This window comes from Hyaena hyaena, unplaced genomic scaffold, assembly GCF_003009895.1.
Source record: "Hyaena hyaena isolate Hyena2069 unplaced genomic scaffold, ASM300989v1 scaffold_742, whole genome shotgun sequence".
Classification (NCBI taxonomy): domain Eukaryota; kingdom Metazoa; phylum Chordata; class Mammalia; order Carnivora; family Hyaenidae; genus Hyaena; species Hyaena hyaena.
In genome coordinates, this window is record NW_024081370.1 from 664,448 (window position 1) to 736,536 (window position 72,089).

Consider the following 72,089-nt stretch of genomic DNA (forward strand, 5'->3'; position numbering starts at 1 on the left):
TATTTAATTTAGGTAAAACTGGTGTTTGCCCTCAAAGGACAACAATAAATATATTGTTTAATTGTAAAACTAAGGAACACCAAAATGATAATCCATTTCAAAGCAAAAAAAAAAAAAAAAGGATTATTTATTTGGATTAAAATGGATGTTTCTCTACATTTTTCTTGTTTCTCTCTATAACCAATTTTAGAGGTGAACAACCTTTTCTTACAGAAAATATTTGAGCAACTTATTAGTATAGAACAGTGTTTTTCTATTTTGACATTGTTGACATTTTGGCCAGAAAGTGGTTTTTTTTTGGGGGGGGGGGTGCTCTGTCCTGTGCGTTTTAGGCTGTTCACTAGCATCCTTGGTATCTATTTGCTACATGTTAATACCAAATGCCCCTCTTTCTCAGTCAACCAATATATATTGAGACATAGACAAGTGTCCCTTGATGGGCACTGGGGTATACAGTCAAGTTAGAAATCTTAGCAGAAACTCTATTTAGGAATCTGAATTATTTCTCTTGCCACCATTTTGATGAGATTATTCAAATAATTGCCACATATTCTCTTGTACCATTTTTTATATATATATATATATATATTTTATATATATATAAAATAATCAAACAACTGCCTTAGCTTTATTTAACGCACAAGGTCTTTTTTTTTTTTAAGTTTATTTATTTATTTTGAGAGGAAGAAAGAGACCACATATGAGAGGGGGAGAGGTAGAGAGAGGGAGACAAAATTCCAAGCAGGCTCCGTGCTGACAGCACAGAGCCCAAAACGGGGCTCGACCTCATGATCTGGAGATCATGACCTGAGCCAAAATTAAGAGTTGGACTCTTAACCCACTGAGCTATATAAGCACCCCTAATACACAGGTTCTTAACAGGATATTCCTGAATCTCCAGGAACTCCATGGTGGTCTTCAGGGGACCATTGGATTCTATAGGATTATCTTTTTTTTTTAAATCATTGTACATTTGCATATTTTTCTTGGACAACAGTTTCTAAAAAATTGTAGTAAAATATACATAACATAAAATTTACCATTTTAACTAGTTTTTAAGCATAATGGACAAGGGACTTTTTAGATTCTTTATGAAGCACTTGATCCCCCTTTAAATTAAAAATCATTGTTAATGAAGAGCAAGATGAGGTAGGGTTATTAAAAAAGGTGGTTGAATGCCCAAGCCCCTCCTCATCCACTTCTTGCTTTACTTGCCATCACCTCCGAGAAGACTTTTCTTATCTCTTTTCTTTTCTCCTCTTTTCTTTCCTTTTCTTTTCTTATTGAGATATAATTGACATATATAACATTGTATTTGTTTTAGATGAAATAAGTCAGAGAAAAACAAATACCATATGATCTCACTTATTTAAGTGGAATAATAAAAAAAAAACCCACCAAACCCATAGATATGGAGAACAGATTGGTGGTTGCTGCAGCTGGGCAGGGGTTGGGGGTGGGTGGGTGGAGGGAAAGGGATAAAATTCAGGGCAAAAGGTACAAGCTTCCAGTTATAAAATATGTAAGTCCTGGGGATGTAACATACAGCACAGTGATTATCGTTAATACTGATTGCATATTTGAAAGCTGCTAAGGGAGAAGACTTAGAAATTTCTCATCATGAGGAGTTTTCTTTGATTCTTGCAGACAGAAGCATTTGGCCATCTCTGTGCTGTCTTTGCAGTCATCCTACCACATGCCACATGGATGGGTGATGCTCAGACTTACAAATGGATTTTCAGGAGAGCTCAGAAGTGTTCCTGGTGAGTAGAAAGGCTAACTTCTTTCCTTAGAAGTCTTAGAGTTACCATTCCATTCCAGGGCCTGACACAGTGCCTTGCACTTTGTAGGAGCTCCTTAAATGCTCAGGAAACAAATGTGTGAATGAATGAATAAGGGAATGTGTGATCTTGCACGATGCTGCTCAGTTCAATATTTTTCCGCCACATGGTTTCCTAAATGTCTTTCAGTTAAAAGCACACAAGTGAAAGAAAACTGTGTGATCTTAAAAGAGAAGCCGCCTATCTGTTCTCCATAATGTACTGCGAGATGCTGAGTCACCAAAGACTAAGTGATATTACTTACTCCAGAAGAAAAGTGCACTAATATATTCTAGGAAGATTTTCAATAGCAAAGGTCACTGTCAAGGGTCATGGTACTTAGGAGCCAAGCACCTCTCAGTTAGCACTAGACAACAAAATTAAACAGACAGACTCATTTTCTAAGTTTCCTGCACAAGAACGGTCTATTGTCATAAAATGTCTTAATTTTTTTTTCATACATTGGTCTCTGATGGGATCACATTTTTCTTGTAGAAATGCCTATTGTGCTTTTGCCCAGGGTGATGAGGAGAGATTTTTCTAAGGAGATGTAAAAATTGTTAACTAAATGAGTGTGTATGGAAGCAAGCCTAGAGCATGCAGGAAGGATGCCAGAAGGGGCTTGGGCCTGCTGGGGCTAAGGTGGGAGAGCAGTGCCCCCGCTTCGTCCCCTTCCCCCCCCCCCCCCACTACACCAGAAGGAAGGGATTGTTATGCCTTTGGCTGTTCTGTGCTTCCCCCGGTGTCCCTGACCCTCAATGAGGAGTGTGTGAAGAGAGTGGCAGGGAGAACCCCGTGGGAATCTTGGATGTAGTCTCATGGGTAGGAGGTTCCTAGGTCCAGCGCTTGGCATTAAGATCTTACTCTGGCGCAAAGGATGGTGGTTTCTGATCCCTCTGTAACGAAGCCCTTACATTCTTTCAGATCTGGGTGATAAATAGAACTCCTTATGTTTCTTGCTTATTTGGAAAATAATTAAGTAATTATTACTTAAGTAATAATTAAGTAATGTTTCAGGTAGAATACAAAAGGATTTTTGTTAGGCACACTTCTGTCAACAAAGGCCAAACTTCCTTGTAAGGTTAGCATTTTTTTTTTTTCTCAAATAGCTTAGGCATTAATACAACAACAATAACAACAACAGATTTTTGGTGGCCTGAATAATTAATTTAGATTTGTGGTTTGCACTGATTGAATTCACTGGATAAGTGCACATTTCCCTTCTTATTTCTGCTTTTGAGGACCCACAACATTAAGTCTTTGAACAAATGTTAAATGATGGGAAATTTTTGTTTATTGTGTAATTCAATAGCCCAGCATTAGAGCTGCTTATTAGGTGATTGTAAGATGCAAAGAAAAGGAAAATTACAGTTTTCTGGTGCTGACTGGTACAAACAATGGAATCAATCAGTGTTGGCTCTTAATTATATGGAAGTATAAAGTTGCCATGCAAGTATCAAACTGAAGATTTTTTAGGGGAAACAATAGACAAGGAAAAAAAGGAGAAAGACTGTGACAGAAGATTATGTTTATTGTGACAGGTTTTATCGCTCCAATATAAAGTTAGTTTCTTGAGGCAGAGTGGAGAGAAGAAGCAAGTCAGGGGAAGGAAAGGCAAGAACCAATAGACAGAGCAGCGCAGAGAGAGCAGCAATATTTCCGAGCATTTATCATTGACATTCCCAAATGAGTGCTTGAGAATTAAATTATCTTGTCATTTCCCTAAGGATTGAGGTCATGAGTAATGGAAGAAGAAACCAAACTCATACCCTCTTCTTTGGAAAACCAACCTGCTACTTAAGCAAGTGAAATTTGTATCATAGCTTGTTCTAATTAAATACAGGATTGCTTCATTACTTCCGCAGCTCCCTGTCAAGTATATTGGTTCTCACTGAAAATATCAGATGATCATGTTGCCTAGAGTCTCAAGTTTTTAATACAGCTCTGTATAAAAAATATGCATGCCATTTCTACTACACAGGCACTCTGATAAAGAATTTTATTTGCTAAATACTATCTTTATTCTTGTACCAGGAGGGATTTTTCTTCCTTTGGAATTATGGATATACAAAAATCTCAAATCCTCCATTCCAAGACAAATGCTGGCATTTATTCATTACTTAGTGAGGCACTATGCTGATGGCTTTATATGCATTATCTCGTTGAACTTTCTCAAGATTTAGATAGTATTACTATGCTTATTGACAGAAGTGTCCCCACTTATACCTCCCAGGGTACCAGATGCCCAGACGTATTAAATGTCCTAGTCCTTGGAATACACATGCCATTCTCCAACTGCATAGATAAGCCACTGTCTGTATTGCAATTGGACCTGGGGATGCCCATTCATCTCTTAAGATACAACTCAGACTGTCTGCTTGATCCTCCTAGGCGGAACCGATACTGATTCCCTTTGCTCTTATCACTTATAAAACTGATACAAACCTCTGATTTCATTGTAATTATGTTCCTATGTCTGAACTTTTAAAGGGGTTTAACTCTAAGGATGTGGACTATCATTGATTCCTCTTTGTAACTACGTGGTTTAGCATAGAGTCTGACCAATAGAAGATACTTAACAAATGTTCATTAATTTGTTAAATGGTTGTGGTTAGTTTCATAGATTTATTAATACCTTTGCATTAACATCTAGGGTTATTCTGAGAAATGTCAAGATTTTTTGTTTCCATATTATTTGGGTTTGTAAATATGATTCAGTATTTTTCTATATTTCTGAAGGAAAATGTCTTTTGCTTGTGTACGTGAAGGAGAAATTATATCATAGAACAAACTGATAAAAACCACATGCTCTTTTTAGTGGACAATTAGCTTTCATGATACCACATTTGTCCGATGAAAATTTACAGATTTAAAGTAACTCACATTATCTTACAATATTGGCTCTGTGATATGCTGGAGAAAGCCTGAGATTTAGAACTCAGAGACAGGGGTTTCAGTCATAAGCTCTACTGATTAGACTGGTAGCACTGGGGGACTCAATAATTTTTAGCATCCTTTTACCTACAGAATCATTGTGAGGTTTGAATGGAAGGACTTGCTGATCACTGTTCGTTCCCAGTGGGTATGTAGAAATGAGTCAAATCATTGGATTCCTGTCCTCATTCAGCTGACATTCCTGAGTGGGACTCTAACAATAACTAAATAAATATAAAATAGACGGTGGTGGTAAGTGCTGTGGAGGAAACAGAGTGTGTGCCCTCTATTGGAGTGTCAAGGAAACTCTCTCTGATAAGGGGACATTTGAGAAGAAACTCGAGAAAAGTGAAGGAATTGATCTAACTGGTATGGGGAAAAGTACCTGGGACCCAGAGGTCAGAGCTGATCGTTCTCTGAATAATCGCTTTGAATGTCCTAATAGTTGGAAGACATGTTAGTAATGACGGTAGTCTCCATGGAAACAAAGCTCATACACAGAGAAACACATTCCCAGACATGTGCCCACTTTAGAGCAACTCTGGCTCACTGGGTTGCTCCTACTGAAATTCAAGACATTTGTCTTTCCCAGATAACAGGAGATTGTCACATTGCTAACACATTTATGTGCTCCCATGTGTACTTTTAAAAAATCATTAATTTAGAGCTCTTAAATTTGCTTTCATAGTTACTTAAAGCCCATGCCTTTCTCCTGTAAATATTGGCTAAACTGATCACTGCTTTGTAAATATACAGAAAGAAGCAGTAAGAAGAGTAAGTATACAGGCCGCTAATGTTGAAGTGAACTTTGATACATACAGTTTAGAAAAAAAAAAAAAAAAAACAAACTTCAAGAGTTACATAAAGAGAAATGGCTCTTTAACTTAACAGAATATTACAGTTTTGAATGGGGATAACCTCAGAGTAGGTTTCATACTTTATTGGTCTAAGTTACTAATTTTCCCTTCTCCCAATTTTCCTGACGGTAACTACAATACAAAACCAGGAAACAGGCATTGCTACAATCCAGAGTATATTCAGATTTTACCAGTTTTACGTATCTATATATAAAATTAGTGAAATCTGGCAACCACTGATCTGAGTTTTGTTTAAGATGTGCTAAATATATATCTGAAATCCTACAGTATGTACCTTTTGAGATTAGCTTTTTCATTCAGCATAATTCCCTTCAGAACCATCCCAGTCACTGCAATTGTTAGTTCCTTTTGATGATTGAATAGATTCCACAATAAGGATGGACCCTGCTTTATTTAACCATTAAACTATCAAAAGACATTTGAGTTGTTGCTAATATTTGGATACTACAAATAAAACTGCTATGAACGTTTGTGTACAGAGTTTGGTGTCTATGTTAAGTTTTCATTCCTCTGGGATGCCCAAGAATAAAACTGCTAGGTCATAAGGCATGTGCATATTTACGTTTATGAGAAACTGTCAAGCTATTTTCCAGAATGACTGTACCATTTTTCATGCCCACTACAGTGTATGAGTGTTAGCATTTGGTGTATAACTCTATCTGTGAGCTATTTTGATATATGTGTACTAATATCTTATTGTGGTTTTAATTTGAATTTTCCAAATGACCTAGTGATGTTAACATGTGATTATTTGCCATTTGTATGTTATCTTTGGTGAGATAGCTGTCCATTTCTTTTGCCCATTTAAATATTGTGTTTTTGGAGGGCACCTGGGTTGCTCAGTTGGTTAAGTGTCATGACTCAGGTCATGATCTCATGGTTCATGAGTTTGAGCCCCACTTCGGGCTATATGCTGACAGCTCAGAGCCTAGAACCTGCTTCGGATTTTGTGTCTCCCTTTCTCTCTGCCCCTTCCTGCTCATGTTCTGTCTCTCTCTCTGTCTCTCTCTGTCTCTCTCAAAAAGAAATAAACATTAAAAAAATTAAATATTTGATTTTTTATTCTTAAATATTGAATATTGAATTCTTTACATGTTCTAGATGTAAGGAATTTGTCTGATATGTATCTTGCAAATACTTTCTCCCAATCTGTAGCTGGTATATTTGTAACCTCTTCATACAGGGTTTCACAGAGTAAAAAAATTTTAATTTTAAGTAGGTCCAATTTATCAATTTTTTTTTCTTAGACTGTATTTTTAGTGTCAAGTCTAAAAACTCTTCTATCCTTAGGTCTTGAAGATTTTCTTCTGATATTTTTTTCTAAAAGTTTCATAGTGTTATATTTTATATTGAAGTCCCTGACTGAATTTGAGTTAATTTTTGCTTAATGTTTTAGGTTGAGGCTCAATTTTTTGCCTTTGGATGTCCAATTGCTTAAGCATCATTTGTTGAAAAGTCAATCCTTTCTCTGTTGAATCACTTGTGCGCCTTTATCAAAAATGAGTTGGCTGTAATTTTATGAGGTGATTTCTGAGTTCTCTATTCTGTTCATTGGTACCTGTGCTCGAATACTACTGCATCTGTATAGTAAGCCTTGAGTACTGAATATTTATGGTAGATATTGAATATTATAGCTTTATACTAAGATTTAGCTTACGTTTAGTAATTTCTCCCACCTTTTTCTTCTCTATCAAAATAGTTTTAGCTATTATAGGTCCTTTATTTTTCCATATACATTTTAGAATAAGCTTGTCTATGTCTACAAATAACCTTGCAATTTCAATAAGAATTGTATTAAATCTATGGATCAATATGGGGAGAATATTATCCTTACTATGTTGGTTCTCCATTCCATAAACATGATATATCCCTTAATTTATTTAGACACTCTTTTCTTTCTATTGCCAGCATTTTGTAATTTATAGCATATGGATCTTGTACATGTTTTGTTAGATTTTTACCTAACTACTTCATTTTCTTTGGACTGACTATTGGACATACTTTTTTTTTCTCTTAGTAATACAGCATAAGAAACTCAATAAAGTTCATAGAAAGATTCCTTATTTCTTTCTATAACTTCATAATATTACATTATGGATAAATACCACTCTTCAATTAGGTAATAGTCTACAAACAGATACTTAGATTATTTCTGATTTATTACTATTATAATTAAAAAATAATGAGATATATAATTGTGGTACATTTATGTGTATCTGTGTGATACACACCCAGAAGTGAGATTATTGAATCAAAGGTATTTGATTTGGATTTTTCATACATTTTTGAATATTGCCCTCCCCAGAATTTGTACTTCTATTAGCAATGTATGAATGCAACTGTTTCCCCACAGCTTTACCCACAGAGTTGATGTCAAACTTTCTGATCCTCTCATATAGTGTGTTTACATTCATTTTATGATAAGTAAATTTAAGCAAGTTTTCATTTGGTTAGGGTCTATTGGTATTTGTTTATTTGCTTTTGCTGTTGTGGTGAGTGGTTGCTGTTTCGTATTTTCTTACCTATTTTCCTATTGGGTTATCGGATTTTTCTTGGCAATTTGTAGAAACCTCACTATATTTTAGGGAGGTTAACCCTTTGTCTATGTCAGGAGTTCTCAATATTTTTCACTTTGTCATTTGCCTTTGACTTTGTTCATGGTGCTTTATGACATGCCATAACTGTGTAACAGTGAACGGTCTTGTACTTAATACCATTTCTTACATGTGCACCATATTTGTTAGGTAAATTCCCAGCAGTAAAACTGCTGGGTCAAAATTTGTATACATCTGTAACAGTGTTCTCCAGACATAATAATCATAATATGTTGCTTTTCTCTAAATATTTTGTAATTTATTTTTTTAAATTGTTAAAAATGTTTTGTTTATTTTTGAGAGAGAGAGAGAGAGAGACAGCGTAAGTAGGGGAGGGTCAGAGAGAGAGGGAGATACAGAATCTGAAACAGGCTCCAGGCTCTGAGCTGTCAGCACAGAGCCTGACATGGGGCTTGAACCCATGAACCGTGAGATCATGACCTGAGCCGAAGTTAGACGCTTAACCGACTGAGCCACCCAGGTGTCCCTTATTTTGTAATTTAATACAATGTCAATAAAACCTCAATGGGCTCCTTTTTAACTGGACAAGCTAAAGTTAATATAGCAAATTTTTTAAAAAATGGAATAGTTTGAAAATCCTCCAAAATAAAAACAGTCTGCGGAGATTGTTCTCCCAGATATGAAAGCATAGTAGAAGTCCTGTATAATTATAACAGGATGGTCCTGGCAAATTAATAATAGACAAAACAATGAAATAGAACAGAAAATTCACTAATGCATCCAACTACATATAGAAATTTGATATATGATGTAGTTGAATCCAAATTATCTGATACTGCCCATGCAGCAATCTCAGAATAGCAGCTATAGTATTGCTACGAACAATACAATTACTAAAGCAGTTACGTTATTGTTGTTCTTGACTGTATGCAACTAGCATTTTAAATTCACTTGTGTTGTCCCTCTCAAGTGATTGTACCAGCATCTGAATGGTAAATAAGTTTGTTTCACTTTATCTTAAATTCTAAGCTTTATCTTTTATTTTGAGATAATTTTAGGCTCATAGAAGAGTTGCAAATATAATATGGAGAGGTCAGTATATCCTTCATCAGCTCACACTTATGTTAACATGTTATATAGCCATAGAACATTTCTTAAAACTAAGAAATTGCCCTCAGTCAAATGCTATTAACTAAAGAATGGAACTTATTCAGATTTTACACATTTTTGCATTAATATTCTTTTTCACTTTCAAGAATCTATACAGAATCCTACATGTTATTCAGCTTTCATGTCTTCATAGTCTTCTCCCATCTGTAATGTACCCTCAGTCTTTCCTTGTCTTTCATGAAAGATACTTTTGAAGAATATTGGCCGTTATTTTACAGCACATCCCTCAATGTGGATTTGTCTGATGTTTTTTCTTGATTAGCTTGAGGCTATACATTGTGAGGATGGATACCACAGAGGTGATATGATCACATGTCCTTTTCTGGGCATACTGTCAGAGGATACATACTGTCAATATGTGTTACTGGTGATGTTAACCTTTATTACTTGACTAACATGGCACCTTCTAGGATTCTTTATTGCAAAGCTACTTTTTCTTTTGTAATTACTAAATATTTGGGGGAAGCTACCTTGAGTCTATGCCAATATTCTGTTTCTACTTACACTTTGAACACTAATTTTAGCCTCGATTAATGAATTTTACCTGCAATAACTACTACTGTGATTTTATATTGATAATTTTCTATTTTTCACATTCTTTCCACACTTATTAATTTGAATTCTTCTGTGAAGAAGAAATGTTACCTTTGGTCATTCATTCATTCAGATATTTATTTACAGCCTGGTGCATAGTATGGATTCATGGATATTTATTTTAGTCTTTGGATTATAGAATAACTATTGTCATTTTGGGGAGGTCACAAATTATTCCAACTTTGGCCATCCAAAGCTGTTTCATGCTAGTTCTTGTGCCGTTTTAATATTTTTTCTTTTTTTTTAAACATTTTTTTATTTTTTGCATGCTCGCTTTGGCAGCACATGTACTAAACATTTTTTTTTTTTATTTTCTGGCATCATGAGATGCTCCAAGTTCAGCTTACACATTCTCAGCCCCAGGCCTAGCATCAACTACTTTTCTAAGGAACTCTGTTTCCTTTCATTGGAGAATGGTATTAGAAATTGAGATTTGGGTGTGAGCAAGGCTACTTGCTACTTTGATGTCATAGAACTGGGAAATAAATACATAAATAAGTATAAAATACATCTATATTTATTTCTGTATCTATTTATCAGAAAATACATTTAAAACATTTGTCCATATTGATATCTGACTCCAACCCAGCACCACAGAGTTTAGTCTATGCTTTCCATTTCCTTATTTTTTACTTCCTTCTCTATCACCAAGAAACTTGCCTCTCATTATCTATAATATATTTACTTATTTATTCAACTTTAGTATATAAGCGTTCTCAGGATTGGTACCTCATACTCCTTCTATTCAACATTGTATAAACTTGTCTTGCCCCTGATATTAGAATAAAGTATTCAGAGTTTCTTTGTATAAGATGTTCATAGGGACATCTGGGTAGCTCAGTCGGTTAAGTAACTGATTTTGGCTCAGGTCATGATCTTAAGGTTCCTGAATTTGATCCCCTCGTGGGGTTCTGTGCTGACAGGTCAGAGCCTGGAGCCTGCTTCAGATTCTGTGTCTCCCTCTTTCTCTGCCCCTCCCCTGCTCGTACTCTGTCTCCATCTCTCTCAAAAATAAACATTTAAGAAAAGAATTTTAAAAAGATAAAATAAAAAATATTCATAAATTTTCCTGTTTGTTCCTTTATTTATTTTGTCTTATGGTCTCTTAGAGTTGTATTTTCCTGGACCCCATTGTATAGTGTCAAAGAGAAGGGGGGAAGTTTTTAAGGCTTTACACTCTAAAGACTATGTTTGTTTTTGCCACAGAGACAACAAATGTAGCCCTGGCTCAATTATGTGATTTCTTTGGAGCTCCCAAGTTTTGTCCCCCTGAGCTAATTCGTGTGAAGAAGGGTTTCTCCAACAGTCATGACAACCACAGTTCTTTCATCTGCTGTAAGTGGGCAATACACTACTTCGAAGTGAGTCTTTTTACCTTCAGAAAGTGCATTTTTACCGGTATTCTCTCAGATTTGTCAGTACTTCATCCTCATGTCTTTCCACTGTTTTCTCTTTCTGTTTAATATCAGCAGTTATATTTAATTGAGAATCTGCAGATTATATGAGATTATATTTGTCTTTTTCTTTGGCAGAAAATGAGGTTTGACTCTTTGTGTTTTGTTTTTGTCCTTGCCTTTTTCTAAAAAAATTTCAGCATAAACAGAGAAGAAAATTGCTGGTTTGATTTTTACTACAAGGAGACAGTAAAAATCTGTCTCCACTCAGACTTCTTTCTCTCTCTCCCTCTATTTTTTTTTTTTTTCTTTTTTGAACCTTGGGAGAAATGTGAAGACTGGGGAACCAGTAGTGTTGGCGAAGAAATCCAGATTTTGGAGTTACAGAAATATGAATTCTAATACTTCTTACTACTTACTATTTGTGCAACTTACTGTGTTGAGCAATTTATTATTAATGAACCACAGTTTTCCCAAAGTAAGGACTGTAATAATCATTTTACAGGGTAGTTGCCATGATTACATGAAAAAGCTGTGCTCACTGTCAGCCCTCCCAGATCTTCAACATTTATTAGACTCCCTTACTGCCAACAACCCTACTGTACTTTTTAACAGGTGCTAAGTAGTGTGAAAGTCTTTTTTTTTTTCACTAAATCCACCAAAGTAATACATTTTAATCTTTTAAATAATTGTATCACCTGGGTTCAGGTGGAGGTCAAGTTTGCAATACAGGATAGTTATGTGAATTGTTATAATCTTTTGAAAAAGAGATACTCTGATTTTTAAGGGAAACATAGGCATGAACCAGAAGTTATCAGTCCTATGTAAAAAATGAAAATTTATCATGAAAGAAAAACAAACATTGTCTAGTTGTCTTTCAAAAACATTATAGGGAATGGGTTGTTTTTATGTAAGAGTTTTATAAACATTATGAGATCAGACAAAAAATCACTATCCTCTTCCCTTCTTTTATTTGAGAGAAATACAAGTTATCTTTACAGATTCCTGCAAAAATTTTCTGCAGCTCTTCTGTATCTACATGGTGTTCAATGGATCCTAAAAGCACAAGTATTATATACAGATTTTCTTAAGTTATGTATATCTGAAACAATAGTTTTGGAAATAACAGAAAGAAAATCTGTAATATAAATGACAATAGTGCTTTACTACTTACTGTTCATGCAGCTTATATAAAATGATTGCAAATAAGATCAGCAGTTTCCTGAAAGTTGGCACAGAAGACCTTTGTCTCATTTCCCTTCCCACTATGCACATAGACACTCACATTCAACACTGCACACTAACGTGGCTACAAGTAAGGATTGTAGAGTTGTAAGTTTTTCCATATTTGAAATATTAACTTATATATAATTTTAATACTTAATATGTAATATGCATTTGTATATATTGTATTATAGATTATATATTAAATACATACTGAATATATATAATATTAATATATATCAAATACATATTATTCCTGTTTTCTTGTGCTCTAAATATGAATATTTTCTGTGCACTGGTAATCCAGTGCAGGCTGAAGCAAACATTTTTGTGCGCTTTTAGGATACAAAGGGCTCTTCTACATAAGTCTTATTTATATTTTAGTTATAAAGGGACATTTGAAATATGTTGCGGTTTTCTGAAGGAACACTGTGTAGCTTCCCACAAATAACTGAAAAGAAGTCCAGCTATAATACTTTATTAAACTTCACAGAACATCCCACTTTCACATTCAATGTGTATTTTTATTTTGCTATGTCTTAACAAATGCACAGACCAATATTTCTCTTTGAAATTAAAGAAAATTTTACTTAGAAACCACAAATAAATATCAAAAATGAAAATATGAGAACTTTAATTTTATGGCGTTTAAGTGGATGGATTTGAGACACAAATCATATGACAGTGAAATGTTCTATTTGTAAAAATACATTTTCTAAGATGTTTTATGAAATTTTACTTTTCTTCTATAATAATCTCATTATCATGCAGAAATAAAACATGGTGATTAAAACAAAAATGTCTTGGATATAAAGCCTCATTAAATTATAATTCTAGAAAAAATAATTTTGAAAATAATTTTAATTAAAATAAAATTCAGTAATTGAAAAATATAAGTTTAATTCTATTCATATGTTTAATTTTGGAAATTAATCTGTGAGGTCTAGTGATATAAATTATGAATCTTAATGACAGCTGAGTGAAACTGTAAATGAATCAAGATACTAATACAACTCTGCACAAAAGTAGGTAAAGACCCAATATAAGTGAGTACCATGTCTTCAGGAGAAATCTCTTTATTCCCGTAGAAATGATGAACAATCTAGTAGTAGAAGTAAGGGGAAAGAAATACTGGGTTGTATCCTGAGCTGGAAGTGTAAGTATAAGGGATTCTGGAGGTGGTAGGGACATCTTTCAATATTTTGAATATCACACAAGAGATAAAGAAGCAAGGGACGAGGAAAACGAGGAGTAAATGCTTTCATCTAAGTTCAAAGTTCTGAAGATATAACAGTCTTGAGTTGTTGTAGGGACATAACAAGGAGGTTGAAGTGTTAAGTGTGGAAAAAATAAGTCATTGGTGAAGGTGACAAAAATGTAAAGCTAAGACTTTAAGAAGTTCCTCAAAAATATAGTTGTGAGTAAAACAAAAAGAAAATTTAAATACCATGTCCAGCAACACCATCATGCCCCATCACCATCACCACCACCACAGACAAAAAGAATACATTGTTTGCCATTTGTATAAATCACTGAAGAATTTAGCAGAGTGTCTTGGAGACTGGAGTATGAATTAGAAAATGAAGAGAGTAGATTATTTAAGTTATATGAATTTCAAAGGGAAAAGTAATTGAATGATGGTGGCAACAACATTCTGAGAGTAAAGAATGCTATGTACAAGTCCATTTGTGAGAATCTCTGTGTTGTCAGGCTTCAGATAAAGGAAAAAAGTGGAAAGAGTGTTTGAAAAGAAAGTTGGATACATTCATGGATTAAAAGAAAAGACTAGGCAAGAAGCATCTAGAGAGGAGTTAGCCTGAAACTGACTAAGATAGAAATAAGGGAAGAAGTAATCATGGTGAAGGATTTGGAAGGACTTATTTATTAGAGGGACATGAAAGCAGGACTGGAGGGGAATAGTAAATAGGATACCCACCTGGAAGATCATACAAAACTACAGAAGATCATTTTTATCTGGCAATCAAATAATGAAAGTATACAAATAATGGAATTGTTCTCAAAGAGCTTTTTATGGTTGTCCATTACCAAAAGAAGTAATACCAAAGTACTGTTGAAAAAATCATTTGCTGAAATATTTGAGGCTTACATGACACAGATACACTGGGTCCCAAATCTTTGTGATGACTAGTTTGTCCAAACTATGGGAAATGGAATGGAAGTGTGCCATTTAACAAAATTAACATCATGGTAGTCTACTTGGTCATATTTGAGAAGTAATGGCTCCCAGTTGTTATATTTGTGGCATGTTAAAAAATATGTTTCAATACATTATATTACTAGTAGACAAACATTTATTATGTATCTAATTTCTTACTACTCTATAAAAGATAGAAAAACCAAAAGCAAAAATTTGGGACATGGCAGGGCTATAGTAAGTGGTAGAAAGGATATGAGAGATTATACCATAAATTTATCTCCAATTATAAAATGAGCAATAGTAATATTCTTTTAGAAGCCATAACTCTTTTTTGAATCAAATAATCACTTATGTAGCATTTTTCAGGACCCGATTATTTTTTCTCCAAACAAATAGAATATAATGGAATACAAAGAGCACAAAACATAAATAAAGACATATTATTTTTCTAATTTTAGCAATATGTTTCCCCTGGACATAGTTGTCTTTTCTCTGACTTTTTTGGTCATTTTATTAAGAGCATTGTTGCCTCTACTACCACTTTAGAAAGACTTACAGTAAACTCAATAAAAATTATGTCAAATATCAATACAAGGGAAATAATAAATTTACTTGATGTAAATTTTTAGTGAGTTAAGGAAACAATTATTTTAATTTCTGTGTTAAATTATTTTGATTGTTCATGTCTCTACATTGACTAGAGATGTGTATGAACTGTTTCAGATTGAAAAATAATATTTTTAAAGAATAAATAACAATTTGAAACACCTAATACTCTACTGTCTATTGTCTTTTTAATATATTTACATTTGTAGGGATTTTATATTCTAACAGGAGTGGCAAGATAGATATAATTAAATAGAATATTAAATCTCTGGATTTTGTTTATAGTATTTTTTAAAGACTTCAATAAAAAATTCATATATGCTGTCTTACTGAGGTGTATGCCGGTTGGCAAGTATGTCCCACTGTGCTATGCTTGCACAATGAGCTGTCATTATCTTGGGTGATTTTGATCCATTTCTTCTTGCATGTGTGTGTGTGTGTGTGTGTGTGTGTGTGTGTAACTACTGTTTCATGTCTGACTCCCTAACAAAAAATTTGAGAAATAAAAGGTGAATAACATTAGCCAAAATGCCGCCCAAAGGGAAAATGTTATCCAACCTAAAAAAATGCCTTATTTCTTTAAGATGCACAGTACTCAATAAATTATAGTCTATTCACAACTTATTTGCTAGACTAAGAAAAAAGAAAGAATTCTCAAGTAAAATCAGAAATGAAAGAAGAGACATTACAAGTGATATCGCAGAAGTATACAGTGTCATAAGAAACGACTACGAATAATTACATGCCAACAACAAATTGGATAATCTAGAAATGGACACATTTCTAAAAACAAACTTTACTGAAACTGAATAATGAAATGGAAAATTTGAACAGACTCATTATCAGTAAGCAAATTGATTCAGTAATCAAAAACCTCCCAACAAAGAAGGGCCAAGGTCCAGATGGTTTTATTAGGGAATGCTACTACACATTTGAAGAAGAATTAACACCAATCCTTCCCAAACTCTTCCAGCAATGAAAGAGCACTCCCAAACTCATTTACAAGGCCATCACTACCCTGATACCGAAGCCAGAAGGACAGTACAAGAAAATAAAACTACAGAACAGTATTTTTGATAAATATCGATGCAGAAGTTTTCAACAAAATATTACCAAACCTAATTCAACAGCACATTAAAAGGATCACACACCATTTTCAGGTGGGCTATATCTTTGATATGCAAGATTCAACGAATGCAAATCAATACATGTGATCCACATGTTAATAAAATGAAGGACAAAAATCATCTTGATAAATACAGAAGAAGTATTTGACAAAATACAGCATCTAAATGCCCTCAACAAGTTGAGTATAGAAGAGACATATCCCACATAATACTGATAATATACAACAAATCCACAGCTAACATCACATTTGAGGGTGAAAGGTTACAAGCTTTTCTTCCAAGATCAGGGAAAAAACAAGGGTCCTACTCTCACCAGTCCTATCCAACAGGGTCTCTGAAATCCTTGCTGTAACAGTCAGGCAAGTTAAAGAAAAGACATCTAAATAAGAAAGGAAGAAGTAGGGGCACCTGAGTTGTCCAGTCTGGTTAAGCAGCCAACTCTTGATTTCAGCAGCAGCCAACTCTTGATTTCAGCTCAGGTAATGATCTCACCCCACGTTGGACTCCACACTGGTAGTATAGAGCCTGTTTGGGATTCTCTCTCACTTTTTCTCTCTGTCTCTCCCCTTCTCTCTCTCTCTCTCTCTCTCTCTCTCTCTGTCTCTCTCTCTCTCTCTCTGCTCTTTAAAGTTTATAAGTAAATAAACTTTGAAAAAAAAGAAAGGAAGAAGTAATATTGTCTTTATTTGCAGATGATATGATATTATGTATAGAAATCCTAAAGACTCCACTAAAGAACTCTAGTCAATCAATGAATTTAGTAAAGTTGCAGGATATCCAGCCAACATACAGAAATCAGTTGTGTTTCTATACATTGACAACAAAATATCTGAAAAATGAATTAACAATTCCCATTTAAAGTAGCATTAAAAACAATATAATACTTAGGACTAAATTCAACCGGAGGAAGTTTTGTATACTGAAATCTTAAAGACTTTGATGAAAGAAATTGAATAATACACAAATGGAAAACTGTGATATATTCATGAGTTGGAAGAATTAATACTATCAAACTATCCATACTTCCCAAGCCATATATAGATTTAATGCAGTCTCTATCGAAACTCCAATGGTATTTTTCACAGAAAGAGGAAGCAATCCTAAAATTAATATTCAGCCACAAAAGATCCTGAGAGGCCAAAGTAATCCTAAGATAGAAGAACAAAGCTTCTGATTTCAAATTATACTACAAAGCTATAGTAATCCTTTGTGCCCAAAGGAACAATGCAAGTAAAAAATGGGCAGAGGAACAGACAGACATTTTTCCAAAGAAGACATCCAAATGACAAACAGGTACATGAATTGTTGTTCAATATTACAAATCAGAAGGAAAATGAACATAAAAACCACAATGAGATGCCCTGTTCAAATGACTATTATCAAGGGACACCTGGGTGCCACTGGCACCTGCCATTAAGCATCTGACTTCAGCTCAGGTCATGATCTCATGATTCAGTTCCTGGGTTTGAGCCCCATGTTGGGCCCTGTACTGACAACTGGGAGCCTGGAGCCTGCTTCAGATTCTGTGTCTTTGTCTCTCTCTGCCCCTCCCCACTCATTCTCCATCTCTCTCTCTCTCAAGAATAAATAAACATTAATTTTTTAAAGTTTATTAAAATGACTATTATGAAAACAAAAAACAAAAAAACTAACTAAACAAACAACAACAACAACAAGAGATAACAAGTGTTGGTGAGGGGGTGGAGAAAAGAGAGCCCCTGAGGACTGCTGGTAGAAATGAAAGTCAGTTCAACCACTTTGGAAAATGGTATGGATCTTCCTCAAAAAATGTAAAGTAGAACCTCTGTTTGTTCCAGCATTCCCATTTCTGAGTATATATCCTATGAAAATGAAAACAGGATATCAAAAAGATATCTGTACCCCATATTTATTACAGAATTATTAACAATAGCCAAAATATGGTAACAACTTAAGGCTCCATCAATAGATGAATGGATAAACAGGATATACAATGGAATATTATTCAGCCATGAAAAAGAAGGAAATTCTGCCATTTGTGATAGCATGTATGAACCTTGGAGATGTTTTATAAAGTAAAATAAGTCATACAGAGAGAGGCGAATACTGTATGATATCTCTTACATGGGAATCTAAAGAAGCTAAACTTACAGAAACATAGAGTAGAATAGTGGTTACCAGTGGCTGGTAGGAGGCTGGAGGAACTGGGGAGACATTGGTCCAAGGGGGTATTAGTCATTTGAACAGGGCATCTCGTTGTGGTTCTTATGTTCATTTTCCTTCTGATTTGTAATATTGAACAACAATTCATGTTTGTCATTTGGATGTCTTCTTTGGAAAAATGTCTTACAGCTGTAAGATGTGTAAGTTTGGGGATCTAATGGGCAGCATTGTGATTATAGTTAACAATATTGTTTTACATAAGTGAACGTTGTTAACAGACTAGTCTTATATATCCTCAACCACAAATAAGAAAGAAACACTATGTGATGGAGGCTACAGTGGTAATCATATTGTAATACATATGCGTGTTAAATCCACAAGTCATACACCTTAAATTTACTCAATGGTGTATGTTGATTATCTGTCTTTTTAAAATGATTTTTATTTTTCTGTTTCAAGTTTTTACTTAAATTCTAGTTAGTTGACATATAGTGTAATATTAGTTTCAGGAGTAGAATTGAATAATTCATCACTTACACATGATACCCAGTGTCTGTCACAAGTGCCCTCCTTAATACCTGCCTATTATGTCTCAATAAACACACATGCAAATTTACTTAGAATATTTATCTAAGTTGAATACATTTGGATGGAATTTTGAGACTCATTAGCATTTTCTATTTAGGAATCATTAAGTACAGCTTCCCATTAGTTCAAATATATATGTACATATGTATGCTTTACTTATTATTTTATGTTTATAAAGGGAACATTCCAGAAAAGGGTGACATAATATGCATTCCAACCAATGGCACACACTTGAAAAACAACTTTTATTTCACTTCCCTCAGGAGTTCAGACAAAAGGAGTAAGTCTGTGTACTTAAATCGAAAGGAGGGCACCACAGTTTTCCAAACTCTATGGAAAAAATTCTAAGAAAAATAATAATAGTGGTTAACAAATTTGCAAGCACCATGATGAATTATATTTATTTTGTTCTTATTATCATGGAGAAAACAGTAAAAGTGGGAGCCATGGAAGACGAGAACCTTTGTTAAAAATTACGACCCCAAGTTTACCCTCATGGCTGTCATGTGGGTTGGTAGGCCAAAAATAAACAGATATTTTACATTTCTAACGAAAGATGGAGCTTGAGATTGCTTTGTGAAATCTATTTTTATACACTGAGAGATAATTCAAACCTTATACACTGAGAGTTAATGAAAACATTCTGTGGGATGAATATGATATGGCCTGCCAAACAAAACATGTCGGCCAGTTTATAAAATTTATGGCATCTGATCTCTTCCATTACCTTACTGTGATGGCCATCTTTAAATAATACCCACTTCTAGGCTATGATTCAAGGGGTAATAATAGTAAGCAAACATTTCTAAATTGGTTGTTCTATACCTGACACTGTGTATGCTAAGTGCTAAATACCTTATCCCGTTATTCCATTTAATCTTTATAAGTACGCAACTATCATTAACTTTGCTTCAGTGAGAAATTGAAGATTGGAGGTAAATAACACGCCCAGCTTCACCAGACCAGAAAAGAAAGCTGAGTAGAGCATCCAATACAGTAAGGACAAGCTCAGTAGAAGCAATCATTATGATTACTTGTAGCTGAGTAGCCCTGGTCACAGGGCTATTAAGTATCTTTTCCCGAAGTTGCCAGATGGTTGGTACTAGATAATAATACTGTATTTCTTTCCCTCCAAAGTAGGCTTTTCTCAGCAAGAAAGATTGCCTTGAGTTTTCAAGTGCCTTGTCTCTAAGTTCAATACTTTTAGTGAGTTTTATCAAAAGCAATAAGGAATTTCTTTTTGACTCCCTCGATTTTTATGTAATCGATTTGCCAGCAATGCATGAAGTAATTTTTTTTTTTTTTTAGGAAAGTGGTTGGAAGACATTTTGCAGTTGCATTCTCAGGAAATCTTTCATTCCTTTTTTTTTTTAATTTTTAGTGTTTATTTTGAAAGAGAGATAGAGACAGAGACGGAGAGTGAGGGGAGGAGGGGCAGAGAGAGAGGGAGACACAGAATCTAAAGCAGGCTCCAGGCTCTGAGCTGTCATCACAGAGCCCTACGCAGGACTCAAACTCAACAGACCGCAAGATCATGACCTGAGCTGAAGTCAGACACTCAACTGATTGAGCCACCCAGGTGCTCCCTCAGGGAATCCTTTCTTTTAAAATGGTTTCATGAACACATACTGCTTTTCTCATGTATTTCTTAAATCTTCGGCTTAAGCATCAAAAAAGAATTCATTAGGCATTTTTTTCTGTTCTTTGAAGATGTAAGAGAAAATATGGGTTCACTCATGTATTTCCCAAAATACCTCACAAAGTTTGGAGAATCTTGAGAATTTATCTCTAGGGCTTCATAATGGGACATAACTCCTTTACCAGAGAATGATTCCTCATGTTTCAGAGTCTCTTAGTAACAAAAATGTCAAGAATCATGATTTTCTTGAAGTTAAATACCACCTACCTCAGTCATTTTTTTTTCCTGAGTGTTTCTGTCTTTAAAAATGTTAAGAAAAGAGATAGCTCCTGAAGCTACACATTGTGCATTGGGCCTAAGTTGTAGTATTCACCCAGAGGCTCTGGTCTTTTAACTTGGTTATTCCAGACGCCCCATGTGGAAATCAGACTTAATGGAGTGAAAACTGCAACTCTATGCTACGTTGGCACACAATTCTTGAGTGTGAGATTTCCTGTCATTTATTTTTACCAGTGTTTACGTAGCATTTATAGTTGCCCTGTAAGGTGCCAGGTACTGAGTCCTGAATGTTTGGGACTCACATTTTCTGCTGTTGTTGTTACTGATATTGTTAATACTTCACCTTATATTGCTATTCATAATTACAAGTATGATTACTTTTTGCAAAACACCTAATTTCTAAAATGAAGGCAAGTACTTTCTGGCTGTAGAGCATAAGCTGTATAAAAATGGTGATCTTTTATTTTATAATTTGTCATATAAATTCTTCCAAGAATTGTTTGAAGAGACACACCTTCTATTTTAACACGTTTATATATCATTATCAATTTATGGTTTTAAATTTATTTACTTTTTTATTTAAAAAAAATTTTTTTTAATGTTTTTTTTTTTTTTATTTCTAGGAGAGAGAGAGAGACGGCGTGAGCAGGGGAGGGTCAGAGAGAGAGGGAGACACAGACTGAAACAGGCTCCAGGCTCTGAGCTGGCAGTCAGCACAGAGCCCGACGCGGGGCTCGAACCCACGAACCGCGAGATCATGACCTAAGCGAAAGTCGGACGCTTAACCGACTAAGCCACCCAGGCGCCCCATTATTTAAAAAATTTTTAAATGTTTATTTTTGGGAGAGAAAGAGAGAGAGAGAGACCGAGCGATGGGAGAAGGGCAGAGAGAGAGGGAGACAAGAGTCTGAAGTAGTCTCCAGGCTCCCCGCTGTCAGCACAAAGCCCAAGGTGGGGCTTGTACTTGTGAACTGTGAGATCATACCTTGAGCCTGGACGCTTAACCAACTCAGCCATGTAGGCACCCAAATTAATGTTTGTTTTAAATGTTTGTTTATTTATTTTGAGAGAGAGAGTGTGTGTGTGAGTGTTCACACAACATGAGCAGAGGAGGAGCAGAAAAAGGGAGAGAGAGAGTCCTAAGCAGGGTCTGCACTGTCAACATAGAGCCCAATGCAGGGCTCAGTTTCACCAACAGTGAGATCATAACCTTAGCTAAAATCAGGAGTTGGACACTTACCCGACTGAGCCACCCAGGAGCCCCCGTTTTTATGCTTCTAAAAATGAACTGTCTTTGTAGATGCAGATATACATTTTTGTATTAATACACTCTGCCTAAAACATGCTATCAATGAGAATTATACCTTCTTAAACAAAAATAGGGCAGAATTATGTACTAGAGCCATCACTACCAATAAGTCTTAGATAAGAAACATGACCACGCTTGAATACAAGCCTTAATTGTTGAATTATATGAAACTGTTTTTTATGAAATCCAAGCCTTAGGTTTGAATTTTGGGTGACCTAATTAATTGTCTTCAGTTAAAAAGTTACAGATTTTAGTCTTAATTTAGGTCAAATAGAAGTTATCTTTGACAAATAGAATTGAGTAAAATCACTTAGGTCAAATAGAAGTTATCTTTGGCAAATAGAATTGAGTAAAATCAGTAGAATTGATTAAATCTACCAGTAATTTGTACCATAAACTCATAGAGTTATCGAATCTGCATGTTGAAATGGCCTTCAGAAGTAACCTGACTCAACCCCCTACTTCTCTAGGAATCTCCCTGATAACATCCTTGGCTAATGCTTACCTGGTCACTTCTCAGGGGAAGCATGCCTGATTTGGAGATGTTACAGCCATTCAGAAGTCTTACTGCTATTCAATCTGATGATGTGTCTCCTTTTACTATGTAATTATGAATTAATCTCCTCTAGAGTTTTCTCCCTCATTTACATGAGTGCCCTTCAAGTATTTAGACAATTTGTATGCTTTCCCACAGATTTCTCTTCTTTTCACTAATTCTCTCAACCATTGCTTGAATGATACAGTTAAAGACCTATTACCATTTAGCTCACATTCCTCTAAAGCACACTAGAATTTATTAATATATATCTCTAAATGAGGTGCCAAAAGTGATCACCACATTATACATGTGCTCTGACCAGCAGAGCCTACAACACTGTCCCTCTGTGTCATCTAACCATATGATTCCATCATCATATCTGGAATATACACTTTCATTTGGCAGTTACCATTTAATTTTCTCATAGAAAATCTCAGGACGGTATTATCCTTTTTTTAAATAACAAAATGTGTTTGATTGACCATGTGTGCATATGTCTGACCCTACTGTCAGAAAGCTTTAAGTTTAATTGTAAATTCATGTGTTTGGCACATTTGTTGGCTTCTTTTGCTTGGTTTTTATTTTTCATCCATTTCACATATGTGTCCTTTCTGAAAAGATATTCATGCAGAGTAAAATAATTTATGAAACATGGCTCATCAACTTGAATCGGTTTATTCATAAATGAATTATTTATGACTAGAAACTAATTCATTTAAATGATCAATGAATTAATTAATTAATCAATTATTCAACTCAATTATAATTTTTGAGTGACCACTGTGTTCGAAGTATTTATAATGAAGAAGAAAGAGACAAGATTTCTCCATAGAGCTCTTCTTCCAGAGAACTTATAAACAACTGAGCAGATAAAAATATGTAAGCACAAAGTAATAGTACAATATGAAGGGTATCCATACATACATACACTTATCAGTTATACTCTGGGACAGTTAAGTACCTACTGTAAATATCCTTACAATCTTTTCATGTATCTTGGGATTTAGTTCCTTAATGTTAATTTTTTTTTTTTCCAGTTTTCTAGTGTGGAGACTTTTCTCCTTGATAAATAAATTAAAAATAAAATGGGAATTGAAGAATATTAATTTAGTTTTCTAGAATTTTCAAATGTTTTAATATTTTCTTTGGATCTTTCTTTTGTTGATTTCTCCTTTGATTCCATTTTGGTAAGAAAACACACATGCTTTATATAATGTCCAAGGCTTTTGGTTTTACCTGGTAGGTAGAATAGGGAAAATTACAACTACTTTATCATCTCAAAAGCATAAATCCTGCTAGTAGTTTTCTATATCACTTCTATTCTCTCCTTGTTACTAGCATAACCTCATTTTTATTTGGGGAGTCAATGAGCCAAGTTAAAAATACTTACCTTCCTAGACTGCTCTACCTTTAGGGATGGCCCTGTGATCAGATTTTGGCCCATAAAAAAACAGCTAAAGTCTACTGGGTAGGACTTTTGGAAATGCTAGTGTCCTTCTAACAAAAGCAGACACATTCACCTTTCTCCCCTTCTTTTGGATTAACTTGCATACATGATGCTTGGAGTTACAACAGCTATCTTGTGCCCAAGAGAAAAAAAACTACCCACTGAGACTGGTGGAGAAAGAAGCTAAACAGAACTTGAATTCTTCATCAACTCCTCGAGCAGCTGCACCAGCCTTAAAGTTCCCACTAGGGAGTGTTTATTATGAGGGGAAAAGTATAGGTTTAAGCTATGCTTATTGACTCTTTGTTATGTGCACTAACCATAATTCTAACAAGTTATTCATTCTGGTTTTTTTCTAGTCAATTTGGAACAAGCTTTTACTTGACTTTCAAAATTCAATTCAAGGCAAGTTCCACTAGGATGACTTCCATGGTCCTAACTTAAAACAGAAGCCCTGCTCTGTTCCACCAAATACCACCTTCTTTCACAATTTATCTAACTGCATTGTTTTTTAAATTTATGATCCTTTCTTCACTAAATGACTTGTTGAGGGAAAGAATTATGCCCCTCCACTTTTTTTTTTTTCTATGTAGTGCCAGGAATGTAAGCAGAGACCTGAAGTGAAACCAAGGGATTCACACAGTAGTAAACATAAAGTAAAGCAATGATCTTGGCTTGAGCTATCTGGTTCAATGATCTGGCAGAGTGTCACAAGTTCAGGAATTGCAAACAATGTTTTTCTGTCTGTCACTTGCAGCACAGTAGAATAATGTTAAGGGAATTGAAAAAGTAAGCACCATCTTATCATGTTCTCCCTCATACTGCTGCTCTCCCCCTGCCCCTGTGTTGGATGCCACAGAGATCACTCACCAATCAGCCCAGGACAGACTGAACAGGAAGGGGCCAATCACTGTTCTCCAATTGCTGGACTTCTCAAATTCTGCTGACTGTGCCTCTTCCTTTTCCTCTTTCTCATCAGGTATCAGGGAATATTTGTTCCCTCCTGATTGCATAAGCCAATCCTTCACAAAGTAGCCTTTATTGACACACTTCTTGCAGGTGATGTTCAGGACAGCCTTGAGGGTGATCTGTCCCATGGAATCATGGCCGCCCATGGAAAGGCCATGGAAAGGCCGCCTATGCCTCTCTTCTTGCTCAGTGATACCATTGTTGGGGTTGAGGTCTTTCTCAGTCCTTTTGTTGACAACTTTCATGGAGAAGGATACTTTTATTCTATCATTTTTTATCTCTTAGCCAATAAGCTTCATCCACACCTTTTCTCTGACATCTACTATCTCAGAGGACTAGAGATATGTGACATAATGACATGGATGGGCAGGATAGGATGACATGTGAGTTTGCTGGAACAGGCCTTGCTTCCTACACCGTGGGATTTTGAGAAAGGCTTCATAGTCTGTTGCCATAGCAACCTCTCCTTGTAGAATAGTGTGGAGAGCAGGCAAGTTCTCCATGGTCTCAGATCCTCCTGAATTCATCTTTAATGTTCTATGGCTCCATTTCTCTTCTGCTAAAAGTAATTCAAGTGTCTTCATATCAGTTCCCAGTCTCCTGGCCACAACACTGCATGAAACACCAAAACCCAGGCCTTACTGAGCACTTTTGTTTGGCAAAAGTCAGTACTCAATAAATGTTTGTTAAAAAGACAGATGAACAAAGTTTTCTAAGCAGGATTTCTTGCATTGTAGTTTGCTGTTGTTGTTTGTAACTATTTTCTAAGTGACCATCTATATAGAATATGGTGTTGGTATATCTTCTTTTTCTTAGCACTAGTGGAAATAGCTGAGACATTGGACAGGAATTATTGCCAGAGTTATGTTAAATACATTTAATTAAAGTAAAACAACATTAATTCATCTGTTCTTTATGAAATTGGCAAGCCAACTTCATCTATGATGCCAAATTTTGGATATGTATGTATTTTGTATCTGAAAAAGTAGTTTGCAGGGTCTAGGGATGTGGGGGAGCTTCCTGTACAGATCTGACTGGTGTTTATGCTCCCTAAAGTTCTCATGCGATAGATGCAATTGTTCTTCTGGGATCCATCTTGGAATGACTGTATACTTGCTGTTTGGCTGCCTGTGCAATGCTAGGATGCTTTTATGACCATCCCAAACCCTCACTGATTTTGCCTGAGAAGGAGTGAACTACTTTTCCTTTCTGCTGTAATCGTAATCTTTTCTCTCCACTACTGGAATCTACTTTTCATCTCCCTCATTTCTTAACTTCTGTCTGGGTTCACTTAACAAGATAAAATGACTCCAAAGGAAATCTCATATCTGGTAGTTTTCTAAGGGCAGAACCACCACGTCCCAGTATGAGTTTCTTGTAATGTCCTAAGGACAAAATGAGAGGCATGGTTGTTTCCTGAAATGAAGCAGGGAAGGACTGAAGGAATGTCCAATTAGCTAACACTCGGCTCCTATTTTCTTGATTTTCATATGTGGATCCTTTTGGTGTTTACATTTCTTTTGAGAGTCATGGAGTATAACTCTGTAGAATAAATACAGATTCGTGCCCTTTGTTTTGGAAAAGTTGAAGTAAAATTGTAAATGCATTATTAGTATATATGTATATTTAAAAACCTATTTTCTACCTACAATTATATGAAAATGAGGAAATCACCTTTCACAATGACACTGGGTGGATATACATAGTGCTATATTTAAAATAAAAAATGTCACTTAGATACACAAAATACCATGACTATCAAAATGGGACTGGGTCAGGAAATTACAAAGTAAAAAAAAAAGTATTATATCCTAACATACAGGAACCAGTGCGATGGGATGAGCGATACACTATACTAATGTTGGAATATTGTTTCTAAGAAAAAACATTATTCTGAGTATGCACTTAACTCTATGAACCTCAATTTTTTAATCTATAAGACAGAATGAATATTTAATATGAATAATTATTATGAATATTTAATGAGTATTTACTCTGCCTTTATCACAGGATTATTGGAAGGACAACTAACAACATAAAAATGAAAATGCTTTAGTGCCTCCCACGTGCCACGAATGTAGGCATTATTTAATATAGTTAATAAAAATATTTGCAGACTATAATTATCACCCCCCAAAATCAAGAAGTTTCAAATTATTAGTTGTTGGGGAAGGTAAATGCTACATGAGGCTAAAGTTATACATACATGTTAAAAGCTTAGTTTTCTGTGTTTAATACAACATTGCTATAGTGTTTTTTTTTTCCCTAAAAAATATCTGAAACTCAATTATGGCCAAAGAAACAACTACAGATGTTTTTATATGGTCAAAAAGTTAAAAAATGTAACAGCACATTGTTAGAACAAATCCAATAGTAACAGAAAGCTAATAATGAGAACGAGCAGTTCCCATCCTCCTCCTTTTTGTAGAGGCAAAGGTTTAATTCAACAGTTTCTTCTGATATTTTTCCAAACTATATGTTTCTAGGAAGAATTTTTGGATTGATGACTTTTAGAAACTACCTTTCGAATTTCTACAATAAAAAGGAATATTGGGCTTTTTAAACGTCCCCACCATGACTCCATTTCTCTCAACTGTATCCCTTTAAACACTGAAATTAAGTCAACGATCATTGCTTTTGTCAATGTTTCTGCAAATACAGCTTCACTAGAGTCACCATGTGGCCCCATGTGGCAAACTCTCACTTGGGAGGATTCTGTATTGTACAATAATCGCCCTACTTCCCAGATGCCCAGGTTGCCGTCTCAATATCTTTAATTTATACCTTTCCCTTTGTAGCTTTACATTCATTCCCCATAATCTGGATTGTTTCCAGCAGTTCCAAAGCTGTCACACTGAGGTCTCTCTTTACTGTCTTCTTGATTTGATCCAATATTTCCTGAACCCTGTCTTTCTCTTCTTGATTTACTCGTGAATTTGCTGAAGAACGTGTTTTGGGACGTCTCAAGAAAGAAAGATGTCATGGGAGGCAAATGTGTGGAAGTTTGACACATGTGACAATGCCTGGTGTTCTTGTATCTCACATGTGATGAGGGTTTGGCTGGGTAGAGTTTTCATTTGAAAAGCGTTTCCCCTCAGAATATTAAAGCACTTGCTCCAATGTCATTTATTTTCATTATGTTTTAAAATGTTTATTTACTTTTTGAGAGAGAGAGAGAGCAAGCAGGGGTGGGGCAGGGAAAGAGGGAGACACAGAATCTGAAGCAGGCTCCAGATTCCAGGCTCTGAGCTGTCAGCACAGAGCCCCAGGCAGGGCTAGAACTCATGAACCATGAGATCAGGGCCAGAGCCAAAGTCAGATGCTTAACCGACTGAGCCACCACGGCGCACTTCCAATGCCATTTAACATTTAGTGTTCCTTGTGAGAAATATCAGTCTTGCTCCTTTGTTCATGACTTGTTTCTTTAAATCTCCAGACTTTAGAATTTTCTATTTCCTATACTAAAATCTTATAATGTGTGCTCTAGTATGGATCTGTTTTTATTGTTTTTGCTGGGTACTAGAAGGTTTTTTCAATTAGAAATATATATTCTTTATTTCAAAGAAATTCCCTTGATTTCTTCCTTTAATACTCTCTTCCTTTGAATTGTTTAATTCTCCATAGAACTCTAATTTGTTGAATATTAAATTTTCTACATAATATCTCTAATTTTCTTAATTTCTGCTCATAGTTTTCCTTGTTCTTTCTCTTTCTCTCACTTTCTGCACTATTTCCTTAATATTGTCTTTCAATATTTTTAGAGCAATTTTTTCAGCAATTATATTTTATGTTATAAAGAGTTATTTGTTGGTTTCTGATATTTTTCTTTTCCAAGGAATGATGGGCAGATTTCTAAGATGGCCTCCAAAATTCTTGGTTTCTCATGTATACACCTTAAATAATTAAATCCTCGTGAATGGAGGAGGAAACTATGATTATGATGGTATATTGTTTTCTTGACTGTAGTCAAGATTTCATGAAAGGAAAGATTTTGTATAAGTAATTAAGTTATTGATCAGTAGACTTTGACTTAATTAAAAGGCAAATTGTAGTGGGTAGGCTTGAGGTTATCAGTTGAGTCCTTCAAAGAGAGTCCATTGGTCGGTGGTAGAAGCAGTCACTGAGCTGTATTCCTGCTGGTCTAGAGGTAAGTAATATTCATTTTATAAACAGGTTAAGGAGGCCACCTGGCAAGGAACTGTTGGGTGCTCTCTAGGAAATGAGAGTAGTTCCTGGTCTATGGCTAGTAAAAGAATCAGGGATTTCTGTCCTATAACCACAAGGGCAGTGAATTCCTTCACCAACCAGTTAGCTGGGAAGTGGAGTCTGAGCTTCAAATGAGAACCCCGACCTGGGCTACATCTGACTGGTGCCTTGCAAGAGTCTAAGTAGAGGTGCTGTAAGATAATAAATTTGCGTTGTTTTAAAATGAAGGTTTGTGGTAATTTATTACACAGCAATAGAAAACTAATACACATAGCAACTTGTTCTTGTTTGTGGAAGGAATATTTTTCTCACTGAACTTCCCTTCATTACTTCATTTATTACTTTATTATTTAAGCTCTCTCTTGAGTTAAAAGCTCTCCTCAAATAATGGTTATTCTTAGTTTTCCTTGTATTTAAATGTGAGACATTAAGAAGGGGATAAGGTACCTGAGTGAAGCATTGTGACGAACAAGGTTCCATTTAGGTAGATACAGCCAGAGATGTGGAGATCTTTTCTTTGTTCCTATTAAATTCCTCTGAAGAGAAATGTTTGAAGCTCTGGCTGAGTGCTAAATGCCTGCATGGCTGTTAGAATTCAGCCTGTGGGATGAGCAAGGAAGTCTGAGTGCTTGACAAACTTCAAGACTGACTGTCAATTGAGTCCTATTTTCAGTCCTGAGCCAATCTCTACTAAGACCATCTGCACTTTAAATATTCCAAAGAAAATGCCTCAGATTCATCTTGCCTAGAGGGTAAATATTCAGATGCTAGTATTCTGTGTGTCTGTGTATGGCCACTTTCAGTATTGTCCTGTGACAATCTCCTTTACCACTGGCGGCCTCAAAGCTGCAATCCATTGTACATTTGGCTGACTGCTGAGACCTCCTCATGTCTGAGCCATAAATCAATTCTCTTCAAGTCTATATCCTCTTATATACACACTTTAGATTATAGATTTCACAAAACTGATGAACAGGTTCCATTTTTAAAAATGGAAACTAACAGGATGCCTGGGTGGTTCAGTCAGTTAAGCTTCCTACTCTTGGTTTTGGCTCAGATCATGATCTCTTGTGCTTTCTCTATCAAAACAAATAAATAAAATGAGAAATAAAATGGAAACTAATAGAAAACATACTATTTTAAGTTTTTTAAATGTTTATTTATTTATTTTGAGAGAGAGAGAGAGAGAGAGAGAGCATGTGTGCAAGTGGAAGAGGGGCAGAGAGAGGGAGGGAGAGAATCCTAAATAGGCTCCATGCCATCAGCATAGAGCCCTACATGGGGCTCAAACTCACGAACCGTGAGATCATGACCTGAATTGAAACCAAGAGTCAGAAGCTTAATCAACTGAGCCACCCAGGTGTCCCCAGGAAAACATACTATTAAATGCAGTTTACTGTGCTATGGAAGCTTACTAAGATAATATTTATGCATATGAAGGTTGACATTGCAGGAGCATTTAAATTATGAGGGAGGATTTTTGTATATGATTTAAAATATAGATTTGATACACATGAATTATTTATATACTCATGGTTTGAGGGTAGCTACAAAAATAATAACTGGCATGAAGGATTCAGTTGTTACAACTTCTCTCCCCTTCAGCTTTTGTCTGGCTGAAGGCACCTGAGGATTTAACCTTGGGCTCCTCCACCAGCAGCCAATGTTTCTTGCCAACTATTTCAGTTGTTCCATTGCTCACCACCCCCTTCTGCCCAACTGGCAGTATTTTTGATGAAACAGAGGGGAGGCTGCTCTGTTGGTGGAAACTCTGTCATTTGTCAGATAAATATCTCCATATATGTAGCTCAGATTAATTAGCTCCAGGGTAAGGAGTTGCTTAACTGTTAAGGAAATATTAGTCACTGTCTCTGATGAGAGATAGAGGAAGAACCAAAAAAGATAAAAAATAAAAAATAAAGTCCTAAAAGTGCTCCAATAATTTAGAAAAAAAAGTATGGTTCTACATTAAAAAATTAGGGGCTCCAGGGTGGTTCAGTCGGTTAAGTGGCATCAGACTTTGGCTCAGGTTGTGATCTCAAGGTTCGTGAGCCCCACATCGGGCTCAGTGCTGACTGCACAGATCCTGGAACCTGCTTCAGATTCTGTGCCTCCCTCTCTCTGCCCTCCCCTGCTCACACACTGTCTCTCTTTCACAATAATAAATAAACATTACAAAAAAAGAAATCATAAAATAAATTCATAGGAGCTGTGTTAAGAAAGATATAAATATCAGAGGTGTGAAAGACTCTTCATGCTCCTAGCCCTAAGTTCTAATGAAATCTACAGTGTTGCAAGCATACGTATGTAGCATAGAGGTTAGGCTATTACTCTAGTTAGGTAAATGAATTGCTAGAGTTATATACATGAATAATGAGATTTTAAAGTGGAAAGATTGCATGGAAAAGGGTAGATTTGAGCAGAGATTAATAATGTGCAATGAGTTACACATATAGTGTATTATTGCCATATTCCTTATGCATGAAGATAAAATCTATGTCTTCATAACAGCAAACAAAGAGGATTTGGGTTTATATTCAAAAATTCTGTAAGATAAAAAAAAACTGACAATAATTGCTTCTAAATTGACATATAACTCATTCTTATTTCCAAAGAGCTTTTAGACTTTAAGGAACTGTTCATCAAGATTACATTTGAATTGTTCACTTATTTCAACCATGTTTCTGAATTTTTGAAAATATGATACAACATTCCTATTAGTATTGCTTTCTTGCAGTGAGAGAGAAAGCAGTTATTATTATTAATATTAGTAATAACAAAAGTTGTGATTGCAGAAAACAAGATCAGAAGAGTCAGCAAAAGTAAGAATCACATTTTATTTATTAATTTGACTTATTAAAAATATAGTGGCCACAGCTTATAGGCACACATGTAAACTCATAGTTATAGGATAAAATATATATGTAATAAAGACACAGTAAATAAGAGGAAAAGACAGAAAAATAAAATACAAAATATACTAAATGCTCGAAGCAGAGTAGGTACTAAGAAAACCAGATTAGGTGGTAGCTGATGTTACATAATTTCAAAAACATATTACATAAGCTTCCACTCCTCCCAAGGAAGAAAAATCTAAGCTCTTCCTCCTTGTTTATATGACATATGGTATTTTTTCTTAAATATGTTCAGGGGTGTTCTGGTGTGTTATTTTGAACATGTATTACAAATAAACAGAATAGAATACCATTTGTTTTTTCATGTGCTGATAACCAAATACTGAAGAAAACATGCAAAACAGAAGACATAGTAACTAATTGTGTGTTTAGTGAAAAGATAAAAAATCTATTCTATCAAGTAAACTATTTACGTAGGTGAGGTGAATAATCTCTCCCATTCAGGTTTAAGTATGTTTACTTTTTTCTAGAGCCCTGAACAGCAATATTCAGACACCTCACCCCCTGAAGAAAGCAAACTAAATTCATACGGTATGATACTGTCTTTCAGAGCTACATCATTTTACTGGTCACATTAAGACTCTTCAAATACTTGGGCAATTTTGTCAGTGACTTGGCCAGTCTGAAATTAATAATGACAATATTTTATTTCACATTTTGCTTTTATCTTCTTCCTGCCTGCCTGCCTGCTTGCTTGCTTGCTTGCTTTCTTTTTCTTTCTTTCTTTCTTTCTTTCTTTCTTTCTTTCTTTCTTTCTTTCTTTCTAACCCCTTGCTAGAATTGATTCTCTAAAAAGCTGAGCATCTCAAACAGATTTGTGGCTGACACTAAAAGTTTTTCAAATCCTTTATGGGGTCAAATGAGCTTATATCTAACTTTTTGCTTTCCCCTCAATTTAGAAATGTCCTCACCATACAGAACACAGCACTAGACCATATGGAATCATGAAAGAGAATGATAAATTCCTTTTACATGGAGGTTTTTTTTTCATGGATATGATTCTTTTTGTAAAAATCTTTAACACCTCTTGAATAAAAATACTTAGGGGCACCTGGATAGCTCAGTCAGTTAAGCATCCAACTTTGGCTCAGGTCATGATCTCAGAGTTCATGGGTTTGGAGCGTGCTTTGGATTCTGTGTCTCTCTCTCTCCCTCTGCCCCTCCCTCATTCACGCTCTGTCTCTCTCTCTCTCAAAAATGAATAAACATTTAAAAAATTTAAAAAAATAAATAATTACTTGCTCGCCAACCATTAAGGTTTTGGAATGCAAGTAACATGAAAGGCTTTTAAAGCTACATTCTCAGGAAATCAAGGATTCTATGTCTGTGTATCTCCCATTAGGGATCAGCAATTTCTTTTTTTGTATATAAAATGACTTTTGCATTAATGACCTGGTAATTTGTAATGTATATGAATTGTGACTTGTTAGAAATTAATTTTTCCACATATTCCTGGTTAAGTAGCCTTTAGTTTTATCTTACAATATTTACTATATTTAAGGGACACCTGGGTGGTTCAGTGAGTTGAGCATCTGACTTCAGCTCAAGTCACGAACCCATGGTTTGTGAGTTCAAGCCCCACACTGGGCTCTGTGCTGTGGAGTCTGCTTGGGGTCCTGTTTCCCTCTCTCTCCACCTCTTCCCTCCAAAATAAATAAATAAACTTAAAAAATATTTACTGTATTAGAAGCTAATAGAAATATTTATTAGTATAGTTGTTTTATAAAATATCTTATAATTCAGGCATTTTACAAAATCAGACTTGGTAAAACCTTCATTATACTAAATTAATGAATTTTTAAATAAATTTCATTCATTTATTAATTCTAAACTACATATTGGGCGCTTTGTATTTATCAGAACCTGTTAGATGTGCGCTGAGTGGGTCATAACCTTTTCCCTCAGGGGAATTCTTATCTGGTTTGGAAAGTACAGGTAAATAAATGACGTAAAAGTGAAGTTATGATGAGCTGTGCAAAGTCCAGTGGCATACAGAGGATGGAAGTTCAGGTGTGTATCTACAGAGGAAGCAACTTCTCTGTTAAAATTTAAAGACTGACTGACTTTCTGAGTAAATAATGGTTAGAAGTACATTACATTCGAAGAAGTCATATGCAAAGGAATCAGGGAATCAAAATAGAATTCTGACAAAAGTTGCATGAAATGATAAAAATAAATCACTGATGAAGTCAGCACAGAAATAATACTGCTTAGTGCCTAGTTAACTCAGATCCTAAGGGTTGAGTGGAGATGGAATTGAAATCAGAATTTGGTAGGATTTATAATGGAGGTTTCCAAAGGTCACCTTTCAAATAGATCAAAATGATATTAAAATTTCAGGTGAGGTTGAAATATTTCATTATTTCATTATTTATTTTTTTAAATGTTTATTTATGTTTAAGAGAGAGAGTGGGATCAGGGGGTGGGGAGCAGAGAGAGAGAGGGAGACACAGAATCTCAAGCTGTCAGCACGGAGCCCGACATGGGCCCGGAACTCACCACTGTGAGATCATGACCTGAGCTGATGTCAGACGCTCAACTGACTGAACCATCCAGGCACCCCAAAATATTTCATAATTTAAATGAAAAGTGAAAATAGCCACAGAAAGAGACTAGAATGCTTCAGATATATAAAGTATCAATCTGGGAAGTGAAAACTAATTTAAAGCCAAAACTGTTAACTGAAGTGAAGTGATTTCCAGGCAATCTCCATGTCAGCAAATGGGGTTACCAAGAAGAGAACAGCATTCTCCCACATCCTGGTTGACTTAAAATGAATGAATCACGCATTCTTCTGTTTCAGTAAATCTGTACTTAATGTTGGATGATCTAATCAGTGGCATGCATTTGGTTTGTACCTCCCTGTGCTGTGACAAAGTCTTAAGTCAGCTCGGTGGCAGCAGCACTGCTGGGCATCAGAACTATGTTTGTGAAATGAGTTACTGTAGCAAGAAATGTGTGGGAAGAACTGGGGAAAGAATGTGCTGTGGAATTCAGTTGTATTCCTAGCTTTTCTCCAGAGGGTGAATTTTCAGGTGACATTGGGAAAGTCTTTTATCCTCTTTATGCTTGAATTTCTCTTTCATGCATGGAACATTTTGTTCCTGAATTACAGAAAGTGACCAAAACTGATGTCCTTCCTAGAAGTAATCCCAGGATAATGGAACGTTTTATAGAGCTTTAAAGTCTACTTATGGTGTTTTCTTAATTTCAATGTAAAGTGCATTATTCAGTCAAGACAGGAGTGAAGAGTATAGTGACACAAAACTAATTTTATTGCATTGTGATTTTTATTTTATAATTTAATATTCTGACACTTTATTTGCGACCTTGCAATCTCATCTATTTTATTGTTGTGGTACTTCATTCTCTATAGCTAGAAACCCAGGTGTTCAAATCTTAGCTCTATCACATGACCTTGGGCAAATTACTTAACTTCTCTCTGCCTCAGTTTTCTTATCTGTAAAAAATGGGAATGAATCTAATAATACATGTCTCATAGGATGTTGTGAGGGGAAAATGTCAATGAATGTAAGATGCATGAAACATTACCTGGCACATAGTAAAGACATACTATTTTATTTTCAAGAAGTTACCTATTCAAGCTTTTTTAATTATTATCCAAAAAATAGATTATATGTCATAGGGCTGTTAAAAGAATCAAACTGAAAATCTGAGCATAAACAATCAGTAACATGCAAACCAAGGGGTTGTGTTTTCTGATTCTGTAGCTATTTCCAAATACTGATGACTGGTAGACAAAGTGGTACTGCAAATTATCCTGGTGACCAGGGACACCCCAAGCCTTTTCTATTTTGTCCCTACTGATGCACTCTTTTCTTAAAGGAAATTTCCTTTTATAGATATACCTGAGAGTAGTTGCCCAACCCAACTTCTAAATAAAAAAAGTTTCCTCTCCTTTTGTATTAGTCTTCTAGGAAAAGGATAGAAAAAATGACTACAGTCTGTAGTGTCATGCATAAAAACATATACTTTTGTTTTTTATTTAAGGAAAGTAATTTTATTTTATTTATTTTTTATTTAAATCCAAGTTAGTTAACATATAGTGTAATAATGATTTAAGGAATAGAAGTTAGTGATTCATCACTTACATATACCACCCAGTGCTCATCCCAACAAGTGCCCTTCTTAATGCCCATGGCCCATTTAGCCCATCTCCCCACCTACACCCTTCCAGCAACCCTCAGTTTGTTCTCTGTATTTAAGAGTCTCTTCTAATTTGTCTCCCTCTCTGTTTTTATCTTATTTTTGCTTCTCTTCCCTTATGTTCATCTGTTTTGTTTCTTAAATTCTACTTATAAGTGAAATCATAGGATATTTGTCTTTCTCTGACTGACTTATTTTGCTTAGGAAAATAAACTCTAGTTCCATCCGCATTGTTGCAAATTGTTAAGATTTCATTCTTTTTGATTGTTGAGTAATAAAGAGCCCAAATGTCCATCAGTTGATGAATGGATAAAGAAGTTGTGGTATATATATACACACAGAACATGTACTTTAAAGTAAAGGCTTTCTTGGGGCACATGGGTGGCTCAGTCAGTTGGTTGTCGACTTTGGCTCAGGTCATGATCTCACAGTCTGTGGGTTCGAGCTCCGTGACAGGCTCTGTGCTGACAGCTCAGAGCCTGGAGCCTGCTTCAGATTCTGTGTCTCCCTCTTTCTCTGCCCCTCCTCCACTCGCTCTCTGTCTCTGTCTCTCAAAATAAAATACATAAATTTCAAAATAAAAGACAAATTTTTAAAATAAATAAATAAATAAAGTAAAAGCTTTCTTGTGTTTAATTCCTGACTACCACTTATTGTGTGGTGATGAGCAATGTTTGGCTTCTACATTTGTAAAAATGGATATGGATACCTTAACCTGTTGAATTGCTGTTTTAAAAGACTTACTACATATACAAGATTTACAACTATGCATGGACTTACTACATATACAAGATTTACAACTATGCATGGAACATTCTAAGACCTTGATAAATATTAACATTTGTGATAATTATTATTGTTCTTTGTGTTTAGTTGTAGAGTAGATCCTAGTAACAGAGTAAACTGAACTTTGTGTAATTTTATGTTGTGCATGAAAACATTACAAAACAAAATGTACCTAAATCAAATAAAAAGATATCAAAAAGGGTGGTATAAGGACCTCTGAATATTCTTCCCTCCATAAGTTGAGAACAATGGCAGAAATATTCAGAATCTTTTATTGAACTCTGGAAATTAACCAAAAGCTTGCCGAAATTTGTAAACACAGCTTAATTGCAATTAAAAAAGTAATTCTTCTGGAATTTTAACCTTCCCTATTCCCATGCCCTCCTGCAAAGATTTATGGTAATCTTGTAAACCAACAGCACATGATCATGGTGAAAGTCAGCAACCTAGCAGCATTTGGTGGTGCATACTGGGGCTGGAGCTCCTCTGAAGACCCATTCCCAGAGAATTATCATTATTTTACCTTTCAGATGTTTCTTGCTGACAAGGCTGTTTTTACTTGATGTGACTTTTAGCCTACCTAGTGAGAACAGCCTTTTCCCCAGGGCATCTGTCAAAAACAATTAGAGGCAATTATTAAATATTTTGACTGCCTGAGATGGTGGTTAACATTTGGAGCAAACAATAGACTAACCAAAGAACTTTTTAAAAATCTGGAAAATGAGTTGTCCATAGTGGCTTTGAAAAGGTCTGACATATTCCTGGGGATCTAGAAGGTTGCCTGCATACTTAGGGCTGCTTAAATGCCCAGAACTGAGTATATGTTAAGAAGAAACCTGAGAAGGACTTACACCCTTGTCTTAGTCATGACCTCACGTCTTTGTGAGTTTGAGCCCTGCATCAAGCTCTGTGCTGGCAGTGTAGAATCTGCTTGGGATTCTCTCTCTCTCTCTCTCTCTCTCTCTCTCTCTCACCCCTCCCCTGCTCATGCTGTGTCTGTCTCTATCTCAAAGTAAATAAGTAAACTTAAACAGTTTTTAAAAATGAATAAATGTTAAAACAATTTTTTTCATAAACAAAAAATTAAAAATGCTCAAATAGCTAAAGGAAAGAATGTCTAAAGAATTAAAGGAAAGTTTGAGAATGATATCTCAATAAATAGAAAATACAAATAAAGAGATAGGAATTAATAAAAACACAGACTATAGTTTAAAAGTACAATAACTGACAGTGCCTGGGTGATTCAGTCAGTTGAGTGTCTGACTTTGGCCCAGGTCATGATCTCACAGTACGTGGGTTCAAGCCCCACATCCAGTTCTGTGCTGACAGTTGAGAATCTGGAGCCTGCTTTGCATTCTGTGTCTCCCTGTCTCTCTGCCCCTCCCCCACACTGTTTCAGTCTCTCTTTGTCCCTCTCAAAAATAAATGAACATTAAAAAAATTAAAAGTACGACAACTGAAATAAAATTTACTAGAGAGGCTTGATGGTAGATTTGAATGGGCAGAAGAAATAATCAATAAATTTAAAGTAAATTAATTGAGATTATCCAGTTTTAGAAATAGACAAAAGAATAAAGTAAAACAGATTCTCAAAAACCAATGGAATGCTATCAAGCATAAGGCATATTCATGATATTTCCAGATGTCAAGAAGAGAGAGAGAAAGGTGAAGTAAGACTATTTGAAGAAATTATGACTGAAAACTTCTCAAATTTGATGAAAAATTTATTGACAAATTCAAGAAGCTCAGTGAACTCCAAATATGAAAACCCAAAGAGATTCATACCTAGACAAATTCTAACCAGATTGTCAATGGCCAAAGACAAAGGGAAAATATTGAGAGTAGCAAGAGAGAAACATCTCATGAGGTACAAGGGGTTCCTAGTAAGATTCACAGCCACTTTCTCATCAGAAACAATGAAAGCCAGAGGGCAGTATGAGGATACATTCAAAGTGCTGGAAGAAAAAGATTGTTAACCCAAAGTATTCTTCAAAACTATCACTTGCAAAACCATCTCTAGCAAAACTATCCTTTGAAAATGAGGGAGAAATTAAGACACGTACCAATAAGCAAAGCTGAGAGCATTCATTACTATCAGACCTCTGCATAAGAAATCATAAAAGGGTGGCTTCAATATCAAATGAAAAACCATCAGATAGTAACTCAAACCCAAATGATGAAATAAAGAGTACTGGTAATAGTAACTAAGTAAATTTTTAAAAAGAAGTGAGTGTATTTTTATTTAGAAGTTTCCCCTTTTATAATTAAGTTATTAAAAATTTTATTTGAGTATCGTTGACACACAATGGTACATTAGTTTCAAATGTACAACATAGTGATTCAAAAGATCTATATGTTATGCTATGCTTATCACGAGTGTAGCTACCATCTGTCACAGCACTATTACACTATCATAGAGTATATTCTCTATGCTGTGTATTTTATTTCCAAGATATTCATTTTATGACTGGGTACCTATACCTCCTACTCCCCTTCACCCATTTTGCCCACCCTTCATCCTCCTCTCCTCTGGCAACCATGAGTTTGTTCTCTGTCTTTTATAACTAATTTAAAATATAATTGCATAAGGCAAAGATTGTAAATCTGCTTATAGTCATCTACAACCTAGAGAGGTGTAATTTTTATGACAATAAAAGCACAAAGGAGAGGGGAGATAATGGAGCTGCAGAGGAGCAAAGTTTTTGTACAATATTGTAATTAAGCTGGTATTAATCTGAACCAGATTTTTTTCTTTAAGATATTAGCTGTAATTCCCAGGTCAACCACTAAGAAAATAACTAAAAATATATAGTTAAAGAAACAACAAGGGAATTAACATTGTACACTAGAAAATGCCTACTTAACACAAAAGAATTTAGTACTGGAAAAATGGAGGAATAAACAAAGTATACTGTATATAGAAATAAATAGCAAAATCACAGACATATATCCTAATTTATTAGTAATTACAGTATGCATAAACTAAAACCAAGATATTAGTTTTATTTTTTAAAGTATTTATTTATTTTAAGAGAGAGAGAGAGAGACAGGGCACAAGTGGGGGAGGAACAGAGTAAGAGGGAGACACAGAATCTAAAGCAGGCTCCAGGCTCTGAGCCATCAGCCCAGAGCCTGGCACAGGGCTCAGACCCATCAACCGTCTTATCATGACCTGAGCTGATGTCAGATGCATAACCTACTGAGCCACTCAGGTGACCCATCAAAGAAATTAGTTTCATAGATTAAAAAATAATCCAACTCTGTGCTGTGTATAAGAGACTCATTTAGATTCAAAGACACAAATGCATTAAAAATAAAAATATGTAAAAAGACATATCTTGCAATCAGTAACCAAAAGGGAGTGGGAACAGTTATACTAATAGCAGATAGAGTAGATTATAAGGCAAAGATTTTTACTAAAGGAAAGGAAGGGCATTTTGTAATAATGAAAGAGTCAAGCCAACAAGACAATATAACTATAAACTATATGCTAATATCAGAGCCCAAATTATACAAAGGAAAACTGACAGAATTGGAAGGGCAAGTAGACCACTCAAGAATAATAGCTGAAGACTTCAACATTCACTTTCAATATTTGATAAAACAGTTAGAAGATCAGTAAAGAAACAGAAGACTTGAACAACACTATACACCAGCTAGACCTAACAGTATCTATGGAACATTATCTATACACATTCTTTTCAAGTGCACATGGAACATTTTCCTGGATAGATCATATCTTAGTAAATGTAAATTATACAAAGTATGTTCTCTGATCACATGGAATAAAATTGGAACTCAATAACACATGATATTTGGGAAATTCACAAATATATGAAAATTAAACAATACCCTCCTAAATAACTGGTGTCTCAAAGAAATCATAAGAGGAAATTAGAAAATACTTTGAGATAAATGACATTGTAAACACAACATACTGAAAATTAATGAAATGCAAATAGAATAGTGCTTACAGGGAAATTTGAAGCTATGAATGCTTAAAATAAAAAAGAAGAGAGATGTCAATTTAATGACTTATCCTTCCACTATGAAACATTAGGAAAAACAAAATAATCAAGAAAAAAAGAAGACTTAAATTAGTAAAATCAGTAATGAAAAAGAGAATGTTACTAATGGCCTCAAAGAAGTAAAAAATATATACGTATATGAAGGTATACTAGGACAATAGTATGTTGACAATTAGATAACCTAGATGAAATGGACAAATTCCCTGAAAGACACCCAAACTAGTGAAAGTGCTTCAAGAAGAAATTGAAAATCTCCACATACAGCTAGTATCCAAAATTTATAAGGAACTCACCAAACTCCACACCCAAAGAACAAATAATCCAGTGAAGAAATGGGCAGAAGACATGAACAGACTCTTCTTCAAAGAGGACATCCAGATGGCCAACAGGCACATGAAACGATGCTCAGTGTCCCTCATCATCAGGGAAATACAAATCAAAACCACACTGAGATACCACCTCATGCCGGTCATAGTGGCTAAAATGAACAAATCAGGAGATTCTGGATGCTGGCAAGGATGTGGAGAAATGGGCACCCTCCTACACTGTTGGTGGGAATGCGAACTGGTGCAGCCCCTCTGGAAAACAGTGTGGAGGTTCCTCAAAAAATTAACAATACAACTCCCCTATGACCCAGCAATAGCACTGCTAGGAATTTACCCAAGGGATACAGGGGTGCTGATGCATAGGGGCACATGCACCTCAATGTTCACAGCAGCACTCTCAACAATAGCCAAATCATGGAAAAAGCCTAAGTGTCCATCAACAGACAAATGGATCAAGAAGATGTGGTTCATCTATACAATGGAATACTACATGGCAATGAGAAAGAATGAAATCTGGCCATGAGTAGCAACATGGATGGGACTTGAGGGTGTTAATGCTGAACGAAGTAAGTCAGGCAGAGAAGGACAGATACCATATGCTTCTACTTATAGGAGGATTAGGAGAAACTTAATGGAGGACCATGGGGGAGGAGAAGGGGAAAAATAGTTGGGGAGAGGGAGGGAGGCAAACCATGAGAGATTCTTGAATTCTGAGAACAACCTGAAGGCTGATGGGAGCTGGGGAGAGGGGAAGGGGGGGTGATGGGCATGGAGGAGGGCACTTGTGGGCATGAGCACTGGGTGTTATATGGAAATCAACTTGACAATAAACTATTTAAGAAAAAAATCTCCACATACAAAAAAATAAATAATAAAGAAAAGAATGAGAAAGAAAGGAAAAAAGGCAGGAAAAAACCTCCTGAAAATGTGGTGCTATTTTCATTGGCTTCTTTCTTTAAATGTGTTGTGTGTAATATTTTAAATAAATCATTTGTATTAGTTGAGTATTCTGGTTCATTAGGATCTAGCTAATTTGTGAGGTGACTTCCTTAACCACTGGCCTGTACCATATGGAGGACTACTGAAAGACTTGTCTGTTCTCCTAACACTGGCATCTGCTATCTAGAGAAAAACATGTCCATTTTATGATTGGGAAAGGAATACCATCCTCACACTGGGCTTTCATTTTAAGGAGCTATATCCAAAATTTCAATCAGCTCTTCTTTTCAGTTTTATTGTTGGTTAAAGCTACGTGAAAACCGATAAAGCACATCTTCCAGTAGCAATTCCTGGTAGCAGCAGGTACGATTTTTTATAGTGACACAAATGGGATATATAGTTCTGATTTAAAGAAATAGTTCATATTTTATATTTGGCTCCCTACAGCACATTTGAAATTAAAGAGCCTGTGAGACTCTACTTAGCACTACTGAGAATACAGTTAGTTACTTTTTCTGAAAACAAAGGCCCCAAACATGGAGTAAATATGGTGTCTGAACTGGAGTATGCTGTTGATAAATAAGAGTTATTAAGTAATATACCATTACTTTCAATGTGCTTCCAAAGACTCTACCATTATTTATTACTTTCCTAGACTTTGAATAGCAACAATGATTAGAGAAATGAACTTGAATATCAATTCAGAAAAGCAGATGATTATCCTCCAGGACAAGTTGTGGGAGTTCTTTTCTCTTGTTTTGTATTTCTATGGCCCTCTAGTGTGACCAGCTAACTGCAGTTGCTACTTTAGTGCTTGGCCAGAAAGCTGTTATATCAATCAATCAAACATATAAATGGGTGAATTAATTAATATTTTTTGTTGAAAACAATGTAAAAGAATTATAGGAAAGCAATTTTGATTTTCAACAGTCCTACTTACAATCTGCATTTAGCAAAACTCTTGACATCAGTTGGGGTTGCTAAGCAATAAGTACCTCTGCTGTGACTCCAGAGTCCCTGGGATCATTCCATTATTTTGTCATTCAAGCATGTCACACAGCTTGATGTGGGCCTCCAATTCCTGCACAGTCAGAAATGAGTGCACTTCCTATGGTAGAAAGGGAATAAATGAAATGGTGGAACAGAGAGATGATTTAAAGACTGGGAAACTAAGGCTATGTAATCCTCAGAATTTGGGGGATGAACTTTTGAAATGAGAGGTAAGTCATGAGCTCAGTGGCTTGATCGCTTTAAAAACACAGGTAATTTTCACACCAAGCAGAAACCCATCACCTCTTGGGAGTACTTGTACTACCTTTGCTATCGTAGAAGCACTCTAGATAAACTATCTTATGCTTTGTAAAAGGTTTTATAGCATTTTCTATTTATCAAAGAGTAGTCCTGATCATTTAATCATCAGATAGAATCCTGACTTCAGTGAAGCTAGGAAAGGCTGGGGAGAGTCTTGTGCAAATTTACAGATTATGACATTAGGCAGACTAGTTTTAGAAGACCCCAACTTTTAGAATGGTTTGTAATTACTTATATAAGGGCAACTGTTCTTTTTCTGCTTTAAGTTTTCATGTCAATGCTTGATTCTGTGGGAATACTTTGCTGACTCTGTCTCATGATATGGGCACACTTATTTATTTCTACATTTTTTACATAGGAAAAGGAGAATGTTTCCTTTCATGCTGATTTACTGAGGTGTTTGAAAATGGATGAGATTTCACCTGAGTTATGAGGATAAAGAATATTAAGACATGTAAATTTTTCTAAGCCATCAATCAAAATCTTGAGTATCTTTCTAAAATTAGTACTGGATCCTTTGGAAGAATTAACTTATATTACATAGCATAGATAGGCCTTGAAGAGATGAATTTAACCATATTAGATAGGACTGAGATGAAAAAGAATATAATTCCCCCAGCTCCTTGACTGTGGTTCTGAGGTTAGTTTTCTAACATATAAAATACTGGGGTTGACATACATAATCTTAAAGGTCATATTCAATTTAAAAACTTTCTCATTTTGAATATAGGAACTGAAGCAAATAAGTTAAAGTAGTTTTATCTGACATATTCAGTCAAATCAAAGAGGAGGAAAACCTGCTCCATGACTATTTGATTACCTCTATTTATAACATGTTTTAATTTGTTTCAAGATGGTGTGTCAACAAATAATCTAAAGTCATTATAATTCATATATTGCTCAGTAGTCAGTGTATACATAGAGAAGTAAAGCGTATCCATAGAGTGAAATGACCAAGAAGAAAAGTGACCTTCTCAAGATCACATAGTCAGAAAGTGTGAAGTCAAGTTTCAGATCTGTTTCTCTGATAACCAAGCCACAAATTTTTTCACAGTATAACATTTTCCATTTTATAAGGAAATATATTCCGGTATACTTATTTTTCAACTGATGTAACTGAGCCTCAGAGTTGTAAAGTGACTTATTTACCCCAAGGATGACAACAGAATGAAGACAAGAAACCACATTCCCTGACTTCCATCCTGATATTCTCTCTACTTATATCAGCCAGATTCATAGCTAATCTTCATTCTTATCTGTGCATTCCATTTTGAAAGATAAATATTTAAGGAGAAGGAGAAACAAAAGCATCAGGATTTAACAATACTTTTAAACTAAAAATTTGGACTACTTTCTTAAATTATTCAACCTTGAGTTCCTTATGGTTAATGATTTTTACCACCCTTTTAACAGTAACACAGAAGTCTACTGGCTTGTCAGTCCCTGATTATAAGAAGGCAGGACCTCAGCCTTATCTTCCTTCTGTTACTTTATGATGCCTTGAAAGGGCTAAAAATTACATCTGTTTTGTCAGTTAGAGTAACTGTGGATGATAATGTACTGAGCACTTATTATGTGTGAGGCATTGTGCTGTGCTTTCTACAGGCTATCTTATTGTATCCTTGCAATAACCACATACCATAGGTGTTTTAGTGCCCTCATTTGACAGGTGAGGAATCTGAAGCACAGTGGGGCTTCAAGTTTTCAAAGCCACCAAGTGGCAAAGCCAACTTTTGAACTGAGGCGGTCTGACTCCAGAGCTGATGCTCTTACTAGTGAAACTCCACAGCAAACCTACTCTTCCTCTGTTGTTCCATGTACTGCATATCCCAGTTTATGGCAAAAAGAGTCACTTGAAAAAGCTTTGTCACTCCCTTTTAGGGGATGTGATAACGAGTGCATGTCAAGTTTCCAATTTCCAGCCAACAATGGGTTCTATTCCATGACTCCAGCTTATGCTGCATTTTGTGATATGACCCCCCCCAAAAAATAGCTGAGCATATGTATAGCTTCATAAGGTGAACAGTTTCAACATCTTCTTATTTTTTATTTCCCTACTTAAAGGAGTTCACACCTGGTCCAAAAGGCCAGGAGGATCAGGTGCTCCATCCCCTTCCTCTTTCTTCTCTGTTCTTAGAGAAGAAGGTTTTCCACAAAACTTTTCTCCTTCTCCTTGACAAACAAGAACTGTTACACTGTTTTGTGCATATGTGTGTGCAGCCATACTCTCAGTTTCCATAGCAAAATCGGTGCCTTTTACAAAAATAATATTATATGTCAGAAAACTTATTCCAATTACCAATAAGCAATTATAATGAAATTATACCTACTTAACAACTTGTTGTTTAAAAACTGGAACATGGGGCGCCTGGGTGGCTTAGTCGGTTAAGCGTCCGACTTTCGCTTAGGTCATGATCTCGTGGTTCATGGGTTCGAGCCCCGCGTCGGGCTCTGTGCTGACTGCCAGCTCAGAGCCTGGAGCCTGTTTCAGTCTGTGACTCCCTCCCTCTCTGACCCTCCCCTGCTCGCGCTGTCTCTCTCTCTCTCTCTCCTAGAAATAAATAAATAAAAAACAAACAAAAAAATTAAAAAAAAACTGGAACATAAGATCTGGAAACGTAAAACTCTTAGAAGAAAACAGGGAGTAAATTTCTTGACAATGGCCTTGGCAATGTTCTTTTGTAATTAACACCAAAAGGAAAGACAACAAAAGCAAATATAAACAAGTGGGACTACATCCAGCTAACAAATTTCTGCACAGCAAAGGAAACCATCAGCACAATGAAAGGCAACTTACTGAATGGGAGGAAAATATTTGCAACTCATATATCTGGTAAGGGGTTAATATTAAAAATATATAAGAACACAGACAGCTCAATAGCAAAAAAAACAAACAATTTGAGTAAAAATTGGTCAAAGGATATGAATAGACATTTTTCCAAAGAAGACATCCAAATGGCCAACAGGTACATGGAAAGATGCTCAACATCACTAATCATCAAGAAATGCAAATCAAAACCTCAATGAGATGTCACCTCAAATCTATTAGGATGTCTTTTATCAACAAGACAAGAGATAACAAATGCTGGCTGGGATGTGGAGAAAGGGGAACCTTGTATACTGCTTTTGGGAATGCAAGCCGGTGCAGTCACAATGGAAAACAGTATGGAGCTTTCTCAAAAACTAAAAATAGAACTACCATATGATCTTGTAATTCCACTTTTGGGTGTACATCCAAAGGGAATGAAACCATTATTTGAAGACATATCTGTACTCCCGTGTTCACTGCAGTATTATTCACTCTGTCCATCAATGGATGAATGAATAATGAAAATGTGGTGTATATATATAAACAAGATGTGATTGAGCTTTCAACGAGAAGGAAGTCCTCCCATTTGTGACATTTGCCTTCCACGAAATTGGAGACCCTTATGCTAAGTGAAATAAACTAGAGAAATACAACATTGCATGGTATCACTTATATGTATAATAAAAAAATGATAAAGTCAAACTCATAAACAGAGAGTGGTTACCAGGAGCTGAGCAGTAGAGGGAATAAGAAGTTGCTGATAAAAAGGCACACACTTTTAGTTATAAAATGAATAAGGTCCTCAGACCTAATGCATAACATGGTGACTATCATTGATAACACTGTATTGTACAATTGAAATTTGCTAAGAGAGTAGAACTTAAGTGTGCTCATCAAAAATAAAGTAAATATGTGAGGTGATGTATGTGTTAATTTGATGGGGGAATCCTTTACAATACATATATATATATATATATATATATCAAATGATTACATTAATCACTAAATATCTTAGAATTTTAGTTGTCAATTATACCTCAATAAAGCTGAAAAAATAGTTTAATAAGATACCTTGCTTTTCACAACTTGAGAAAAAATAAAATAAAAAACTAGTAAGTTCATACTTCTGAAGGCTATCAAATAAGGAAAATTGTTTTAAAATGAGATTAATCAGCGCTGGCAAGGAAGGATATAGTGCATTGAGCACTCTCATCCACTGCTACAAATCAGTCTGACATTGAGCCGAAAAACTATTAGAAGAATTTATGTCCCATACAGAAGAAAACTGCTCAAAAAATGTTCATCTTCACATTATTTATGGAAGCTGAAACTCGGGAACAAATTCTATTCCAGTAAAGGGGAATGATTATGCTAATCATGTTATATCCATTTGAGGAAAGGTATGCATCCATTACAGTATTTATTGAAGTTTTTAATAACATGGGAAAAATGCTGAGGTCAGCATGTGTATTCTGCAGTACACTAATGATTTGATATAGAAATTAATGTGATGGAAAAAGTTTTCCATTATGAAATAATTTTGAGAAACTCAAAATTAATCTCTCACACACACAGGTTTCCTCTCCTTTTCTGGAAAATTTCTCAAAATTCTTTACATGCCATGCAAGTTATTTTTTTTTAACAAAAATTGCCTGTGTAAATATCAATAAATTTACATTCCGAAAGGAAATAAGATCACAAAAAAAGAACACTTGAAGTCATAATAATTGTCATTTAGGCAACTTTTTATAGTTTACAAAGTACTTTCTTACAAATAACTTTATTTACTTTTATAATAAACTGTTCAAGAATAAGAATGGTCAAGTCAGACTATCTGGATTTAAATCTGCCCAGGCACTTTTCTGTGTACTTTGACACTTTACTTTGTCTTTATAAAACTAAATTCCTTATCTGCAGGTTGAGAATACTAGTAATTCATGTCTTTTGTTGTGTTTTAATAATTAAATGAAGACTAAAGCTTTTAGTGGGAAGTAAATAATCCATAAGTGGTAGCAGTTATTATTATTATTATCTTCAACTACCAGCCAGACGTAGAGAATAAATGATTCTAAAAGACTTGAAATAAATGGAGCCAAGATTCAGACTTAAACCTGATTTTCAGACACATTCCATTTCCACTGCGCACCATGCCTTGGAGACTTCTAGAGTTAAAGTGACCTAGCGATAAAAACCTGAGACTGGCACCGATTATTTTCCACAATTTTTTCCTCTTTCACATATCCCTTTCTCTGCACCTGTGACTAACATCTAAATAAATTCTTGGACTGCTACCCCGTCTGCTCAGCTTTGTCTTTAGGCCATGTTTTGTTGACAGTAATTACCAGAAGATGGGTTTTCAAGCCTCTGAATTAGCCAAACCATAGGACTTTGTTCTCTCCTGAAGAGTGGTTTTTCAAAAGATATAATAAAGCTTTTTAAAAATGTTTGGTTTTAAAAAAGACAGCTGGGTTCTAATATCTACTTAGGCGTTCAATCTGTTACATTATCACATTATTACATGTCATTAAGCTTCTGGGAAACTCGAGAGTGTACCTGTGAGAGAATGAGAATGAAAAAGGCAAATGGCTCAGTATTATAAATTATGAGAATAGTTTTATTTTAAGGATCCTTAGTCCAAACTTCGATAACCACTGATTTAAAATATTTGTAGATATGGTATAGGACACAAAAAGTTTTTAAACAGTCATATGTTTGCTTTATCCAGTTATAATGAAATTCACGTCTTTAAAAAGTTCAGTTTTAATCTCCAAGTATGTACCAGCCACTATTTTAGAAACTATATGTAAAATATGCATTATACAAGTTATCTACTTTTAAGTAGTTTATCATTTTAATGGAAGGAAATCATACAACTATCTCAAAAATGTGAAAGAGCATATTAAATGACAAAAGATGGCCAAAAAATTTCCAGAAAATCTCCAAAGAAAAGAAAAATAGAATCCATTTGGGGAGTCTAAAAAGGCTTCCTATTTCTAAGAAATAAGTAGAATTCTGATACTAGGTATTTTTTTTAATGTTTTTGTCTGTTTTGAGATTTTGTCTGTTTTCCTAACTGCATTGATCTCGCTTTTAGATTAGTGCGTAGCACTTGGCCAGAGCTCACCAAATATGTGAATAAATGAATTAATGGGGAGGCTACATTCAAAGTGAATCAGTGAAAGAAGGAGAAAGTCAGGGATGCGATGACTGGGAAATGAATGAGGAAACAGTCACCTCTTGATTTGATATTGGATCACTGGGTATCATAGGACAGAGAGACAATGTAAAATCATTTCCCTATATTGTGTCTAGTTATAAAGCATCCAATCTGGATCTGAAAGCAGGAGACAGGCAAAGAGAATGAATACCTTTTTTAAAAATATTTTTATTTATTTCTAGGAGAGAGAGAGAGAGAGAGACAGCGTGAGCAGGGGAGGGTCAGAAAGAGAGGGAGATACAGACTCTGAAACAGGCTCCAGGCTCTGAGCCGGCAGTCAGCACAGAGCCCGACGCGGGGCTCGAACCCACGAACCGCGAGATCATGACCTAAGCGAAAGTCGGACGCTTAACAGACTAAGCCACCCAGGCGCCCCGAGAAGGAATACTTTTAATGCTATTTTTCAAGAGCTTGACAAATTGATTTTTTAAAAATTCAAGGATTCCTTTAATCACATAATTAAACACAAATTTATTGGTATTCTACATAGTAGAAAATAGGCGCTCTGGTGAGAATATAAAGGATAAAATGGGACAGAAAATGTCTTGTCCTTATGAAATTTATATTCCAGTGAGACAAAATTAAATGAGAGACAAAGCCATGTTGTTATACATAGAAGAAAAGTAACAAACAGGATGTTATGATGGGGGTGGGTCCTTAAATGAGGATTATTGGGAAAGTCTCCCTGAGGAGTGGTCTTTTGGTTGAGATCTGATGGATACACAGGAGCTAGCAAATGGGATCAATGAAAGAATGTTCCAGATGAATGGAAGAACATAGGTCTCAAAAGGTAACAACTTGCTCTCTTTTGGGGTTAGTGGCCAACCTGTGTGACTGGAGCACGGAGACCCAAGGAGTGGTATCAGATGCAGTTAGGGAGATAGGCGGAGCCAAATAATTTTATTATTATTATTATTTATTTCATTATTTGAAAGAGTGAGAGAGAGAATCTCACATGACCCTGGGATCACAACTTGAGCTTAAATCAAGAGTTGGGGCCGTCCATGGGGTGCCTGAGTGACTCCATCGGTTGAACGTCCGACTTCAGTTCAGGTCATGATCTCATGGGTTGTGGGCTTGAGCCCCACATCGGGCTCTGTGCTGACAGCTCAGAGCCTGGAGCGTGTTTCGGAATCTGTGTCTCCCTGTCTCTCTGCCACTCCCCCCGTTCACGCTCTGTCTCACTCTATCTCTCAAAAATAAATAAATGTAAAAAGAATTTTTTTAAAGAGTTGGAGCCATCCAGGCACCCCAGTGACTTTTAAAACCGAAAGGGACCCCAGTAGTCATCTAGTTCAAGTCACATCCAAAGAGGATAAGATTTAACACTGCCACTGATGAATTTCAGTGCGGGTCTTGACAATACAAAGATAAAAGTCAGGATGATACTATAATCTATTTTAAAAATTTGAGCTTCTTAATTGATAGAAAAGTCTTCATGTTATTGGCAAATTAAAAAGTACACAGTTCTACCTAGTCAGTTAATTGGTAGAGTTGCAGGAGCAAATGATGAAAGGTATTGGTAAAAGCCAGGGCCTTACTTGTGCAGTGCCCCATGAAACACCAATTATCATTTCATCAGAATGTAATGAAGTTCACTTGACCGAGATTGTCATTGCCACTGTCTACAGTATCTGAGAGTGAGAGCAGATTTCTACTTCAATGGAAACAATGTTGTTGTTTTTTTTTTATTCTCAAGGAATTTATTTGTTTCTTTTCCCCTCAAATATATTACTTCAATTTCAAAGAACAATTTACTGAGATGCTTTGAAACAATGATCTACATAAGCCTGTACATTATGAATTACAGAAAGTTATAAATGTTAAAACAATTTTATTTTCAGAGTTACAGTAACATAGACTTTAAATGATCAATTTATAGATATAAATAAAGACATTAATTAGTAATTAAATTTCTAGTGCTGCAGTGGCATTGTATTTCCCCATGTAAATACATGTGGGCCAAGAAATGAGATAACAGTTGTCCAACTAAATTGATCTAAAGGGACAATTAAGAAAAGAACAAGCAAAGCAATCTTAGAGGGCAATTTTGGTACTCAAAAACTTGTCTGGATTCTTAAAGTTAAAGGTGTATTTAATCTAACTCCAAATGCAGTCTTGTACTAAAGGAAGAATTCTGAAGGATGGAGTAGGGAGAAGAGGAAAGACATCTGAACAGTAACTTACAAATATTTTTGATGTTAACCCACAGAAAGAAATTTATTTTATATTATGGTTCATATATATACAAAGGTTATGTATAATATATATTATATAACACATGTGTACAATATAGAAAAGTGTGTATATGCTAAAGTTTGGGGTACTCTAATATTTTCTCATCTGCTCTGTTTGTACCTATTCTCTTCCATTTCATTAAAATGAGCTTATTTTGATCAATTAAAATGATCTCATGCCCCAAGTAGTGGGTTGTTCATCCAGAACTTGAAAAATACTACATGAAAGAATCACCTAGGACTTAACAATGCCATAGTGTTACAGAGAATATGAACAGTTGAACAAAAGGATGAGAAAGATATGATGATGAGTATATATAATAAAAGAGATTTTGTGTAACTTTCCCTAGGACATCAGGATGAATTTATAGAATGCTCTTTGTCTCAGGGTTTGAGAGCCCACAGGTAAGGAAGCAACTATTCGGGCAATATTGGATGCGAGATCAGTTGCTTTCCAGGGAAACTTTAGCTAAAGGCAGAGATGAGTGAAGGAAAAGAATTCGAAAGTCTTGTTTAAAGAGAAGAGTAATGAAAGTTTGATTAGGGAAGAAGTGATAGAATTCTTGGTGTCTTCTAAGATTGTGTCTGAGGTGGCATCCTAGGAAACAGAGGATATAGCCAGCAGAAGGTGAATTCATTCTAAGCAAAGGCAATAGAGCATTGGCCAATAGTTGTGGATGATATGAAGGGGATTCCTAACTGTGGTGTCCTGCGAATCCTTAATGTCTAAATTTAATCTACCTAAAATTTGGTATATTGTTATACAGTAACTTCTGCTAATTAAGTCACTTTATATAATTTTGTCACAAGATTGCTTGTTGAGTGAAATACTGGAAATGTAGATTACTTTCCATCTGACAATATTCCATCAAAATAGTTAAAATGAATTATCAAAAATGTTTATAAAAAATTACATAATTTTTGTGTCATCATGGGCTCATTTGAGATATTTTTGTGGTTAGTTGCCTTTCTATAAGTCCCATCGCTGCGTCCCTTGCCAGCGCCGAGGTGATCTGGGAGATGTGAGTGCCATGTGCATTCTGCCAGTAGAAGGATAATCATGTGACATGGCTGTTAGAGGCCTGATGTAGTGGAAAGAACAAAAATTCCCTCGAGGCTTGTTTGATCTTGAGGATACCCTTGGACTGTGAGGGAACAAATACTCAGAGGATGCCACTGATGACACTGGCATCTCTACAGTTTAGGGGGACAGGTAGCGCAGGTGTTTTCTGAGCTAAAGTTGCCTTTAAGATTCCCTGAAGCAGGATTCTGCAAACTGATTCTGAAAAAAGCCAGACAGTAAGTATTTTTGCTTTGTGGCCGATGTGGCTTCTGTCTCAGCTTCTCAATTCTGCTGTTGAAGGAGGCAGTTGGTAAACAAATAGGTCTATCTGCATTCCCCCAAAGTTTTGTTTACACAAATAGGTAAAGAATGCTATCTTTGTTGACTCCTGCCTTGAAGAGATATCTGAGTATAGGCAGAGCTAAATATTTTCACAGAAATCTGTTTTCTTTTTATTGGTGGGGAGAACTCTTATTTGGCATTAAGATATTCCTCTTAGTCCCCCAATGGGCTAAAAGTTGCAGAGGGGAGAAGCAAGAACATTTATAGGAGAGTCCCCCTCATGAGAAGATCCACCCTTAATAGATTGGGCATTGCATATAGCTGGGTCAAAGCAATAATGCCTGGAAAGTCTCGTTGATGTTGCTTGAGAGAATATTCCCTCCTCTTCTTGGTATTCATCACCTTGATTCCCTCTCTGGCATGATTCCATTTCTCGACTAGGCCAAAGAGATACTTCCCAGAGCCATTAGGTCCCCTAGTGGATTCTCTGCCTTTCAGTCTTTCAGAACCCTCTATAATTTATTGTGCCTTAACAGTTTAAATACTCAGAGGAGAAAACGGCGGCCTACATAAGTGAAGAGAAGCTGAAGGAATGAAGCTAAGCGGACATAGCCAAAACCGGCCCTGACTCCCATGCCAGCCCTCTTTCCATGACACCACACACTTTTCCTCCCAAATCTTCATTGTTTCTTTTTTTTTAAGTTTATTTATTTTTGAGGGAGGGAGAGAGAGAGAGAGAGTAAACTCCAGGGAGGGACAGAGAGAGAGGGAGAGACAGAATCCCAAGCAGGCTCCACACCGTCAGCACACCCATGTGGGGCTCGAACTCAGGAATGGTGAGATCATCATCTGAGCCAAAGTCAGATGCTTAATGGAAAGAACCACCCAGGCGCCTCTTCATTAGATTTTCTATGACAAATAAAATACCCATAAATGTGCCACAATCCAATCTGCATAGATATACAGCTTGATTTTGCTCTTAGGTTTGGAATGTGAAATATAGCTCTTTCAGAGTCACAGCAGAAAAAAATACTTTCTTCCAAAGCTAGTCTTCCCCTTCTTCAAATATGCAGGGAATCCAATTTCCCAGAAAAATCCTTGAATTTTCACTTGTGTCAAAGCCCAAATTCTAAAAACAGCTGAGTAACAGCCTTTTCTCTATGCTGATATTCAGAGAGAATAAATAAAACTTGGGGATATTATAGAAAAGACCCCCAGGGATAGATGTAATTATATTGTATGTAATTTCTAGGTTTTCCTTAACATTTCAGTTGGATGTCTTCACTGGGGAAAATGCACAGGTCCAGTAGACTTAGAAGCATATGAGAGAACATGTGAGAGAAGTTTAATACAGCGGCTAAAAGGGTAGGCTCTGGAGCCAAACTGCTTAGCTTAGTACCTGGTGCCTCCATTTCCTCATCTGTAAAATGGGTTAATTATAATATCTCATTGGGTCATTGTGAGAACTGTATGCAGAATCCTTAGAACAGTGTCTAGCACATCATATGCATTCAATAGATATGAAAAAAATAGAGTATAGAACATGTGTAAATGAAGGAAAAGTACAAGGGGTAGAAAGTACATATTCTCATTTAAGATTACACTATTTCCCTCTGTGGTTTGATTAAAATTAAATAATTCACAGCTGTCATTTATCTCTTCTTTGTCTTGATTTTCCTTCTTCCTCCAGAGTAGGAAGAGGAACCCTTGTTTTTTAATGAGCTTCATAACATTCAACGAAGGCAGTGACTGATGCACTGATTTGGAAGCTTCAGCATTTGAACTGTGCTTCTATGATAAAGGAGAAAATGGCTTTGTGGTTTAGCCAATTCCTCTTTGTGAGTCCCAGTTTTCTCAAGTGCAGACTGAGTTGTATAATGAACACCTTGAAGAACTGTTGGATATTTACAGTGCCAAACATAGTAGCAAGTTCTAGTAATTGTGAGACAGAGAAACTGAAGGACTCCATGAAATTCTGCTTTTTGCTCCATTTCCTGCTTCTATTCTTGCTGGGACCTGCACCCCCACTTTCCACATGCCTTATCGTGCAAATAGTGTATGTCCCCCTTGTAAAAGGCAAGGAGTTAATGGTTTCTTTAGAGTCTTCTAGCACAACATCTAAGGAAGGCCCAGGCAAGGATGACTGAATGAAGCTACCATATACATATTCTAGACAACTGGTATCAAACATCATGATGCCAAGACCCCCTGGCTCCAAGGAATAATTGCCTTATGAAGGACCAAGACCCTTGTCCTTGTTCTAGCAAATTCCTGGCTGCCTGAGAGGACACGTACACCAAACCACAATCCTCCACAGAATCCCCAGATCCCAAAGACAAGACCCCTTTTCCAAGTCTCCCAGATGTTGTCTATATCTGCTCTTTATTTTTAATAAACTGTTCTCACTTTTGGCTGGCTTGTGTTTGATTTCCAGAGTGCTTGTAGCTAAGGACCCTCTTGGCCAGTGCCATGGGATCTACCCACCCTGGGTCTTCAGACCCAGCCTGCTTGCATCAATTGCTCAGTAGATTGGGGATATTACTATATTGTTATCCTCTGGTCATCTCTGCTTTTCATGTAGTGTTCAAAGAAAGGAGCTGTGTCTTATGAGATTGTGAGCAGAAACCTGAATTTTGGATCCTCAACTGTCAAGAACTCTGTGACCCCAGGTAATTCATTTCCCTTTTCCACACATTTCTTTTCTCTTTGAAAAGATCAGGGGGTAGTTTTAACCATATTACTTTGAGTGCCCTATGGTGAAGCCAGATGCAGCTCCAGAGTAAGAGACTGGACTTTTACAGTTTGTTAATCAGTTGCCTGGGGAGAACACAGCACAGCACACAGGGCCATTCAGAGGAAGCATGGGTGGGTCAGAGGCACCATGGTGGAGGAAGCTGGGGGTAAGCACCTTTACTGTGCTTTCTCTGGAAAGGAAAGAGTGAGGAGGGGGACGCAGGCTTAGGACTGGCTAACATGAATAATTTCAGCAGGCTGTGGGGCAAAAGGGTTGTCTTTGGTTGTCTGGTACCTGCTCCTGGGGCCGTTAGGATGAGTGCATAGGGACTTGGTGTGTAAGAAACTCATAAAGGACATGTTGGGTGTGGAATAAACAGCTGCCCAATGGGGCGCCTGGGTGACTCAGTCTGTTGAGCTTCTGACTTGGGCTCAGGTCATGATCTCAGGTCTATGAGCTCCAGCCCCCCATCAGCTCCTGTGCTGACAGCTCAGAGCCTGGAACCTGCTTCCGATTCTGTGTCTTGCTCTCTCTCCTCCTCCCCTGTTTATGCTCTGTCTCTCTCTGTCTCTCAAAGGTAAATAAATGTTTAAAATTTTAAAAAAGTAGTTGCCCGAAAGGGGAATTGACTACCCTTCAGCCAGGGCCTCAAAACACCAGATCAAAACATGACAAAACATTTGTGTTATGGAAATTAAATTTGTTAACTGTATTACAATAATAATATAACAATAAATTGATAACTGTATTATAGAAATTAAATTTGGTAAACTTAATATCCTTTCCAAGCTTAGCCTCTGATTTAGGTGGTGATGAGTTATTTTCTTGGTAATTCGTGGGCCAAAATACATATGTCACATACATAAGCAGATTCCGTGGTCTTCCCTTGGATGCATCAGCCAGGTATACCAGTACTTCCACTTCCAGCCTTGCTGACAGGAGGTACTGAGGATGCTTTCCTCTGAGAGGACATATAGTCAGAAGGGTCTCGCCTGTAGACAATAGTTATTTTCCAGTTTACAATGAGGTCAAGTTTCTCATTTTGTTTTGTGCCTTATGGATCTGTTTTCTAAGTGGACCTTCTATTGACTTGCTAAGTAAGAATAGAAACTGGCCTCAAATGCTCAAAGGAATTTATACACTGATTACAAACTAATTAATATGTCAACTCATTCCTGAAACTGCAGTTGCCTTTAGGGTGGAAGGTAGCAAGTAGTAAACAGTGCACAGCATCACAAAATAGCATCTTAGCTCACCAAATAAAGGCTACCTGATCCAATTCAAGGGTTGACAGAATGCAATTAATGGCAAATTGAATTCAGCCTGGGGTGAAAGAGCACAGTTTAAAAAAGAGCAGTGGCTCAGATACTTGGCCAATTTACATCGAGTCTTGGTATTTTGCTAACATATCTACAATTTACTAATCTAAAGACTTTGGAATATGTAAACTTCATATGCTACTTTTTAAAAATGCTAAAATAATCTAATAGTTAAATAGGAAACTAATAGTAGAACAAAAGCAGAGCTCTTTTGAAAGTTTCTAATTGCAATAAATATGGGCTCTAAACTACAAAATACCTTTATACTTCGGACCATGTCACACATTTGCCACTTGCTTTATTTTTTCTATAGTACATCTTTCCTTTTGGCTTACCAATAAACTTTTTTACAATTTAACTTTATAGAGGTGTCTTTGGTATGTCAAAATTCTGTATATTTAAGGTGTACAATACGATGTTTTGATATATGCATATATTGTGAACAAATCACTACATTCATAACATTAAATAAAGAACATATCAATTATCTCTACATAGTTAACCAATGTGTGTGTGAGTGTGTGTGTGTGAGTGTGTGTGTGTAGATTTAAGATTTATCCTCTTCACAAATTTCAAGTATGCAATAACGTATTGTTAACTATCCTCACCAGGTTGTACATTAGATATCTACAACTTATTCATCTTGCATAACTGGAATTTTGTAAATTTTGACCAATATTACTCCATTTTAAAAAATCCCAACCTCTGACAATAATCATTTTGCTCTATACTTCTAAGAGTTTGGCTATGTTAGATTTTAGATTCCATAAACAAATTCCACTGACAAATCTGCTAGCTGTCTCTGCATAAGCCTGGAATCAAGGTCAACTGATACAGTTCCAGCCTATAAACAACCAACTTAATGAGCCCAATACCGTATCCAGTTTGTGCCAGCTCTTGGAGCATGCCCATGGCCCCATGTTTTTGACCTAAGGATAATTTCCTGACTTCAGGGGCTGAATTTTGCCTCATTCAGATGTTAAGTCTCCACCCCAAAATGAACATTGGATGTATGTTACATATATGTTTGCGCATTGTGCATGCTCCATCCTTCCTTATGAATAGTCATAGGTTTCGCTGCCCTTTTCATCAATGTGCATGTAATCTCAACCACTGTGATTGAAAAAATGTTCTCTCTGCTTTTAGGGAGGCAGATTTAAGGCTTGTCCTCTAGTCTCCTTTTTTGGTTGCCTCTTGAATAAACACTTTCCTTGCTGCAAACCACTGAGGTCTCAGTGATTAGCTTCACTATGCATCAGCAGACATCAGAGAGTTTCTGGGCTTAGTTAAAAGTACAAATTTCTTGAGTAGTAAGATATGGGGGGAAAATCTGGTTCTCCTGCCACTTTCCAGCTACACCTCTTCCACCTCAAATAGACACCTCCAGTTCTGATTCATTTCAGAAGTTGCTCTGGTTTCTTTGTTGCTCTATGGATGCCCTAGGGGAAAAAGTAATGGTGTATTTCGTGAACCAGTAGTCAATTTGAAGTAAAGAAAAAGAATTCCCCTTTTGTCCATTACTGTAATAAACTAATAAAACAGTCCAACAAAGACTTAGGTAATACCAGCCACTCAGTTAGGTAAATGTGTATACGTGTATAATTCACTGAATCAACTGGGTTTTTGGCATCTTGAAGAAATAGTGATGGAACAGCAATAAAATTCAGTTGTTTAACCTATAAACATGACTATGCCTACTTTATCTTTATTAATATATGCTTCAAATGCACGTGGTTGTTTTAGAAATAGCATATAAAGTTCAGACAGGGTTGAAGAACATGGATGGCATACTATGCTTATAAAAGTATGAATCATTACAAAAGAATAAACAGTTGCAACTTTTTCTTATGAGAAGATAGATAGGAGGAATAGTTCTGCACAATCAAATCAATGTGTTTCACCAGTATATGACACAAGCAATTTTCACTTTCTTTGATATACTATGTCCCTCAACTACACACACACACACACACACACACACACAGGTGGCAGGGGGAGAGAGAGAGACAGAGACAGAGAGACAGAGAACAGAATATGTATTGTGAATTTAAAAATAATGGACATGAGAAAAAGTTATGACTTTTTTTCCCTTTTTGTAGTTATGGTTAATAAACATCTGAAAATAAAATAATAGATTTTGCAGGAGTTCTAAATCAGTGGTGCTATGCTAAGCTTTGTGCCTCTTTAAGAGATGACATTGAAGTTGTGTATTGATATTAATGGTCTCTGATGTGCCATCTATAAAAAAATCACATATTTAATAGCATCTGGATTGTTCTATAGCTCTATCCATTATATTACCATAGAAACCATCTTAAAGAAATGGTATTCAAAGGATGCTTGTGACCTCTGGGGAGATTCATGTCTATGTATCAGAATCCCAGTGGGTAGTTTGCAATACCCTGGGGTTTTGAGATAGCTAAGGTTTTTCTGGGACTCCCTACAATCTTATCATTGTACATTTCATTACCTTTGTAAAGATAAATTTTCAATGGGCTGAGGAAATCTAACATATATTTTAACATGCTCGGTGCCTTTATCATATCTGTATATTTTGTTAAACAACATATTAGATTCCAGAAACTATTTCTTAAAAAGAAAGCAAAGATATTTCCTAGGGAGAAAATAAAATTTGAACATTGAAAACAGTGAAATAAGAAAAATATATACATTAAAGGTAGAAGGTTAATTACCTGTTTTGCTGAAGAATAAGTACCTAGGGCATAAAAATGTTGCATGGGATATATAGTGTGATATGGAACTGAGTGAAGTTTGACAACCTGAGAAAAAAATCTAATTCATATGAAGTGTCTATTCCAATGAGGACAAATTGCTACCTCATTTCTAAAAAAAAAAAAAAAAAGTGTCTGTTGTAATTAATTTTCCACTACCTAGTTGACTGATCCCTTTAGGGTTTTGTTACTTATCAGAAAATTAGGGTCAGACACAGCCACTGGCAAATTGAATATTCAACCCTGCCAGTAGCCAGGTGAGTCTTGGATAGGGGAAATCCATGTAGTTGAGCCGATGCATAACATCTGTTCCTACCAACATGTACTCCTTGCTAATAAGCTTACTGAACAATCATTGAGTTGGCTGCACCATGAGGCAGATTGACATCCACAGGGCAGATCATCATATCCACCTGATTATGAGAGCTTCATTTGCAGTGCAGACATTTTTAGCAAATACCCACACTAGCTAAAAATATTCTTACATTTAAGACCCATTATACTTATATAACCTGTCCTCAAGCATCCCTGTCTTCACTCCTCTAATCTTGTTCCTTCTAGATTCTTGATCATTCACCAGACTAGTGGCCATTCCAGGAATTGATGAATCACAAGAACAACTGTTTGAATTTCTGCCGTATTTCCTATCTTCAATATCCTTCCATGGGTCACGTGAATTGGATTGTTTCTCCACAGATATCTATTTCCCTCACATGTCAAAGTGTACTGCTGAGGAATCTATAAAATAGGCTCAGATATTTTCTTCAGGGGCATCTGGTTATAGGGAATTTCAAGAGATTGTGCTGAGGGTTGAGGCGGGTATGGCAGTGAAAGTATAGGCACAACATTTGTAGGAGAAACTTGCTTTTGGAACTCAGTTTGTGTACCTACCCGGGCTCAGTCTCCCATACATGAAATCCACACAGTATGCTGCAGGTGACACCATTTATGACTTGACCAGATAATAGCCAATTCATAAAAGGCTGCCCAAACTTATGGTTGCCTTTATTCCTAGGGTTAGGCATTCAGTTTTTATTGGAGTTCAGAAGCAAGGCAAAGCTGCCTTTCAAGAGGAAACCATTTACTTCCAAACTTTAGAGACATCTGCTATAAATCTCATACTGAGGTTTGTAAGAGTCATTAATTTCAGCTCACAATCTGCCATAGATATTTCAAGAACATTGCATCTGTGGGTTAGTTATACTAGTCACACCAGAGAGCCTTCTTGTGTTTAGGATCCAGTCAAACCTGGCAACCTTTGGGTCATTCAGTAAATGGATTGTAACATTAGGATATCTAAATGGATTTTTTTGTTACCTTAAAAATCCAAAAGGTTTTACCAAATGTTATGTCTCCAATTTTGAGTTGGAGTGTGAAATAAAAATACTTTCTGGAGGGCTTGTCTAAAACTTTAATTAAACCTCCTCATGTTTTCTCAGTCCACCTTTTGCTCCTGACACAATTCTGGCAAGCGGTTGCAGAAAACACTCCCTTGCCTCAGTTGCATTGCGTAGACTTTGACTCTTGATCCTGAACTCTTCTGATGATTGGCATGGGAAACCTGAAGAAACTCTCTTGGCATAAATATGCATTTGCAATGTGCAAGTACAAAGGAATTCATGTACCATGGGTAGCTTCTAACTAATTAGGGCTGCGTGATGCTAGATACATGCTCAAGCAGACCATTTTGGGGCATATTTTACAGCTCCACAGAAAGTCTCACTGTACTATATATTTTTTACTTCCTGTCCTGGAGCACCTCTGATGATGTGGTATGGGACCCTGTGGAAATCAAGGAAATTATTTCAGGTTTCATGCATTTACAACTTAGAATTACAAACTGACCAATGGAAGGCAGAACTGATGAATAAATCATTCTCTTGTCTTCCCTTAGGTGTAGAATTCTGAGATACACTGTCTACAACTCAGAAGGTCAGGGGGGGTTTGACAGACTCAATCAATTGGCTCTCCCTCTTTTCCCATTTTTTTCTCCTTGGCCTTTCATTTCTGTTTCCTGAATCACTTCTCAAACTATGTGCATGTACTAGGCTCTCCTTTCTGAAAAGCACAGGCTAAGAAAAAGGGGATCTCCAAGTTGTCTTGGGCTTCTGGGTTATTCACTTTACTTAAGTTACAAGTACCATTTTTCTTCTATTTCCTGACATGTGTCTTACAAAGGCCTCTAGAGTTCCATTTCTCATTTTGCCATTTTATCTGAGCATGATCTTGTCACTTAAGTAGATTCAGGATGACGCCTTGGAGATGGAGAGATAATTGAGGTTCCTGTGTGCTAACTTATGGTTCAATTATGATAAACTGTAAGAGCCCTGCTGTAGTATGCTAGGTGCGTGCAGCTGTCCATGTGAAAGTAAATAACTTCTGATAATTGGGATAGAAATGAAGTGGACAAAAGCAGACCAATACGTACATAACAGGTATTTGCAGCAGTGGTGATCTGCTCCAGGAAAGAGTCCCCATCTAGAACAGCAGCTGCAAATAGATTTACCACTTGATTAAGCTTATGCTAATGAAATATCTCCAAGACTGTTCTGTCTGCATAGGCTGGTCCAGTTAAATGTTGATATGCTAGGAATCATCACTCCTAATTTTCTCAGTCTTTGGCGGTCATTCTCCCGAAGATCTGATGTTTTGGTTTATCATTTTGGTAGGAAGGGAAACCTCAAGAGGCTTTCTTACTAAGTCTACCATACAAGCTTTTGCTTCATTAGCAAATGCGAGTTCCTAAATTCATCTGTTTATACTATATTCTCAGAATTTAGGTTATAACACAAGATGCACCTGGGATCCCATTGGGCCCCAAAGGAGATGGAATTCAATCAGTCTTCATTTTCCACCTGAGGTGAGAAGGTTTGCTCTCTGAATACCCATTTGAACCAGCTTCAGCCATGCTGGTTTCTGCTAGAGCCTGGACATACGATACTTCCAATTTCTAGCCTTTCTGGAACGATGACTATATGACACAGCCTGGTTAATGAGAATCAGAAGTAAGTGGAGAGGACTTGGCTTCCTGAAAAAAAACTCTTGTTAAGAAAACATTTGATCTTATCTTTTGCCCTCCTTTCCTCTTTTTACCTAAATGTAGGTATAGTGCCCAGAAGTATAGCACTCTGATCTGTGATCTTCTAAACAGCAAAAACTTCTTAATAGGTGATTTCACCCATCCATTAGGTTTTTCTCTACTCATGATTCACATAACTGAAGAATAACACAACTCATTTCAGTCCCTACTTTGAGCAGTAATCATTGAGTCCAAGCACCTTAGAATAATAGCAATATTTCCTTTTACTCACTTCACAGTTTCCTCACTATCAGGATAGAAGTTATATTTTAAAGGCTAGGAGAAAAATTTACCCTATAAACTATGATATTGTTGCAAGTCTTTCTCTTAATGTATTTGAGGGACTCAGTCTTGAATTAACCCAGATCTGAGATTAGGGAATAAGCTATAACTTTATTGTTCTGGTGCTAATATTACATCTCTGTTATCAGACTTAGAATGCATTTGTTAATGCAAAGCACATAGACCTTGATTGGCTTTGTATCTATTTGGAACTATAAATTTCATGCTTAATAATACTTTCAATGATCTCCATAACCATCCTAATTATTACTCCATGGTAATTACTTTGCTGTGTATTACAGTAAGCATGCCCACTTCTGTCTGCTAGTTAAATAACACGACTTGGCCAGTCCAGAATTCCTTCATTCTTTTTGAAATTAAAAAGCCCATTTTGATATTAGTAACTTCTACCAATATACTTATCTTACAAATAGTATCCACTACAAAGCGTATCAAAGATCTAGAACCTTCCAGATCCAATGTATTTTTCAGTATTATAGTGAAAAGTTATCTCCTGGATTACTACTGGTACCAATTTTAATATAAATTAGTACTATTAGTGTCAAAATGACAATATATTTCACATGATAAGTTTACATAATATTCTCCTCTATAAACCTTTAGATTCCTTTATCTTTAGTATAAAACAGAATTATTTACTTCTCACACCTGCTTACTCTAGTCCACTATGAAGTATATATTTCAGTAAAACAATAAAGCAAGTTAAAACTACTTCCATGTGCTCAGCTAGCATATTGAATCCAAACTTTCTGGTAAATACATTTATGTAAGTAAATTTGATCAGACATAACAGTGTTTCTCTCCTTTTATTTAGAACCCTTGGAATCCATTCTAACACATTTTCTCCAAGTCTTCACTCACATCAATAGACAACATATTGAATTTTGCTTGATGCATAAACCTTTTCATCCCAGAATCTATAATCAAGGATAACTTGAGAGTGAACATAAAGAATACTCGATTGCTTTTGTGTGATAGAAATTGTTGACTGTATACTACAACACTCATATTCATTCTTCTTCTCCACATGAATCTCAGGGTTTACTTTTGAAGTGAATATCCATGTGCTTTAAGTAAAATAGCACCTTTCCCAACCCCTTTTGTACCTATGCTTGTCATATGATCAATTCTTGCCAATAATAGTCATAAAGAAGTTGTGTGGTCTTTCTAAGATGTTCTAAAGAAAGTGGTGTTCACTCTTCTCCATCCTTCTTCCTGTCCTGCTGACTACAATTAGATAGGACAATGTGACAGGACACTAAAGATGGGGGTTACACAGGTAGTTGAAGCCTGGGATGATAGTGATCAGGAAGGATGTATTCCAAGTCCTGGATTACCTATTTCTGGACTACTTTTAAGTGCAAGGGAAAACAATTCTTTTTTTTTTTTAATGTTTACAATAAAATAATTTTTTTTAATTTTTTTTTTACAAATAGTTTATTGTCAAATTAGTTTCCACATAACACTCAGTGCTCATCCCCACAAATGTCCTCCTCTATGCCCATTCCCCCCTCCCCCCCACATCCGTCAGTCCTCAGTTTTTGTCAGCATTCAAGAGTCTCTCATGGTTTGCCTCTCTCAAGGGAAAACAATTCTATTTTGTTTTAAATCACCCTTAATATTTTTCCTGATGATGAAGCTGGACTTAATCCTGATTCACCTTTCAAGGTAAATGTTTTGGTGGCATTGTTAAAAAAATCTTCAAGCAAGACCGAAACGACTGCATCTGCCAGGAGGCCAGGAGATCGTTCTGCTAGCAAAGGAGGCTCAGTCAGACTGAAGGGTGCTTATTTTTTACTCAAAGTTTTTTGATTGGAATTCTGTGGACACTTTAGGTGAGACAGTTCTTCTCTGTGTAGGGTTTTCTTACATCTTTAGGGCATTTAAAACCCTTGTACCTTAGTGATAAGTGTCCACAGCATCCCCAAGTAACAGTACCTCCACATGTTTACAGAAGCCTTTGGACTGTAACACCTCCAGTTGAAAACCACTTTTTTAGACCATGTATATGTTCCCATGAGTCCTAAAGCCAGTTCTTGGTGCCCTATCATTTTTAACATTTACATAAGAGTTTTGGCAAGGTTGCAGCTCAGCTGATGCTGTAAGTTGTCAAGCCATAGGATTGTATGTTAACTTTTATTTTAGTTTATTTTTTGCACTTTTAGCCTCAGAGCTGAAAATGATAAGAAATTCATTTATCACAGTCACAGAAGAAAAAAAAAACCCTCATTTTCTCACTCTGCCTGAATAAAAATGTAGAACTTTGAATTTTATTTTTGTAGCATTCTAATGCAATTAGAAGCCATTGGTCCATCTCTTAGTCCTCATGCTCATCATATTATTTTACAGAAATGGACATTGGGTTTTTCAAAGTCCTGTCATCAATGGAAACTTAATGCCAGGTGACCATAGTTGATTGTAAATTAGTTATCTGCTTGGACAGAGTATGTTACAAATTTAAAATATAAGTTATAATTGCACAACCTCAGAAACAACCAAACTAGGAAAATAATCCCAGTTCTATTCTTTTAAGTATCAGTTGTCTACATAAAAGTAGTATCAACTTCCGAACCAACCAGTGTTCTTAGTTGCAACAAATAGAATTCACTCAAGATTGTTTTCAATACAAAGTACTGACTGAGAATCAGTGTCAGAGAATATAGAGAGAGGAACAATTACCCAACTATACTACAGGATTGCTCCAGCAGAGAAACCACCATAGAGGCAGCTCAGCACAGCATAGACACAGCGCATGAAGTGGGAGACGGAATGCTAATCTGCACCATCACCATTCATCTCAAGAGAGATCCCACCAAGTACCCACTTCCAATGGACCCCTTCTGAGTTGAGGTCTCACATGGGTTTCTAATAAAATGATTGTTACATTATGACAACATGCTTCTTTGGAATGGTCATATCCTTCTTTCAAGCTTGTGTTTGACATGATTATGGCAGGCTTTTGCCCTTTGTCATCTTCATAATCTTTGCCAGTTAGATAGTGATACTGTTTATTTTCATGTTTTAACATCTTTTTCATATTTTTAGAAATACGTAATTCTTCAATTATTATGTAAGTTGAAAATTTTTCATACATAAATGTCTCACTTGTATAATTTGTGGATTTTTATGCTTTTTTATGAGCACAAAAATAGATACATAGATCAATGGAACAGAATAGAAAACAGAGAAATAAGCCCACAACTATATGGTCAATTAATCTTCAACAAAGCAAGAAGAGCACCAAATGGGAAAAAGACAGTCTCTTCAACAAATGGTGTTGGGAAAACTAGACAGCAGCATGCACAAGAATAAAACTTGCCCACTTCCTTATCCCATACACAGAAATAAATTCAAAATGGATTGAAGACCTAAATGTGAAACCTGAAACCATAAAAATCCTAGAAGAGAACACAGGCAGCAACCGCTTTGACATCAGCCATAGCAACTATTACCTAGATATGTCTCCTGAGACAAGGGAAACAAAAGCAAAAATAAACTATTGAGACTGTCAGAAAAAAAAAACACACCCAACCACAACCTTCTGCACAGTGAAAGAAATAAGCAACAAAACTGAAAGGCAACCTATGAATGAAAGAAGATATTTGCAAATGACATATATGATAAAGGGTTAGTATCCAAAATACATATAAAGAAATTATTAAACGCAGCACCAAAAATCAAATAATCCAATTACAAATGGGCAGAAGACATGAACAGACATTTCTCGAAAGAAGATATACAGGACATACAGATGGCCAACAGACACATGAAAAGATGTTCGTCATCACCATGAAGGAAATGCAAATCAAAACTATAATGAGATATCACCTCACACTTGTCAGACGGCTAAAATAAAAACTCAAGAAACAAATGTTGGCAAGGCTGTGAGAAAAATGACCCCCCCATGTACTGTTGGTGGGAATACAAACTGGTGCAACCACTCTGGGAAACAGTATGGAATTTCCTCAAAAAGTTAAAAATAGAACTACCCTATAATCCAGCAGTCACACTACTGGGTATTTATCCAAAGATTTAAAAACACTAATTCAAAGGGATATGTGCACCCTATGTTTATAGCAGCATTATTTACAACAGGCAAGATATGGAAGCAGCACAAGTCTCCATTGATTGATGAATGGATAAAGGAGATGTGGCACAATGGAATATTACTCAGCCATAAAAAGGAATGAAATCTTGCCATTTGTATATCAGGGATGGAGCAAGAGAATATAACACTAAGTGAAATAAGTCAGAGAAAGAGAAATACTGTATGATTTTATTCATATGTGGAATTTAAGAGACAAAACAAATGAACAAAAGGAAAAAGAGAGAGAATCAAGAAACAGACTCAATTGTAGAGAACAAACTGATGGTTACCAGAGGATAGGGCTATGGGGCTGGGTTAAAAAGGTGATGGGGATTAACGAGGGCATTTGTCCCGATGAGCACGGGTGATGTATGGACGTGTTGAATCACTATATTGCACACCTGAATTAATACAACACTGTATGTTAACTGGAATAAAAAAAAAGAATCAGTGCTGATTCTCTATTGCCTTTTCACATATGTTGTTACTAATTGTTATTACTTTATAAATATTCTTAATTAACATGTTTATGTGATAAATTAAAATGATGTATTTTTTTTAATTAAATGATCATTTCTTTTTCAAGGCCCATATTAATGTAATGGATAATTCCTTTAATGTGCTCTTGAATCTTATTTCTTAAGAATTTAGAATTCTTGTGCTGCAATTTAAAATGAACTTGATCTTTGGAGTTGCTTGGTATGCTGTTTTTACCCTGCTTTGATATCAGGGATCTATTTCTCTGTAATTTGACATGGGTGCCTTCCATCTTTTTTATGTTCTGGAGCAGTTAATGATTTATTTATTGAACATTTTATCACATTCTAAAAGCACATGATTTAGGCATCCTTTGTAAAGGTAACTTTTAGCATGTTTTTAATCTTTTAGCCATTATTACTCTTGTCAATTTTAATCATGCAATTTTTATTTTTTTTTAAATATTTTTATTTATTTCTAGGAGAGAGAGAGAAAAACAGTGTGAGCAGGGGAGGGTCAGAGAGAGGGAGTCACAGACTGAAACAGGCTCCAGGCTCTGAGCTGGCAGTCAGCACAGAGCCCGACGCGGGGCTCGAACCCACGAACCGCGAGATCATGACCTAAGTGAAAGTCGGACACTTAACCGACTAAGCCACCCAGGCGCCCCTAATCATGCAATTTTTAAAAGACAAGTAAGGATTCAAGTATTTATTATTAGAGGATAATAATTCTCAAATTTTAATGTGAATAAGATTCACTTGATAAAAATTAGATTCCTGGCTCATTCTCTAAACATTCTGATCCAGTAACTCTAATAGGCCTAAATATCTGCATTGTTAGCTAATATTTCAGGTAAGTCTGAAACTGAAGAGTTAAGAACCATACCCTGAGAAATATCAGCATTAAGTTTCACCTCATATTCTTTTATAAATGTTATCTATTTATATTTCTTATTGTATCATTTATCTCATTCTTAACTTTGTTTTCTTTGGTTTCTGTTTTCATGTTATTTAGAATTATCAGTGGCTGTCACTCATTTTTTAAAAGTACAAACTCTTGTATTCATTTCTTATTTGTACTCTGTCATTATAATCTACTGATTACCTCTGGGATTTCTATTATTTCCTCCTGTATTTAAATTAGTCTTGTTGTTTCCTGAGTATTGAGTTGAATATTCAGTTAATTTTTTATTTTTCTTAAAAATAAAAATACTGAGATGCCTGGGTGGCTCAGTCATTTAAGCGTCTGACTTGATTTTACTCAAATCATGGTCTCACGGTTTGTGAGTTCAAGCACCATATTAGGCTCTGCACTGACAATGTGGAGCCTGCTTGGGATTCCTTCTCTTTCCCTCTCTCTACCCCTCCTCTGCTTGCACTCTTTCTCTCAAAATAAATAAACTTAAAATATAATAAAATTATAAAAAATAAAATAACATAAAAATACTGAAGGTCTTCATTTTGAGTATGCTTTTCTTCACATTCCCTGAGATCTAATGTAGTATCCTAATTTTAGTTAGTTTTTAAAAGTCTAGAGTAATAATTTTGAGTTTTATTTAGTACAGTAGCATTGAAGATATTTTGTTCTTAAACTCCAATGGCTGTGTTTTCTTTTTAACCCTCTGGAGTTGGTTTCTGGTTCATTGCATTGTCGGAGTATATTATAGTTCATACAATATTTTTTAGAAAGTTACTGATGTTGCTCCAAGGGACTAATGTGACGTTCATTCTTTTTAGATGATGGTTACTTGAAAAAGTTTTAGTTCTGTAAAATACAAATTTCCAAGTTTACTATATTATTTACATTATTTGTCTGTCTGCTGTATGCACATTATGCCAAAGGTTTATTGAGGTTAAGTCTCTTAGTGTTTCTATTAATATCTTATTTGCTTTCTAAGAGTTTTTACTGTACATAATTTGATGCATTTTTATTTGCTATGTAAATTTCCTTAAATGTTATATGATGAATTCTACCTTTGTGTGGCATATAATCACTCTAAAACCTATTAAGCTATTGATATTATTTTATTTTGAATTCAACTTTTTATTTCATTTTTTTTTATACATTTATTTATTTTTGTGAGACAGAGTAAGACAGAGCATGAGCAAGGGAGGGGCAGAGAGAGAGGGAGATACAGAATCTGAAGCAGGATCCAGGCTCTGAGCTGTCAGCACAGAGCCCAATGCGAGGCTTGAACTCACAGACTGTTGAGATCATAACCTGAGCTGAAGTCAGATGCTCAACCAACTGAGCCACCCAGGCGCCCCTCAACTTTTTATAAAACAGTTTTCCTACTTCTGCTTTCTTTATGTTAAATGTATTTGATGAATTTTTGTCCATCATTTCATTTTTAACATTTATTTATTTCATTGTAGTTGTGTCTCTTATAAGCAAGGGAATTATGGATAGAACTCAGTTTACTAAAACTATCTCACTGTAGTTTTTTATTTTTAAAAAAGTATTACCTCTATAATTTGCTACTTAAATCATTTTTAGTTACTTCATTATGTAGAACAAAAGTTGGTAGGCCTTTGTGTTCCTATTCCCTTCTCTTGGTTTTTGGTAAAATATGATAGTCTGCTTTTTTTTAAAAAAACCCAAATCATCACTCTTAAATCATTATTTTTACATCGTAGATCTTACAGTGGGCACATATTATCTTTTTAACTCTTGCTCACCTATTGAAGGGCAGCCTCTTATTTTTGGCAACTGTTTCTTTCCACACTTGAACCATGCATATCTGAGAGAGATGCCATTTCTGAGAGAGATGCCATTTCCAGAGATTTGTCTCAGTAGCGATGTGCACAAGAATTGGTTCCTGACTAAAGTTAGGCTAACTTGAGTCCTTCCTTAGAGATTTTTGGGCTAGAACTGTGTCAAAACATAATGTTATATTATCTTTTACTTTTAACATATAAAATATATTATGGTGGCAAAAATGTGAATCATATACTATAGGAAGTGCAAAGTCCCATGTTTCCAGACTTTTGAGTCTACCTTTGGGATGATACCAGTATGATAAACAAAAAGAAGCAGAGGCGGAGATGGACAGGTGGTCATGTTGGCGTTTGAATCTCAGGTTCCTCATTCCTGAGCACCAGCAGTTTCTTTGACTTCCCTGTGGCTGCATTGGCTATCCAGCCAATTCCCTGGACTCAAGAGGAAAGATGGTTTCTGATCAGAGCCAACAGAGGTTAAATAGCCCTCTAAATTCTTTTTAAAAAATTCAAGGCTAACCCATTGGCTAAAAGCTTATATGGCTAAACCCACTAATAGGAGGCAAAGAGAACATATTCTACTTTCTGATAAACAAGCACAATTTTCTGTTTCTAATAACATAGAGCACTTTGGCCAAAAGTGGGCTTTTCAATTTGTTCCATTGGCTGCATAGAGGGAATATTTTCTAGGTTCTTGAGAAATAGTGATTACTAGTTAGAGTGTTCTTCTTCTTGCCTTCTTTTGATTTTTACCTTTAGATACATATAGCATATATTAAAGCTAGTTTGAAATAAGGCATTTATTTTAAATTATTTTAAATGTTTATTCATTTTTGAGATAGAGACAGAACATGAGCAGGGGAAGGGAAGACAGAGAGGGAGACACAGAATCTGAAGCAGGCTCCAGGCTCTGAGCTGTCAGCACAGAGCCCGACGCAGGGCACAAATCCACAAACCATGAGATCATGACCTGAGCCGAAGTCA

At 35.8% G+C, this 72,089-nt stretch overlaps 1 long non-coding RNA gene and 1 pseudogene across 1 annotated transcript; one reads left to right on the forward strand and one right to left on the reverse strand.

Moving 5' to 3' along the window:
• Positions 1 to 24,556: 24,556 nt before the first annotated feature.
• Positions 24,557 to 28,105, reverse strand: LOC120220922 (annotated as a pseudogene).
• A 15,707-nt stretch (positions 28,106 to 43,812) lies between these two features.
• On the forward strand, positions 43,813 to 56,066 carry LOC120220926. The gene is made up of 2 exons (XR_005525691.1): positions 43,813 to 43,958; positions 55,348 to 56,066. It is a non-coding gene; the product is annotated as an uncharacterized LOC120220926 (long non-coding RNA).
• The last annotated feature ends 16,023 nt before the right edge of the window (positions 56,067 to 72,089 follow it).